Source organism: Engystomops pustulosus, chromosome 5 (genome assembly GCF_040894005.1).
Source record: "Engystomops pustulosus chromosome 5, aEngPut4.maternal, whole genome shotgun sequence".
NCBI lineage: Eukaryota > Metazoa > Chordata > Amphibia > Anura > Leptodactylidae > Engystomops > Engystomops pustulosus.
Window position 1 is genome coordinate 208,115,558 of NC_092415.1, and position 71,128 is coordinate 208,186,685.

At 47.0% G+C, this 71,128-nt stretch overlaps 2 protein-coding genes across 4 annotated transcripts; one reads left to right on the forward strand and one right to left on the reverse strand.

Annotated features, from left to right (window-relative positions):
* Window positions 1-13,660: 13,660 nt before the first annotated feature.
* On the forward strand, window positions 13,661-38,937 carry LOC140133839 (KAT8 regulatory NSL complex subunit 1-like). Of its 3 annotated transcripts, none has more exons than XM_072154473.1 (14): window positions 13,661-13,780; window positions 25,764-25,908; window positions 26,913-27,116; window positions 30,775-30,890; window positions 31,403-31,607; window positions 31,953-32,112; window positions 33,566-33,724; window positions 34,005-34,151; window positions 35,110-35,252; window positions 35,497-35,615; window positions 36,145-36,196; window positions 36,465-36,577; window positions 37,476-37,734; window positions 37,950-38,937. In XM_072154473.1, exons 1-14 carry the CDS (start codon window positions 13,680-13,682, stop codon window positions 38,247-38,249), a joined length of 2,223 nt encoding a protein of 740 aa, XP_072010574.1. In that variant the 5' UTR covers window positions 13,661-13,679; the 3' UTR covers window positions 38,250-38,937. The 3 variants fall into 3 exon arrangements, with proteins under 3 accessions (XP_072010574.1, XP_072010572.1, XP_072010573.1); XM_072154471.1 differs by lacking the exon at window positions 13,661-13,780 and adding an exon at window positions 13,787-14,688; XM_072154472.1 differs by lacking the exons at window positions 13,661-13,780; window positions 34,005-34,151 and adding an exon at window positions 13,787-14,688.
* A 4,090-nt stretch (window positions 38,938-43,027) lies between these two features.
* On the reverse strand, window positions 43,028-52,341 carry CDC25A (cell division cycle 25A). Its single transcript, XM_072154489.1, has 17 exons — window positions 52,040-52,341; window positions 51,679-51,876; window positions 49,608-49,687; window positions 48,679-48,730; window positions 47,708-47,746; window positions 47,456-47,492; window positions 47,236-47,334; window positions 47,035-47,151; window positions 46,792-46,926; window positions 46,413-46,484; window positions 46,192-46,335; window positions 46,021-46,116; window positions 45,632-45,694; window positions 45,455-45,553; window positions 45,216-45,346; window positions 44,961-45,072; window positions 43,028-44,733 (listed from the first exon to the last, which is right to left on the reverse strand). The coding sequence occupies exons 2-17, from the start codon at window positions 51,840-51,842 to the stop codon at window positions 44,593-44,595; spliced, it is 1,581 nt and encodes a 526-aa protein (XP_072010590.1). The 5' UTR covers window positions 51,843-51,876; window positions 52,040-52,341; the 3' UTR covers window positions 43,028-44,592.
* Between the last annotated feature and the right edge of the window lie 18,787 nt (window positions 52,342-71,128).

The window sequence follows — 71,128 nt, forward strand, 5'->3', positions numbered from 1 at the left end:
TGTATAATCTGTATGTAGTGAGCTCCTACTAGTGGTGGTGTATAATCTGTATGTAGTGATCTCCCCCTAGTGGTGGTGTATAATCTGTATGTAGTGAGCTCCTCCTAGTGGTGGTGTATAATCTGTATGTAGTGAGCTCCTCCTAGTGGTGGTGTATAATCTGTATGTAGTGATCTCCTCCTAGTGGTGGTGTATAATCTGTATGTAGTGAGCTCCTCCTAGTGGTGGTGTATAATCTGTATGTAGTGAGCTCCTCCTAGTGGTGGTGTATAATCTGTATGTAGTGATCTCCTCATAGTGGTGGTGTATAATCTGTATATAGTGAGCTCCCTCTAGTGGTGGTGTATAATCTGTATGTAGTGATCTCCCCCTAGTGGTGGTGTATAATCTGTATATAGTGAGCTCCCTCTAGTGGTGGTGTATAATCTGTATGTAGTGATCTCCCCCTAGTGGTGGTGTATAATCTGTATGTAGTGGTCTCCCCCTAGTGGTGATGATATAATCTATGTAGTGATCTCCCCCTAGTGGTGGTGTATAATCTGTATGTAGTGATCTCCTCCTAGTGGTGGTGTATAATCTGTATGTAGTGATCTCCTCCTAGTGGTGGCGTATAATCTGTATGTAGTGATCTCCCCCTAGTGGTGGTTTATAATCTGTATGTAGTGATCTCCCCCTAGTGGTGGTGTATAATCTTTTTGTGTTGTTCCCCGGGGGGTTCAGGACCTCCTTCGTTTAGGGTACACCATGGGAAGAGGAGTGTCAGTCATTGGATAACGTGAGTCCTGTCACCCCCTTCTCCAGGACCTTTCCCAGGACTTCGGTCTAGATTTCGGCCCGGATTGCAGAAGCGCTAGAACAATGTGGGTCCCTGTTAGTTTTGGGAGAACCTCATGGAGTTTCCAGCACCTGTGATGGTTGTGTTTCTCCCTTGTGATGGTTGTGTTTCTCCCTTGTGATGGTTGTGCTTCTCCCTTGTGATGGTTGTGTTTCTCCCTTGTGTTTGGTTGTGTTTCTCCCTTGTGATGGTTGTGTTTCTCCCTTGTGTTTGGTTGTGCTTCTCCCTTGTGTTTGGTTGTGTTTCTCCCTTGTGTTTGGTTGTGTTTCTCCCTTGTGTTTGGTTGTGTTTCTCCCTTGTGATGGTTGTGTTTCTCCCTTGTGATGGTTGTGCTTCTCCCTTGTGATGGTTGTGCTTCTCCCTTGTGTTTGGTTGTGTTTCTCCCTTGTGATGGTTGTGCTTCTCCCTTGTGATGGTTGTGCTTCTCCCTTGTGATGGTTGTGCTTCTCCCTTGTGTTGGTTGTGTTTCTCCCTTGTGATGGTTGTGCTTCTCCCTTGTGATGGTTGTGTTTCTCCCTTGTGATGGTTGTGCTTCTCCCTTGTGTTTGGTTGTGTTTCTCCATTGTGATGGTTGTGTTTCTCCCTTGTGATGGTTGTGCTTCTCCCTTGTGTTTGGTTGTGTTTCTCCCTTGTGATGGTTGTGTTTCTCCCTTGTGATGGTTGTGTTTCTCCCTTGTGATGGTTGTGTTTCTCCCTTGTGATGGTTGTGTTTCTCCCCTGTGATGGTTGTGTTTCTCCCTTGTGATGGTTGTGTTTCTCCCTTGTGATGGTTGTGCTTCTCCCTTGTGATGGTTGTGTTTCTCCCTTGTGATGGTTGTGCTTCTCCCTTGCGATGGTTGTGTTTCTCCCTTGTGATGGTTGTGCTTCTCCCTTGTGATGGTTGTGTTTCTCCCTTGTGTTTGGTTGTGTTTCTCCCTTGTGTTTGGTCGTGTTTCTCCCTTGTGTTTGGTTGTGTTTCTCCCTTGTGTTTGGTTGTGCTTCTCCCTTGTGTTTGGTTGTGCTTCTCCCTTGTGATGGTTGTGTTTCTCCCTTGTGTTTGGTTGTGCTTCTCCCTTGTGATGGTTGTGCTTCTCCCTTGTGATGGTTGTGCTTCTCCCTTGTGATGGTTGTGCTTCTCCCTTGTGTTGGTTGTGTTTCTCCCTTGTGATGGTTGTGTTTCTCCCTTGTGATGGTTGTGCTTCTCCCTTGTGTTTGGTTGTGTTTCTCCATTGTGATGGTTGTGTTTCTCCCTTGTGATGGTTGTGTTTCTCCCTTGTGATGGTTGTGCTTCTCCCTTGTGTTTGGTTGTGTTTCTCCCTTGTGATGGTTGTGTTTCTCCCTTGTGATGGTTGTGTTTCTCCCTTGTGATGGTTGTGTTTCTCCCTTGTGATGGTTGTGTTTCTCCCCTGTGATGGTTGTGTTTCTCCCTTGTGATGGTTGTGTTTCTCCCTTGTGATGGTTGTGCTTCTCCCTTGTGATGGTTGTGTTTCTCCCTTGTGATGGTTGTGTTTCTCCCTTGTGATGGTTGTGCTTCTCCCTTGCGATGGTTGTGTTTCTCCCTTGTGATGGTTGTGCTTCTCCCTTGTGATGGTTGTGTTTCTCCCTTGTGTTTGGTTGTGTTTCTCCCTTGTGTTTGGTCGTGTTTCTCCCTTGTGTTTGGTTGTGCTTCTCCCTTGTGTTTGGTTGTGCTTCTCCCTTGTGATGGTTGTGTTTCTCCCTTGTGTTTGGTTGTGCTTCTCCCTTGTGATGGTTGTGCTTCTCCCTTGTGATGGTTGTGTTTCTCCCTTGTGATGGTTGTGCTTCTCCCTTGTGATGGTTGTGTTTCTCCCTTGTGATGGTTGTGTTTCTCCCTTGTGTTTGGTTGTGTTTCTCCCTTGTGATGGTTGTGCTTCTCCCTTGTGTTTGGTTGTGCTTCTCCCTTGTGATGGTTGTGTTTCTCCCTTGTGATGGTTGTGCTTCTCCCTTGTGATGGTTGTGCTTCTCCCTTGTGATGGTTGTGTTTCTCCCTTGTGTTTGGTTGTGCTTCTCCCTTGTGATGGTTGTGTTTCTCCCTTGTGATGGTTGTGCTTCTCCCTTGTGATGGTTGTGTTTCTCCCTTGTGATGGTTGTGTTTCTCCCTTGTGTTTGGTTGTGTTTCTCCCTTGTGATGGTTGTGCTTCTCCCTTGTGTTTGGTTGTGCTTCTCCCTTGTGATGGTTGTGCTTCTCCCTTGTGATGGTTGTGTTTCTCCCTTGTGATGGTTGTGCTTCTCCCTTGTGATGGTTGTGTTTCTCCCTTGTGATGGTTGTGTTTCTCCCTTGTGTTTGGTTGTGTTTCTCCCTTGTGATGGTTGTGCTTCTCCCTTGTGTTTGGTTGTGTTTCTCCCTTGTGATGGTTGTGCTTCTCCCTTGCGATGGTTGTGTTTCTCCCTTGTGATGGTTGTGCTTCTCCCTTGTGATGGTTGTGTTTCTCCCTTGTGTTTGGTTGTGTTTCTCCCTTGTGTTTGGTCGTGTTTCTCCCTTGTGTTTGGTTGTGCTTCTCCCTTGTGTTTGGTTGTGCTTCTCCCTTGTGATGGTTGTGTTTCTCCCTTGTGTTTGGTTGTGCTTCTCCCTTGTGATGGTTGTGCTTCTCCCTTGTGATGGTTGTGTTTCTCCCTTGTGATGGTTGTGCTTCTCCCTTGTGATGGTTGTGTTTCTCCCTTGTGATGGTTGTGTTTCTCCCTTGTGTTTGGTTGTGTTTCTCCCTTGTGATGGTTGTGCTTCTCCCTTGTGTTTGGTTGTGCTTCTCCCTTGTGATGGTTGTGTTTCTCCCTTGTGATGGTTGTGCTTCTCCCTTGTGATGGTTGTGCTTCTCCCTTGTGATGGTTGTGTTTCTCCCTTGTGATGGTTGTGCTTCTCCCTTGTGATGGTTGTGTTTCTCCCTTGTGATGGTTGTGCTTCTCCCTTGTGATGGTTGTGTTTCTCCCTTGTGTTTGGTTGTGTTTCTCCCTTGTGTTTGGTTGTGTTTCTCCCTTGTGTTTGGTTGTGTTTCTCCCTTGTGTTTGGTTGTGCTTCTCCCTTGTGTTTGGTTGTGCTTCTCCCTTGTGTTTGGTTGTGCTTCTCCCTTGTGATGGTTGTGCTTCTCCCTTGTGATGGTTGTGCTTCTCCCTTGTGATGGTTGTGTTTCTCCCTTGTGATGGTTGTGCTTCTCCCTTGTGATGGTTGTGTTTCTCCCTTGTGATGGTTGTGTTTCTCCCTTGTGTTTGGTTGTGTTTCTCCCTTGTGATGGTTATGCTTCTCCCTTGTGTTTGGTTGTGCTTCTCCCTTGTGATGGTTGTGCTTCTCCCTTGTGTTTGGTTGTGTTTCTCCCTTGTGATGGTTGTGCTTCTCCCTTGTGATGGTTGTGCTTCTCCCTTGTGTTTGGTTGTGTTTCTCCCTTGTGATGGTTGTGTTTCTCCCTTGTGATGGTTGTGTTTCTCCCTTGTGATGGTTGTGTTTCTCCCTTGTGATGGTTGTGTTTCTCCCTGGTGTTTGGTTGTGTTTCTCCCTTGTGTTTGGTTGTGTTTCTCCCTTGTGTTGGTTGTGTTTCTCCCTTGTGATGGTTGTGCTTCTCCCTTGTGATGGTTGTGCTTCTCCCTTGTGATGGTTGTGTTTCTCCCTTGTGATGGTTGTGCTTCTCCCTTGTGATGGTTGTGTTTCTCCCTTGTGATGGTTGTGCTTCTCCCTTGTGATGGTTGTGTTTCTCCCTTGTGTTTGGTTGTGTTTCTCCCTTGTGTTTGGTTGTGTTTCTCCCTTGTGTTTGGTTGTGTTTCTCCCTTTGTTTGGTTGTGTTTCTCCCTTGTGTTTGGTTGTGCTTCTCCCTTGTGTTTGGTTGTGCTTCTCCCTTGTGTTTGGTTGTGCTTCTCCCTTGTGATGGTTGTGCTTCTCCCTTGTGATGGTTGTGCTTCTCCCTTGTGATGGTTGTGTTTCTCCCTTGTGATGGTTGTGCTTCTCCCTTGTGATGGTTGTGTTTCTCCCTTGTGATGGTTGTGTTTCTCCCTTGTGTTTGGTTGTGTTTCTCCCTTGTGATGGTTGTGCTTCTCCCTTGTGTTTGGTTGTGCTTCTCCCTTGTGATGGTTGTGCTTCTCCCTTGTGTTTGGTTGTGTTTCTCCCTTGTGATGGTTGTGCTTCTCCCTTGTGATGGTTGTGCTTCTCCCTTGTGTTTGGTTGTGTTTCTCCCTTGTGATGGTTGTGTTTCTCCCTTGTGATGGTTGTGTTTCTCCCTTGTGATGGTTGTGTTTCTCCCTTGTGATGGTTGTGTTTCTCCCTGGTGTTTGGTTGTGTTTCTCCCTTGTGTTTGGTTGTGTTTCTCCCTTGTGTTTGGTTGTGCTTCTCCCTTGTGTTTGGTTGTGCTTCTCCCTTGTGTTTGGTTGTGCTTCTCCCTTGTGATGGTTGTGTTTCTCCCTTGTGTTTGGTTGTGCTTCTCCCTTGTGATGGTTGTGCTTCTCCCTTGTGATGGTTGTGCTTCTCGCTTGTGATGGTTGTGTTTCTCCCTTGTGATGGTTGTGCTTCTCCCTTGTGATGGTTGTGTTTCTCCCTTGTGATGGTTGTGTTTCTCCCTTGTGTTTGGTTGTGTTTCTCCCTTGTGATGGTTGTGCTTCTCCCTTGTGTTTGGTTGTGCTTCTCCCTTGTGATGGTTGTGCTTCTCCCTTGTGTTTGGTTGTGTTTCTCCCTTGTGATGGTTGTGCTTCTCCCTTGTGATGGTTGTGCTTCTCCCTTGTGTTTGGTTGTGTTTCTCCCTTGTGATGGTTGTGTTTCTCCCTTGTGATGGTTGTGTTTCTCCCTTGTGATGGTTGTGTTTCTCCCTTGTGATGGTTGTGTTTCTCCCTTGTGATGGTTGTGTTTCTCCCTTGTGTTTGGTTGTGCTTCTCCCTTGTGATGGTTGTGTTTCTCCCTTGTGATGGTTGTGTTTCTCCCTTGTGATGGTTGTGTTTCTCCCTTGTGTTTGGTTGTGTTTCTCCCTTGTGATGGTTGTGCTTCTCCCTTGTGTTTGGTTGTGTTTCTCCCTTGTGATGGTTGTGTTTCTCCCTTGTGATGGTTGTCCTTCTCCCTTGTGATGGTTGTGTTTCTCCCTTGTGATGGTTGTGTTTTTCCCTTGTGATGGTTGTGTTTCTCCCTTGTGTTTGGTTGTGTTTCTCCCTTGTGATGGTTGTGCTTCTCCCTTGTGTTTGGTTGTGCTTCTCCCTTGTGATGGTTGTGTTTCTCCCTTGTGTTTGGTTGTGTTTCTCCCTTGTGTTTGGTTGTGTTTCTCCCTTGTGATGGTTGTGTTTCTCCCTTGTGTTTGGATGTGTTTCTCCCTTGTGTTTGGTTGTGTTTCTCCCTTGTGTTTGGTTGTGTTTCTCCCTTGTGTTTGGTTGTGTTTCTCCCTTGTGATGGTTGTGTTTCTCCCTTGTGTTTGGTTGTGTTTCTCCCTTGTGTTTGGTTGTGTTTCTCCCTTGTGTTTGGTTGTGTTTCTCCCTTGTGATGGTTGTGTTTCTCCCTTGTGTTTGGTTGTGTTTCTCCCTTGTGATGGTTGTGCTTCTCCCTTGTGTTTGGTTGTGTTTCTCCCTTGTGATGGTTGTGCTTCTCCCTTGTGATGGTTGTGTTTCTCCCTTGTGATGGTTGTGTTTCTCCCTTGTGATGGTTGTGCTTCTCCCTTGTGTTTGGTTGTGTTTCTCCCTTGTGATGGTTGTGCTTCTCCCTTGTGATGGTTGTGTTTCTCCCCTGTGATGGTTGTGTTTCTCCCTTGTGATGGTTGTGTTTCTCCCTTGTGATGGTTGTGTTTCTCCCCTGTGATGGTTGTGTTTCTCCCTTGTGATGGTTGTGTTTCTCCCTTGTGATGGTTGTGCTTCTCCCTTGTGATGGTTGTGTTTCTCCCTTGTGATGGTTGTGTTTCTCCCTTGTGATGGTTGTGTTTCTCCCTTGTGATGGTTGTGTTTCTCCCTTGTGATGGTTGTGTTTCTCCCTTGTGTTTGGTTGTGTTTCTCCCTTGTGATGGTTGTGCTTCTCCCTTGTGTTTGGTTGTGCTTCTCCCTTGTGATGGTTGTGTTTCTCCCTTGTGTTTGGTTGTGTTTCTCCCTTGTGTTTGGTTGTGTTTCTCCCTTGTGATGGTTGTGTTTCTCCCTTGTGTTTGGATGTGTTTCTCCCTTGTGATGGTTGTGTTTTTCCCTTGTGATGGTTGTGTTTCTCCCTTGTGTTTGGTTGTGTTTCTCCCTTGTGATGGTTGTGCTTCTCCCTTGTGTTTGGTTGTGCTTCTCCCTTGTGATGGTTGTGTTTCTCCCTTGTGTTTGGTTGTGTTTCTCCCTTGTGTTTGGTTGTGTTTCTCCCTTGTGATGGTTGTGTTTCTCCCTTGTGTTTGGATGTGTTTCTCCCTTGTGTTTGGTTGTGTTTCTCCCTTGTGTTTGGTTGTGTTTCTCCCTTGTGTTTGGTTGTGTTTCTCCCTTGTGATGGTTGTGTTTCTCCCTTGTGTTTGGTTGTGTTTCTCCCTTGTGTTTGGTTGTGTTTCTCCCTTGTGTTTGGTTGTGCTTCTCCCTTGTGATGGTTGTGTTTCTCCCTTGTGTTTGGTTGTGTTTCTCCCTTGTGATGGTTGTGCTTCTCCCTTGTGTTTGGTTGTGTTTCTCCCTTGTGATGGTTGTGCTTCTCCCTTGTGATGGTTGTGTTTCTCCCTTGTGATGGTTGTGTTTCTCCCTTGTGATGGTTGTGCTTCTCCCTTGTGTTTGGTTGTGTTTCTCCCTTGTGATGGTTGTGCTTCTCCCTTGTGATGGTTGTGTTTCTCCCCTGTGATGGTTGTGTTTCTCCCTTGTGATGGTTGTGTTTCTCCCTTGTGATGGTTGTGTTTCTCCCCTGTGATGGTTGTGTTTCTCCCTTGTGATGGTTGTGTTTCTCCCTTGTGATGGTTGTGCTTCTCCCTTGTGATGGTTGTGTTTCTCCCTTGTGATGGTTGTGTTTCTCCCTTGTGATGGTTGTGTTTCTCCCTTGTGATGGTTGTGTTTCTCCCTTGTGATGGTTGTGTTTCTCCCTTGTGTTTGGTTGTGTTTCTCCCTTGTGATGGTTGTGCTTCTCCCTTGTGTTTGGTTGTGCTTCTCCCTTGTGATGGTTGTGCTTCTCCCTTGTGTTTGGTTGTGTTTCTCCCTTGTGATGGTTGTGCTTCTCCCTTGTGATGGTTGTGCTTCTCCCTTGTGTTTGGTTGTGTTTCTCCCTTGTGATGGTTGTGTTTCTCCCTTGTGATGGTTGTGTTTCTCCCTTGTGATGGTTGTGTTTCTCCCTTGTGATGGTTGTGTTTCTCCCTTGTGATGGTTGTGTTTCTCCCTTGTGATGGTTGTGTTTCTCCCTTGTGATGGTTGTGTTTCTCCCTTGTGTTTGGTTGTGTTTCTCCCTTGTGATGGTTGTGCTTCTCCCTTGTGTTTGGTTGTGTTTCTCCCTTGTGATGGTTGTGTTTCTCCCTTTTGATGGTTGTGCTTCTCCCTTGTGATGGTTGTGTTTCTCCCTTGTGATGGTTGTGTTTCTCCCTTGTGTTTGGTTGTGTTTCTCCCTTGTGTTTGGTTGTGTTTCTCCCTTGTGATGGTTGTGTTTCTCCCTTGTGTTTGGTTGTGTTTCTCCCTTGTGTTTGGTTGTGTTTCTCCCTTGTGTTTGGTTGTGTTTCTCCCTTGTGTTGGTTGTGTTTCTCCCTTGTGTTTGGTTGTGTTTCTCCCTTGTGATGGTTGTGCTTCTCCCTTGTGTTTGGTTGTGTTTCTCCCTTGTGATGGTTGTGCTTCTCCCTTGTGATGGTTGTGTTTCTCCCTTGTGATGGTTGTGTTTCTCCCTTGTGATGGTTGTGCTTCTCCCTTGTGTTTGGTTGTGTTTCTCCCTTGTGATGGTTGTGCTTCTCCCTTGTGATGGTTGTGTTTCTCCCCTGTGATGGTTGTGTTTCTCCCTTGTGATGGTTGTGTTTCTCCCTTGTGATGGTTGTGTTTCTCCCCTGTGATGGTTGTGTTTCTCCCTTGTGATGGTTGTGTTTCTCCCTTGTGATGGTTGTGCTTCTCCCTTGTGTTTGGTTGTGTTTCTCCCTTGTGATGGTTGTGCTTCTCCCTTGTGTTTGTTTGTGCTTCTCCCTTGTGATGGTTGTGCTTCTCCCTTGTGTTTGGTTGTGTTTCTCCCTTGTGATGGTTGTGCTTCTCCCTTGTGATGGTTGTGCTTCTCCCTTGTGTTTGGTTGTGTTTCTCCCTTGTGATGGTTGTGTTTCTCCCTTGTGATGGTTGTGTTTCTCCCTTGTGATGGTTGTGTTTCTCCCTTGTGATGGTTGTGTTTCTCCCTTGTGATGGTTGTGTTTCTCCCTTGTGTTTGGTTGTGTTTCTCCCTTGTGTTTGGTTGTGTTTCTCCCTTGTGATGGTTGTGCTTCTCCCTTGTGTTTGGTTGTGTTTCTCCCTTGTGATGGTTGTGTTTCTCCCTTTTGATGGTTGTGCTTCTCCCTTGTGATGGTTGTGTTTCTCCCTTGTGATGGTTGTGTTTCTCCCTTGTGATGGTTGTGTTTCTCCCTTGTGTTTGGTTGTGTTTCTCCCTTGTGATGGTTGTGCTTCTCCCTTGTGATGGTTGTGCTTCTCCCTTGTGATGGTTGTGCTTCTCCCTTGTGATGGTTGTGTTTCTCCCTTGTGATGGTTGTGCTTCTCCCTTGTGATGGTTGTGCTTCTCCCTTGTGATGGTTGTGCTTCTCCCTTGTGATGGTTGTGTTTCTCCCTTGTGTTTGGTTGTGCTTCTCCCTTGTGATGGTTGTGTTTCTCCCTTGTGATGGTTGTGTTTCTCCCTTGTGATGGTTGTGTTTCTCCCTTGTGATGGTTGTGTTTCTCCCTTGTGATGGTTGTGCTTCTCCCTTGTGATGGTTGTGTTTCTCCCTTGTGATGGTTGTGCTTCTCCCTTGTGATGGTTGTGTTTCTCCCTTGTGATGGTTGTGTTTCTCCCTTGTGATGGTTGTGTTTCTCCCTTGTGATGGTTGTGTTTCTCCCTTGTGATGGTTGTGCTTCTCCCTTGTGATGGTTGTGCTTCTCCCTTGTGATGGTTGTGTTTCTCCCTTGTGATGGTTGTGCTTCTCCCTTGTGATGGTTGTGTTTCTCCCTTGTGATGGTTGTGTTTCTCCCTTGTGATGGTTGTGCTTCTCCCTTGTGATGGTTGTGCTTCTCCCTTGTGATGGTTGTGTTTCTCCCTTGTGATGGTTGTGTTTCTCCCTTGTGATGGTTGTGCTTCTCCCTTGTGATGGTTGTGCTTCTCCCTTGTGATGGTTGTGCTTCTCCCTTGTGATGGTTGTGTTTCTCCCTTGTGATGGTTGTGCTTCTCCCTTGTGATGGTTGTGCTTCTCCCTTGTGATGGTTGTGTTTCTCCCTTGTGTTTGGTTGTGCTTCTCCCTTGTGATGGTTGTGTTTCTCCCTTGTGATGGTTGTGTTTCTCCCTTGTGATGGTTGTGTTTCTCCCTTGTGATGGTTGTGTTTCTCCCTTGTGTTTGGTTGTGTTTCTCCCTTGTGATGGTTGTGCTTCTCCCTTGTGTTTGGTTGTGCTTCTCCCTTGTGATGGTTGTGTTTCTCCCTTGTGTTTGGTTGTGTTTCTCCCTTGTGATGGTTGTGCTTCTCCCTTGTGTTTGGTTGTGCTTCTCCCTTGTGATGGTTGTGTTTCTCCCTTGTGTTTGGTTGTGTTTCTCCCTTGTGTTTGGTTGTGCTTCTCCCTTGTGATGGTTGTGTTTCTCCCTTGTGATGGTTGTGTTTCTCCCTTGTGTTTGGTTGTGTTTCTCCCTTGTGTTTGGTTGTGCTTCTCCCTTGTGATGGTTGTGCTTCTCCCTTGTGATGGTTGTGTTTCTCCCTTGTGATGGTTGTGCTTCTCCCTTGTGATGGTTGTGTTTCTCCCTTGTGTTTGGTTGTGCTTCTCCCTTGTGTTTGGTTGTGCTTCTCCCTTGTGATGGTTGTGCTTCTCCCTTGTGTTTGGTTGTGCTTCTCCCTTGTGATGGTTGTGCTTCTCCCTTGTGTTTGGTTGTGCTTCTCCCTTGTGATGGTTGTGCTTCTCCCTTGTGATGGTTGTGCTTCTCCCTTGTGATGGTTGTGCTTCTCCCTTGTGTTTGGTTGTGCTTCTCCCTTGTGTTTGGTTGTGTTTCTCCCTTGTGATGGTTGTGCTTCTCCCTTGTGTTTGGTTGTGTTTCTCCCTTGTGATGGTTGTGCTTCTCCCTTGTGATGGTTGTGCTTCTCCCTTGTGATGGTTGTGCTTCTCCCTTGTGATGGTTGTGTTTCTCCCTTGTGTTTGGTTGTGCTTCTCCCTTGTGTTTGGTTGTGCTTCTCCCTTGTGATGGTTGTGCTTCTCCCTTGTGTTTGGTTGTGCTTCTCCCTTGTGATGGTTGTGCTTCTCCCTTGTGTTTGGTTGTGCTTCTCCCTTGTGATGGTTGTGCTTCTCCCTTGTGATGGTTGTGCTTCTCCCTTGTGATGGTTGTGCTTCTCCCTTGTGTTTGGTTGTGCTTCTCCCTTGTGTTTGGTTGTGTTTCTCCCTTGTGATGGTTGTGCTTCTCCCTTGTGATGGTTGTGCTTCTCCCTTGTGATGGTTGTGCTTCTCCCTTGTGTTTGGTTGTGTTTCTCCCTTGTGATGGTTGTGTTTCTCCCTTGTGATGGTTGTGCTTCTCCCTTGTGATGGTTGTGCTTCTCCCTTGTGATGGTTGTGTTTCTCCATTGTGATGGTTGTGTTTCTCCCTTGTGATGGTTGTGCTTCTCCCTTGTGTTTGGTTGGCTGTGGGGTCAGACACCCCGGGGCTGTGACATCACCGCTGGCAGCGTCTCCTCCGCCTCGTCCTCTGTCATCTTCCTGGATCTTGATGAAGTTTCTTTTGAAGTTTGTTCCTCCTGATATTCCTTCGGATAAATCTTCTGCCCAGAATAATATTCGGCTGGGATCTGGGGGTGTTGTGGAGGCTGGAGAAGCATCAAAGCGGATCTGTCCTCTCCGGCCCCTCCGGGGGGACGTGTATCGTATTTCACAGAAAGGGGTCAGTGCGGCCGCTCCAAAGTGTGAGGAGAAATCCAGATAATCCCCTAAAATGCTGGATCCAGGGTGTATGGCTGCATCACATGACCCTCCAGCGCACGGACATGTGCATTACTACCCGGGGCATCACCTATAGGAACTGCCACAGCTCCCAGGGGCAAATACCACAGATGTGTACCACAGATGTGTACCACAGATGTGTACCACAGAACCGTCACAGAAACATAGTAACAACTGTGGAAGAGGAAATCACTATGGGGGACATTAATCATAGGGGGTCTCAGGTTCTCCTATTTTTGCGCCTGGTTTGCTCTTCTTTTTGGCTCCTGATCTATGATGGATCTGGTTCTGCCTTAGTAAATGCACTTTGGAACTGTCGCATGTCCGATTCATTTGCGCCTAAATTAGCGCCAAATTTGGCGCAAATTGTTAGATCTCATTTGTGAGCAATAATGAAAGGCGACTGAGATAATGTGACAGAACGTTCAGGGCGACATCTCTGCACAAAACCTATCATTGTGATGTAACTGCAGGGACTGAAAGTTACAGAGAGGGAAAAAAATAATAAAAAAATTCTTGCTCCGATGAGTCTTTTCCTTTGTTATTATAATGTACAGTAAATGGAGACTGATAATATTCTCAGATCTGTACAATAAGACAATAATCACTCCCAGAGATGATCCCATAGACAATGATGAAGTCCTTACTGGGGAAATGTTACATTATAAAACTGCTCCGAAGGATTTTCCACGTTGCATAGAGGGAATTCTTCATTTGGGAACTTTTAATTTTTTTATTTTTAAGTAATGAAAAGTGATTTTTTTTGGAAGTGCAGCTGCTCAGAGGAGGTGCATTTCTGCGCCTTTTTAGGCACAAATTAGTGATAGATGTCGAGCAAACATCTGTATAGGACGCACTCACTATGTCAGGCGCAGGGAATATTATCCCTGTACTGTGACATCACTGTGTGTATTATCCCTGTACTGTGACATCACTGTGTGTATTATCCCTGTACTGTGACATCACTGTGTGTATTATCCCTGTACTGTGACATCACTGTATATATTATCTCTGTACTGTGACATCACTGTGTGTATTATCCCTGTACTGTGACATCGCTGTGTGTATTACCCCTGTACTGTGACATCGCTGTGTGTATTATCCCTGTACTGTGACATCGCTGTGTGTATTATCCCTGTACTGTGACATCACTGTGTGTATTATCCCTGTACTGTGACATCACTGTGTGTATTATCCCTGTACTGTGACATCACTGTGTGTATTATCTCTGTATTGTGACATCACTGTGTGTATTATCCCTGTATTGTGACATCACTTTACCTAAAAGGGGGTACTAATCCTTTGTAAAATAATGCTCATTATAATCAGTATTCTTTAAGGAACATGTGGCTATAAATATCTGGAAGTTTCCGCGGATTCTGTGACACTTATCTATGAGCCCTGGAAGACCCTCTGGAGCGGTGACAACAACCGTACCCATGTGAGAAATAAAGGCGGGAACTGTGTTCCTATCGTTGATTAGCTGATTCAACTGTCAATCATTTTGATGGAAGGTGGGAATTGCGCCACGCCCTCTGACGTATGGCGGCCAACCTGAAAGAAACATGTAAGGGGAAAAAAACAAGCCGCGAGACAAAGGAGTGCGGGGCTCAGCCAATCAGAGCGACGGGAGGGGCATTCTGTCAGGAGAGGAGGGCGGGAAAGTGAGCTTAGCCTGGTGCGCAATAGGGGTAACACAACGTCGCCTCACTCAGGGTGGACTGTACCAACTGGAGGCGGATAGAGGGGTGGACTTATTTTGTCCAACTTTAATTGGCTTTTGTTTTATAATTCGGTGTTGGCTGTAAATCCGTAGAGACTACATTATAAGTATAACCGGACTGGATGGAGTCTCATAGGCTGTTTGTCAGGCAGCTTTGCTCGTGTGTGGTGGTACATCCCGGGGCGCGGAGTGACAGGCACGGCACAAGATGGCGGCGGGCGGGGTGAGCGCGCAATGGAGGAGGAGGCGGGGGGAGGAGTAAAGGAGCTTTGTTCCCCTGGCTGCCCGGGTGGGGAGGAGGCCTTCGCCGCCACCGCCGCGCTTCGGGCGTTGTGAAGAGACGCGCCTGCGACTTACCGCTTCGTGTGCCGGGGGTGTGAGGAGCGAGACCCCCCGGCGCCCGGGCCATGAAGAGCCCGGGACCCCCGGAACCGTGACGCGAGTGCCGCCCCCCTCCTCCGCAGCCGCCGCCGGAGCCCCCTGTATGGCGGACATGGCCCCGGCGCTGACTGGAGCCGCACAGGAAGCCCCCCACCGGCTGAAGCTGAGCGCCTCCACCCCCGCCACCGACCGCGGCCTTCCCGCCTGGAAACCGGAGCTCAACGGGACCGGCGGCCTGCTGCTGCTCAACGGGGGAAGCGACGACTGTGTCCCGGAGCGGCCGGCCAAGAGCAGGGGGGTCCCGGAGGTGGAGGCCGCGGACAAGCCGGGGACTGGCGTGGAGGAGAGGCCGGAGAATGCCGCCCAGGAGCGGGCGGAGGAGGAGAGAGCCGAGCCCGGGGCCCAGTGTTCGCTGAGGGCTGCCCGCATGTCCGGCCGCCAGCAGGAGCTCGGGGCCCGGGCCCGCAGGCTGTGCCGCCGCCTCCAGGTCATCCAGGCCAAGCAGGTGGAGCGGCACGTCCGGCAGCAGCTGGCCGGTCTGGTGGAGCTACTGGCGGAGCGCGGCGCCGCGGGGCTCCCGGCCTCCCCGCACACAGAGCTGGAGCGCCTGGCCTGCAGCTCCACGGCCCGGATCCGCGCCGCCCAGGGAGGCTTCGACTCGGACGCCACCGAGAGCAGCTCCGGGGAAGAGAGCGAGGAAGAGGCGGAGGAGAGCGGCCCAGACCGGGAGGAGAAGCCGCCCCCAGCCGGGTGAGTGACCCACGTGTGCGGGAGGAAGTGTGCACCGGGCCACAGGCTGCTCCCCCCAGTATATGCACTGACTGCCGGTATACAGGGCAGGCTGCACCCCCCTAGTATATACACTGACTGTGCCGGTATACAGGGCAGGCTGCATCCCCCCTAGTATATACACTGACTATGCCTGGATACAGGGCAGGCTGCACCCCTAATATATACACTGACTGTGCCGGTATACAGGGCAGGCTGCACCCCCCTAATATATACACTGACTATGCCGGTATACAGGGCAGGCGGCACCCCCCTAATATATACACTGACTGCCGTATACAGGGCAGGCTGCACCCCCCTAATATATACACTGACTATGCCGGTATACAGGACAGGCTGCATCCCCCCTAATATATACACTGACTATGCCGGGATACAGGGCAGGCTGCACCCCTAGTATATACACTGACTGTGCCGGTATACAGTGCAGGCTGCACCCCCCCAGTATATACCCTGACTATGCCGGTATACAGTGCAGGCTGCACCCCTAGTATATACACTGACTGTGCCGGTATACAGGGCAGGCTGCATCCCCCCTAATATATACACTGACTGTGCCGGTATACAGGGCAGGCTGCATCCCCCCTAATATATACACTGACTGTGCCGGTATACAGGGCAGGCTGCACCCCTAGTATATACACTGACTATGCCGGTATACAGGGCAGGCTGCACCCCCAGTATATACACTATGCCGGTACACAGTGCAGGCTGCATCCCTCTAATATATACACTGACTATGCCGGTATACAGGGCAGGCTGCATCCCTCTAATATATACACTGACTATGCCGGTATACAGGGCAGGCTGCACCCCCAGTATATACACTGACTATGCCGGTATACAGGGCAGGCTGCACCCCTAGTATATACACTGACTATGCTGGTATACAGGGCAGGCTGCACCCCCAGTATATGCACTGACTGTGCCGGTATACAGGGCAGGCTGCACCCCCTAATATATACACTGACTATGCCGGTATACAGTGCAGGCTGCACCCCTAGTATATACACTGACTGCCGTATACAGGGCAGGCTGCATCCCCCTAATATATACACTGACTGTGCCGGTATACAGTGCAGGCTGCACCCCCCAATATATACACTGACTGTGCCGGTATACAGTGCAGGCTGCACCCCCCCAGTATATACCCTGACTATGCCGGTATACAGGGCAGGCTGCATCCCCCTAATATATACACTGACTATGCCGGTATACAGGGCAGGCTGCATCCCCCTAATATATACACTGACTATGCCGGTATACAGGGCAGGCTGCATCCCCCTAATATATACACTGACTATGCCGGTATATAGGGCAGACTGCACCCCCCCAATATATACACTGACTATGCCGGTATACGGGGCAGGCTGCATCCCCCTAATATATACACTGACTGTGCCGGTATACAGTGCAGGCTGCATCCCCCTAATATATACACTGACTGCCGTATACAGGGCAGGCTGCACCCCTAATATATACACTGACTGCCGTATACAGGGCAGGCTGCACCCCTAGTATATACACTGACTATGCCGGTATACAGGGCAGGCTGCACCCCTAGTATATACACTGACTGTGCCGGTATACAGTGCAGGCTGCACCCCCCTAATATATACACTGACTGCCGTATACAGGGCAGGCTGAACCCACCCAGTATATACACTGACTATGCCGGTATACAGGGCAGGCTGCACCCCCAATATATACACTGACTATGCCGGTATACAGGGCAGGCTGCACCCCAAATATATACACTGACTCTGCCGGTATACGGGGCAGGCTGCACCCCCTGTATATACACACTGACTGACTCTGCCGGTATACGGGGCAGGCTGCACCCCCTGTATATACACACTGACTGACTCTGCCGGTATACGGGGCAGGCTGCACCCCCTGTATATACACACTGACTGACTCTGCCGGTATACGGGGCAGGCTGCACCCCCTGTATATACACACTGACTGACTCTGCCGGTATACAGGGCAGGCTGCACCCCCTGTATATACACACACTGACGCTGCCGGTATACGGGGCAGGCTGCACCCCCTGTATATACACACTGACTCTGCCGGTATACGGGGCAGGCTGCACACATTGTTTATACTGACACTAGGGTTGTGCTACAGCTATATACTATGATGGTATACAGGGCAGAAAGCATAAACAGTATGTATACAATATAAGTGTATGTGTGTCTATTCATTGTTCACATGTGAAATTTACAAGCTTCACCTACAGCAGTGATGGCGAACCTTTTAGAGACTGTGTGCCCAAACTACAACCGAAAGCTACATATTTTTCACAAAGTGCCAAATGCCAATTTAAAGTAAATTATTGCTGCCTGCTGTGTTACAGATTTGAATGTATTGGTGTCCTGAAGACACCAATACAGTAGAAAGATGGAGAAATTTAGATTATTATTGTAGTTTCCCTCTAAGGTCCCCTTAACAGGATGAATCGCAGGCCCTGTGAAGGGGCTTCAATGATAATCCAGCTCTGCCCACTCCTCCTTGCTCCTCCCTTACTCTTCAAGTCACTTTAAAATAGTGCTGAACATGGCACGTTCTGGGCTACCTGTGGCTGCAGGAGGAGGCCTTTGTGCAGGGTGATGGCCTGAGTGCCCACAGAGAGGACTCCGAGTGCCACCTCTGGCACCCGTGCCATAGGTTCGCCACCACTGACCTACAGTATATAGAGACTCCTTATGGGGGAGTTTTCAGATGTGTCTGAGTTAAAACTGTGCTAGTTGCCCATGGCAGCCAATCGGAGCCCCGCTATCATTTTATAAGCTGGTGCTCGAAAATGAAAGCTGATTTGATTGGTTGCTATGAGCAACAAGAAGTTTTGGTCACACTTTTTGAATAAATCTTCCACCATGTGACTACAGGAGAGGCTGCAGCGTGTCTGCTAGTACCGTGTGTATTGTGACACTGCAGGGACGGTGTGCAGTCTCTATACTTGTATACTGACTGTATGGAGGGCATCCTGCATCTAGACTCCATGTGTTCACACTTCTCGGCATGTGTATGGAATTTTTTTTTTTTTTTTAAATAACTCATTTTCATTTTTTTTTTTTTTTTAGTTTTCACTCACACTAGCCCCGGCTTGGGCATAGAGGCAGCATAAACCAAAGCATCCAAGTTAGTCACTTCAAGTGTCCCCACATGTAACACATATTAGACAGGATATTCTGTTCTCTGTACTAATCAGAAGAGAACAGCGGGAGAAAGAAATAACGGAAGAGGACAATACACAGAGGACTGGTCAGTCAGAAGCTCCTAGCACTTGCCTTTTTTTTTTTTTTAGCAGTGATAAATTGCTAACTTTATCGGAACCCTCTGATAACACTAGCAGACACTGCAGCGCCGTACAATAGGAACGCTGGAATGAGCTCTCATCGGTCCAGCGTATTCATGAGGGGTGGTCCGAGGTTCTGCTTCTTCCCCCAGAACCCCCCTCCCACGCCATAGCCTGGCGAGCGTGCTCCGGAGAGTCTATTGTACGGCGCTGCAGTGTCTGTTAGCTTCATTAGTGGGTTCCGATAAAGCGAGCAGTTTCGCTGCTAAAAATGTGGTAACGCTAGGACCTGATTACAGGTAGTCCCTGGGTTACGTACAAGATAGGGTCTGGAGGTTTGTTCTTAAGTTGAATTTGTATGTAAGTCGAAACTATATATTTTATATTTGTAGATCCAGACAAAAAAAATTTTGGCCCCAGTGACAATTGGAGTTTAAACATTTTTTTGCTGTAATGGGACTAAGGATTATCAATAAAGCTTCATTACAGACTCCTTACAGCTGATCATTGCAGTCTGGGACTATAGTAACATCCAGAGAGGTCACCAGAGGTCAGAGGGGTCTGTCTAACTATGGGTTGTCTGTAAGTCGGGTGTCCTTAAGTAGGGGACCGCCTGTACTTATAAGCAGCTCCTAGTGCATTTTTTTTTTTTTTTTGAGCGACTTGTCCTCTTAAACTTAAGTCCATGTATTGTACTGTAAAGATCCCATGAAGACCAAATGGCCTCAATTTTATCCATCTTATTGAGTTGAGCACTTAAATTCTCCATTGGCCTCATATCCTTGATACTCGATTACAGATTCGTAGATGAGGATAGAACAGGCTTCTTCCAGAAGAGGGAGGTTAAATATTTGTCCCCAGTGAGGGCATGAAGGAGCAGCCTGGCACCTGAACTCTGCACCTTCCCAGGTAGTAAGTTGAATAAATAAACTTCGGGATGTAAGGGAATCCTCCGCAGTATATTTAACTTGCTACAGGTCCAAAATATATGCATATCACCTGCATCCTCCTGTAAGCATCGTGTACAGCAGCATCCCATCTGTAGCGTTCTCTGCAGGTGTTTGTTACCCCTGCTGCATCATGTGAAATGGTTCACGTTTTTAAGTTGTAGGCTATTTTACATGTACAAATCAAGAGACCATTCCTGTGAGGAGTATAGATTCATTTTTCATGTGTGGGGGGGCACAACACCCACCTTGCTGCACCCATCACCCGTTGGAGAGCACTGAGATGCTTCTCCTGTTCATCTCTCCGGGAGCTGTAGGATTTTACAGCAATGTTCACTGTTTTATGATTGGGGTAACATCTGATTTGATGACGCCAGATCCCCAAATCAGAATTTGATTGATAAATCTGCACATAGACGATCAATGACAGTGCCTACCCTGTGGGGAATTCCCATTTACAGGACATGCCTTAAGTCTGTTTTAAGAACAGATGTTTCCCCTACCCCTGTCCTGCTCCATACACACTTGTGCTGCGTCTGACTCCTATAAAATACAGCGTTGTCCTTGATGACAAAGATGAGTGGTTGCTGGTTAAATGCTGAGCTGGTCGTGTGCTGATGATCTGGAGGTCCCCACTTGGTCTAATAGTTCTGCCATGATGTGTACATTCATATGAATGTTCCCATGTGTCTATATGTCAGCAGGACACGAGACCAGTGATTGCATGGAGTCAGCCGACGCCAACAGATTTATCAACACTGAAGTTGTAGGTGTATAATTACACAGTATAACCTTTGGTGCTGCCAGGTTTACATCTTGATTGGCTCCTTCAAAGTGGTTTTCCCATTAATTAAAATGAAGCCCTATCCACAGAATGGAGCAGGCGCCGCGCATGACCATTCTGCTCCGTTAATCTCTATGGAGCTGATGGAAATTACTGAGCACGGCGCTTGGGCCGGTAGAGCTGAGACCCTCACAGATCAGCAAGTCAGACTCTATCCCGTGGATAGGGCTTAGCTTTAGTACATGGGAAAACCCCTTTAACTTTTCAGTCCAGCGCCTGCACTGGTCCTATCTTTCTAGTTTGAGCTTTATTTGCTCTTGGTAACTTGCCAGATTTCACTTTGACTTTTAGGAATTGACACTTCCCTGAACTTTATACAGCTCGGCCTGTACAGGATGGCCAACTTCAGCAGTTTCCCTAAGGTCTATTGGCCACAAGTGAGTCTGATGTGCTTTACTCACCGTAAGCCTTCCTGAACGTGCGGCACGGATGCTTAGAGGCTGGAACTGAACTCCGGACTCTGAGCGTTTGGGCCGGACATTCAGGCAGGCTTATATAGTAATGGGTTTGATTCAAGTAAACTACATCACTTGTTTGTGGTCAGTAGTCACCATGTCAAAACTAAACTTCTTTAGCTCTGGCCCTCCTCTAGGTCGTGTTGCGGGCTCTCACTGCTCCCAATCTTTGTATTGCACAGGGTTAAAGCCGCTGGTGACACTTGTCGATATAATTGACATCTTGTAGGTCTATAACCTGCAGAAGAGGTCTCCATGTCTTGTGGATGAGATGTGAAGCACAATCCTGGTGTATCCCAATATAAATAGTAAGATTTTCTGTATCCCTGGCATCAGAAGAGCTAAATGGTGTTTGCTGAGGCTGATGTAGATGAGTGCTATATTATATTGTGCATCACCATCTGCCTGACAGTGCGGCCATGAACCTGTCTCCCATTTATACAGGAGCACTCTGAGAGGACCAGCTCTGGTTTGAGTTATCTTTAGCATGTCCCTGGGTAATGCCTGCTATATATGTGCTAAATGTGTTTATAGAGCTGCATTAGCCCAAATGAGGCCCTGAGAGATCCCTTTTGGCCTTTCATCTAGTCTGGTAAATGTCAGGGAGATGGGTGGGTAGACAAGGCCATTCCTAATATCCATGCTGTTACTGGATGTTAATCTTGTGCTTGTAGTGGACACCACTGTACGGCAGAGGAGCCTGGGGAATGTATAGGCAGCGCACGGCCATATGCATCGTGTACAGAGGAGCCTGGTGAATGTATAGGCAGTGCACGGCTATATGCATCGTGTACACAGGAGCCTGGGGAATGTATAGGCAGCGCACGGCTATATGCATCGTGTACAGAGGAGCCTGGTGAATGTATAGGCAGCGCACGGCCATATGCATCGTGTACACAGGAGCCTGGTGAATGTATAGGCAGCGCACGGCCATATGCATCGTGTACACAGGAGCCTGGTGAATGTATAGGCAGCGCACGGCCATATGCATCGTGTACAGAGGAGCCTGGTGAATGTATAGGCAGCGCACGGCCATATGCATCGTGTACAGAGGAGCCTGGTGAATGTATAGGCAGCGCACGGCCATATGCATCGTGTACACAGGAGCCTGGTGAATGTATAGGCAGCGCACGGCCATATGCATAGTGTACACAGGAGCCTGGGGAATGTATAGGCAGCGCACGGCCATATGCATCGTGTACACAGGAGCCTGGTGAATGTATAGGCAGCGCACGGCTATATGCATCGTGTACAGAGGAGCCTGGTGAATGTATAGGCAGCGCACGGCCATATGCATCGTGTACACAGGAGCCTGGTGAATGTATAGGCAGCGCACGGCCATATGCATAGTGTACACAGGAGCCTGGGGAATGTATAGGCAGCGCACGGCCATATGCATCGTGTACAGAGGAGCCTGGGGAATGTATAGGCAGCGCACGGCCATATGCATCGTGTACACAGGAGCCTGGTGAATGTATAGGCAGTGCACGGCCATATGCATCGTGTACAGAGGAGCCTGGGGAATGTATAGGCAGTGCACGGCCATATGCATCGTGTACAGAGGAGCCTGGGGAATGTATAGGCAGCGCACGGCCATATGCATCGTGTACACAGGAGCCTGGTGAATGTATAGGCAGCGCACGGCCATATGCATCGTGTACACAGGAGCCTGGTGAATGTATAAGCAGCGCACGGCCATATGCATCGTGTACAGAGGAGCCTGGGGAATGTATAGGCAGTGCACGGCCATATGCATCGTGTACAGAGGAGCCTGGTGAATGTATAGGCAGCGCACGGCCATATGCATCGTGTACACAGGAGCCTGGTGAATGTATAGGCAGCGCACGGCCATATGTATCGTGTACACAGGAGCCTGGGGAATGTATAGGCAGTGCACGGCCATATGCATCGTGTACACAGGAGCCTGGGGAATGTATAGGCAGCGCACGGCCATATGCATAGTGTACAGAGGAGCCTGGGGAATGTATAGGCAGTGCACGGCCATATGCATCGTGTACACAGGAGCCTGGGGAATGTATAGGCAGCGCACGGCCATATGCATAGTGTACAGAGGAGCCTGGGGAATGTATAGGCAGTGCACGGCCATATGCATCGTGTACACAGGAGCCTGGGGAATGTATAGGCAGTGCACGGCCATATGCATCGTGTACACAGGAGCCTGGGGAATGTATAGGCAGCGCACGGCCATATGCATCGTGTACACAGGAGCCTGGGGAATGTATAGGCAGCGCGCGGCCATATGCATCGTGTACACAGGAGCCGCACATCTAAGCCTCTGACTATGTAGTGCTGAGCGCAGCCTCTGAGTACACAAGGGACGGACAGGTTGTACCTTCTGCTGCTCCATTCATTCACTTCATTAATCGCCTGGCAACGCGACGTAATGGTAGAGGACGTAAACATACATTGTTCCATGTGAATGCACGGCTTGTGTAATGTCGCCTCTCCTTGTTTTATCAGCGATGGACACTTGTCTCTACTCAGAAATCAACAAGATTATATTAGAAATCTTCTAAACTCCTTCTGTAATCCTGGTCCGGTGACCCTGCATAGGGCATTAGATGTTAAAGCCATATATAATGTCATTTCTGGAGACCAAAATATCTAAATGTCTGCACTTGCATTGTTTGTAGTATTTGTAGTATTTCATCCGCATGACTGGTAGTGGGATTGTGGACCCGTGTTGTCACCAGACTGGCTTGGTCTGGGTTTATGGATGTGACCTGCTGTAACCCCTGTATAGCTGCTGTGATGGGACCCGTGGCCTCTACCTGGTGTTTGTAGTCACAGGCCTGGCAGAGGAGGCTAGTATAGTATGGAGCATTAGTAATCCTGCTCTGTCAGGGACAATCCAAGGAGCAGATTGCAGGTCATTGCCTGAGACTGGATACAGAATCCCAGAGCAAGTATGGAGTCGGTACGATTAGTGATCTACATGCTCTATCACATATGGTAGAAATGCTCAGTTATGCGCAGGACTAGAGTCCTGTATTGTGACTCGCATAAAGCCCAAGAGTTGGCAGCATTGACCAACATCACTACAAGTATTATGTTGTACTCTATATGGAGCCATCGTGGGGTAACCCTTTGTAACCTGTATATACTGGATGGTGATCGCTGTACACATTACTGTATATAGGGGAGCTGCAGTAATGTGGGTCAGGTGCAGACGGGGCGGTCAGGAAGCTTATTACATGCTGTTATCTCTTATAAAAATGATTGACTCCTCGCTATCTACAGGGTGCACACCCTCCGCAGCACTGTATAATACATGCCCGCATCCACAGCTGCCTTGTATAGTAATGGATAACCAGGTAAAGCCGGGGGAAGGTTCTCTGCTGTCACCTGCCACCCGTGCTGTGCTCAAAACAAGATGAGGCAGATCATAGATTTTGTATTTTGTTTTTCCCTTGAGACTTGTTCATTCTCTTGTATTGTGCGTTTTTTGGAGTTTTTTTGTTTTTAATTCCAGTGTACATTGTAAGGACTGTGGGTCCGCTTAAAGGGATATTCCCATTTCAGGGAATGTTGTTTAATGAAAAGTTGTCCAATTTTTCATTGTTTTTGTATCAATTAAGGTTTTTTTTTAGATGCCTACCTGCAGTTATTAGATAGAAAGTATCTATGTTCTCTTCCAGTGGACACATCTGCCCATGGTCACACAGGTGCGCGGCTCGTTAGTATCATAGAGAGTAATCAGAGCTGTGTGATAACGAGCCGCGCACCCGTGTGACCATGGTCAGACTTTTGTCCACATAGAAGCTTCCTATCGAATGACAGCAGGTAGGGGTCTAGGAATCGGTGAAAAATCAATACAGAAAGTATATTGCAAAATTGTATAAGTTTTCATTCTACAAACGATAATCAATCCCTAAATGTGATTAAAGCAAAGCACTTTGTGATTTCTCATGTGGGGAGTCTCTGCTTCCCAAGGCCACTACTCTCCCTTATTGTAATTGTGAAATCCATGCAGTATAACCTGATGCTGGGGTCCTGCTCCATTCTCAGCATTGAGTGCACATACGTGTTTCTCTTATGGAGATCACTTTTGCATGTGGTAAGCGAGCGTTTACCATGGCACGTCCAGGCATGGCAATGGCTGGTGGGTCGGCTGTACCTGCATTAGTTTCCTGTGGCTTTTGTATTTTATCGGAGCGGGGGCTCATCCACATAGCACGCTGTAAGTGTCGCACTGTCCGTTCTTTATAGTTTATTTATTTATCCTCTGTTCTAGTTGCGCTTTCCAGGAAATAGAGCGGCGTCTCCGTGATGTAATTTCAGCCGTGTTACCTTCCTGCAGATCTGTACTAGGATGGTGCAGTCAGAATGACGTTTCACTATGTTTTATGAAAGGAGTCGGCCCAGGGCTGTATCAGTGCATGGAGAATATTAGATTTGAGAAGTTTTTCTTGTTGTATATCTTGTAAAGCAGGAGAGCTGAACAGTAACCAGGCGTGAACACTGCTGATTGATCGGTTTTTGATCAGTTTCAATGTCTTCTTCCAAATTAATCTAGTGCATAAATTAAAAAAACCTTGTGTGGTCAGTATTTGCAGCCTCATTGCTGCGGGAAGTTCAATGCAGGTTACAGTAGATGAACATCTGTGCAGGGAGGAGAAATTGTGGTGATATTTGCACTGATATTTACTGACGTTTTGGGCTGGATATGACATTAGCATAGTGTGCAGCCATGAGTGACCCCTGGCTCTGCAAAGCAGTACATATGTATACACGATGAATACAGTGCGACCCAATTACATGAGACGCAGGTTTTCCCGGGTGCCCCCCTTCCCCTCTTACCATAGTCCCACCGGCATTTCAGGACACTTTTCGTTGTTACTTCTGTACTTTCTGCAAAGCTGCTTGTTGTATTGTGACTATTGGTCTGACTATTCCTGTGCTTGGATGAAATCTCTAAGACTGAAGACGCACACAGTTTTTGTTGCTTATTTTGTGTTTTTGACATTAAAGGTAATGGGGAACATCAAAGGAAGACTTGGGCTCCTTTTTACACACACTTTATGGTGGCCGTAAGCGAGCGTGCCCTATTTTTTTCTGCACATACAATGCAACTGCAAGGCCCCCTATGGAGAAAGGAGGGGTGAGGAGAGCTCTCCGGCCCGGGCGTTCATACATTCGTGTGAAAGTGGCCTTACAATGCACCTTCCTGCTAAGGAAACTTCTACAAGAGAAGAGACAGTTTTTATAGCTTTGGGGTATTTTCCACCTTGGGGTTTTGCTGATTCATAGTTATATAACATTATAGCTTCCTCCTGCCATTACTAGGGTCAAGTCACTGCAAATCAGAATTGGCATTAGAGACAATAACCAAAATGAATGGATGTTTCTTTCAATATCCAAATGTATGCTTACTATGTGTTGGTCCTCTTACCTGGGGGCTTGTTTTTGTATAATGGTAACTTGTAAAGAACTTATCACCTGATCAGAAACATGTTGTGTCTCCGCAGGTCTGACCAGTGCGCAGAGTGGCGGTGGGCAATGGAGCGGGCGGCCATCATATGCCGCTGGACATGGTTACAGGCTCAGGTTTCCGACCTTGAGTTTCGGATAAGGCAACAGACCGAGATCTACAAGCAAATCCGATGTACTAAGGTGACTACATACTTTACTGACATAACTAACTTTGCTGCAAAATGATGGCAACCGCTGTAAGATGAGACCAATCGGTAATTTTAGTTTTTTTTATTCCAGAAAAGCGTCAATATTCTTGTAATCCCCATTATCTACCTTATCCCCTTAATGGGAACACCCTGTTAGATCCTGCACAATGGAATCAGTGAGCAGAAAAGTAACCCTGTGTCTCTGTACAATTTCCTGCAAGTCAGGGCAGGTTTATCTCTGGGACCTTTCATATCTAGGTTTAGTGTTTCATCCAGCAGGGCCTTGGAGCAGATCAATGCCCCTTATTATGCACTGTGCCTGCTCCAACTCCAATAATTCTTCTGTAAGTTCCAGACTTGGGGTTGCCTTGAGAAGTCCTAATGAAATGCGGCCTCCAAGTGGTGTTGACCAAGTGGTGGCTTGTTGGTCGGATTTGACACTTCTTTCCTAATAGAAGCTTTATTTCCTCCAAGCTCTTCCCCTGTCGGGCATAGTATTGATCATGGTGTGTTACATACTGCCATAATGCTGGGCTCTAGGAGCTATAAAGGTGATTCAGCCGCAATCAGTTATATTACACAGAGCTGTCAGCATCTAAATATAGGGCCTGGAGCATGATACAGTGTCTGGCTTGTGTCCACACTGACTCTACTCTTATTTGGCCTCTGTTTTTCAGTGCGGATGGTAGTGGTGATATTTCATTGATTACATGTGTCGCTGTTATTTGGGTGGTTTAAAGTACAAGTGAACAAGTACTATTAACCTGTGCTTGTCTGTTTGCATAGGGTGCCTCCTATCCACGGCCACATCTTAATATAATTCAGATCAGCTGATGGTGCTAACTGGGTGCAGCCTCGCTTTCATTCTCTGGTAGCGGGTCCTCAGTGACATGATATGGGAATTCCCTTTTACCAGAGACAATCTCTACTATGGGATGTAGCAAGTGACCCAGCACAGTCATTATAGGTAGTGATGTTCTGACTTTGTGTTTTCAGGGAAGTGTTGTGCTCGGGGACTCTCTACATAGTGAGGACGCAACACCGCACCAGTCTGCAGGACCCTCAGCAGTGCTGAATGCAAGAGGCAGCCGGTTGCCTCCTCCATGTTCCTCATCTGTCATTAAGCCCCTGTCTCGGGACAGTCTATGTGAAGCCTCATCTAGCACTCCCAACCCCGCTCTGCAAAGTGCAGACAAACAGGTTAGTGCGTGGGACCATTGCTGGTAAAAAATTAACTGACTCCAACCGTTCATCTAGGTAACCCTTTTTATGTGTTTTCAATGCATTTAGGTTTTTTATGCCAAAACCAATTGTGCATTATAAACTGAGATTAAACTTCATGCATATGACTATGGCATGCCTGGACCAGAGCCCTGATGTAGCACACGGCTGGGTGGAAGGGGAGGTCTGCAGGACTCAGGTCATTAGTCCTGTTTACCTTGTCTAGCAGCGCTGAGAAAAATGCGGAAATTCCTTCCCAGTGCCTAATTCCTCTGTAGCAGAGGAGTTTCACCACTGAGCAGTACAGAAAGTGCAGCCTGTCAAGCCATGCGTTGCTGCTTGTGTACAGCTAAATCAAATGAGCACTTCCATAACTGATGACAGCTCATTGGTGCAGGAGGCTGTGTAGTGGTGAATGCTGCTCCCGGGACATCTCCTGCCGCTCGGATCTGTGCCCTCGCACCCAGAAGTGGTGAGTACTTGCTGTACTGCTCTCAGGTTCTCTCCTGCCTCTGGCACAACTGATCCTTATGCTGCTCTGAGGGTCTCGAGTTTTTGGTTGATGTTGTGGCATTTATAATATCTGGGTAGCAATTTGTGCTGTACTGTGGTTCTGGTGCATCTAGTTAGTTGCTGCTGGTTACAGATGCGGCCCTATAAAGTTGAGCAGTATGGCCCTTGGACCAATTGTTGTTCATCCCTGGCCAAAATCCTTGGATCAGGAATAGAAGACATTTTGGTGAAAATCTCAGAACTTTTTTATAATTTGCCGTTTCATCACGACTCCAGCTTCACCAAAATTGTCACCAACTCTGACTCCACAGCCCTGGATCATGGTTGCTCTCCAAGGCCGATCATGAGGGGTCTATTCCGTCCCCACAGCCCTATACTTATAACACAACTGTGTCTAACTGTCCTTACAAAACCTCATGGCCTTTAACAATCTGAAGAGACACGGCACAATATTTTTAGCTCTAGGGCTTCTGTGTGAAGAGGTTTCTGTCACCGCAGATCCTATCCCGCCATTCTTGTGCAGCTCTCCTATACTTTCCTTCCTTTCAGAGATCATTGCATAATAACTTGGGGTAGTGCAGGACTGTAAGGACAGCTCTGAGCTCCATAGTATCTACCATAAACCGCTACGAGCGGCTGCTGCTCCTGCGTTGTGCTGAGTCAGATGTGAGGGTATCTCGTGTCCGCTGACACCAGCGTCTGGCCACAAGTTTACGGGAACTCCCATGTTGGTTTCTGAACACAATTCAGTAATGGGGAGTGTGAAGTGCGGCAGAAAATGAAGAATGGGTTGTGTTTTTTGTTTGTTTTTTGTTACCATGATTGGAGCACGTTGTAGATGATGAGAAATTATAAGGCGGTGGTAGATCATCCAGCTTTATCCTACAGCTCTTGCTGTGGAGGTAGGACAGGGGTCTGTTTTGTTCTGTATATTGATGCTACTGGATTTATAAGGCTGGGAAACCTTGTCTGTGTATTGGAGTGATTTACAGAATGTGCTTGGGTAAGCGGATCCAGGCAGTGGATCCGGCTGCTTCATGGGTAAAGTTTCCTGTCCCTCAGTTATATGTAACGTAAGCACGGTGCTGGATTTACATGTATAGACCAGTTTATTTCACTGGTGCCATTTGTAAATCTAAGGTCTACTGTAAAATGTCTTCTGGCATGTATACGGCTTTTGGACTATAATCCTGTGTGTGGTTTGGTACCAATTGTTTGAGATGTACGAGTAATCCTGTGGCCAGGTTGTCACATGGCTGCGTTCATCACCTTGTGGTTTCAGCTTGAAGGGGTTTCCCTAGAAGAGATGATCCATCTCTGTTCAGCGGAACTACCACAGTGAATGGGATCCAAGGTGCAGTTCCTTGGAGCAGCCACTATACAGAGAACGGAGCTGGATTTCCAGCATTGTTCCATGTGGTTGGATTGAAGCTGTGACGTTGCATAGTGCCGGCAGATGCTGCTGTTCCTCTATGGGTTTATAAGCTTCTCTCCAGTTAGATCTGTCAGACATGGCAGATGGTCAGTGCAGCCGGTCTGTAAGCGGCCTCCAGTAACCACTGACTCACTCTGTGGATTAGAAAGACACATCAGGTCATCGAATAGTCCAGACTCGCTAACATTGCCATCCACAATAGTCCTAGGTACTACCAAGACCAAGATGGAGTATGATACAGGATGTAACTCGGGGTCAGTACAGGATAAGTAATGTCATGTATGTACACATTGACTGCACCAGCAGCAGAATAGTGAGTGCAGCTCTGGTGTATAATACAGGATGTAACTCAGGATCAGTACAGGATAAGTAATGTCATGTATGTACACAGTGACTGCACCAGCAGCAGAATAGTGAGTGCAGCTCTGGAGTATAATACAGGATATAACTCAGGATCAGTACAGGATAAGTAATGTCATGTATGTACACATTGACTGCACCAGAAGCAGAATAGTGAGTGCAGCTCTGGGGTATAATACAGGATGTAACTCAGGATCAGTACAGGATAAGTAATGTCATGTATGTACACAGTGACTGCACCAGCAGCAGAATAGTGAGTGCAGCTCTGGAGTATAATACAGGATGTAACTCAGGATCAGTACAGGATAAGTAATGTCATGTATGTACACAGTGACTGCACCAGCAGCAGAATAGTGAGTGCAGCTCTGGGGTATAATACAGGATGTAACTCAGGATCAGTACAGGATAAGTAATGTCATGTATGTACACAGTGACTGCACCAGCAGCAGAATAGTGAGTGCAGCTCTAGTGGCACTTGCAGGTTCTGTGGAAGGTCCTTACAACTCAAGGATTTTGATCCCTTAAAGAATTTATAATTATGTTGCGTTTTGGACAGTCTTTTTTTTTTTGACTAGTTTACACAAGGATTGCCTCCATACACCTTATAGAGATGGTAATCATTTGACTGTAACTCCTCTCCCCAGCTTTGTTCTGAAATTTAATTTTGTATATAAGTTGGAACATGTATAATTTTTTTTTTTTTTTGGTCCATTAAACAGTTGGATTTTTGCAAATTTTGTATTGTCATGAGAACAATGATTATCAATAACTCGATTAGACACCTTACAGCTGATCATTGCAGCCTGGGAGTAAAGCATCCAGAGCTTCACCAGAGATCAGTGGGCAGAGGTCTAAGTCAGGGACCCACTTTACTTCCTTGTGTTGCTATTTTTCTTCCAAAACATCTTTGGAAGCAGCTGTAATAATTTTTTTTTACTGCAGTCATGTTACCCCATCTAGACCCAGCATCGAATGCAATCTGCCTTGGGCCTCGTGCAAACAACATCTGGGGGATGCGTGTACGGCCGGGCCGGCATACGTTTGTGTGCATGAGGCCTTAGACCAAGCACCAACACCTTGAGAACCTATATAATGGAGCAGCACTTACTCAAATGTCTATTAGAATTAGAGATAGCAGGGTGTAAACACAGGCGTCTTTAAACTTGTGTATCATTCACCTTTTGTGTGATCTGTAGGTGTTTGCATGACCCTTTAATGTTTTTATTTTGTGTTGGATTATGTTATGTGTGGGTTTTGCCCTTTATTCCATTTTGAAGATAGTTCACCTTTTTTGATGCCACCATATGACACCTGTCTCCTTTCTTGTAGTGTTCCCGCCTTACACAGTCTGAAAATGTCGCGTGTCAAAATCCTTCCACCACACCAGTGTGTGACCCCACCGCATCCCAAAAAACATCTCGTCAAGTCAACGGGCTCGTAAACTGGTAAGTTTTTCAGGTAGCTCCTGACATGAAACCCCATGGATGTTGGTAACTGGGAGAAGTGGCGCAAAGCGAGTGAAATAGGCCTCTGCGGTTTAACCCTTGAACCAGAAGTTTATAGCGGGGGCTAAGATCCTGTGACACAGTGCGTTTCTACTCCGTTTTGTTGGACCTATAAGATGCACCTATAGTGGGCGTCTTTCATGGGGCTTGGGCCTCCTGCCACCATTTTTAACTATAATGCATGGAGTCTGGGGTGATGCACTCGCCTTAGAGACTACAGTACAGCATTGTAATCCATTAGTCCTGTAGTCTATTGTATGAAAGAAGCCTTAATCATTTTCAGGGTTGCGTTGTCTCGGCTCATATCTATTGAATAAAATGTATTCAGAAGCCCATTGCTTCTCCCCATAGTAGATTCATTTTGGCCTCATAGACTGTCAGACTGTGAAGTCATTAGAAAGGTTTTGATTCTATTGCACATTAGTAAATCTGTATCTTCCTTTCTGTTGCAGTGTACGTTCTAGTCTGTCATGTAATGGTTCCACAGAGGGTCTGGATCCTGAAGAGGTGCTGGGGAAAAAACGCCGTGTAGAAGGCCTGTTGGCATCACCAGCGCTCCCAGATGCCACCTGCGTGGCAGCCCGGACACGACCACTGCGTGGGCACAAGAAACGCAGATTGGTCAGGTCTTGTGACGTGTCGTCTCTCAGTAGGAAGGTAAGGATTCGCCTGACTCCACAGCACTCCAGGCAGTTGTCCTGAATAAAGAAGCTTGTGTTCCTATTTGGTTTCTACCGATATAGTGGCTCCCATATTCAAAAATCTGAGGGCATCCTGGGTGGTATGCTGCTCCTGCCCCTGGTCTGTAATGTCCTGGTACCTTCACAAATGGAAGATGTTATCTCCAGCCATTGTAGTGAAGGTTACTTTGAATAATCGGCTTTTTAGAATAATCCAGTATTAATCCTGCAGATATTTTGAGTTATTTGGGAATATGGTGATTACTATTATGCATTTTCCTATCTGACACTGTACCTGATGGCCACTGTTTCTTGTATTCAGCCACAGAAGCCGCCGTCTACGAAGTGTGGCTGTGAGCCTCCAACTACTTGTATTCTTTGTGGATGTAAGACCTATGCGAAGACTACACACCCCAGCACCATGAGCGAGCGCATAGCCCTCGTAGATCCGTGCTACCACCCCATCCTATCCTTCCCCTACGGTAAGATGCAAGTGGACGCACTGTATCCTCTGCACTAATTGTAAAGCATGATGGCCAATGTGCCCTACCAAGTTCCTGAGGAACTTTAATTCTAACTCTGTGATTGTGGCAATTAAGTTATAAAAATGATGCTGATAAGTCTGGAGCGTGCCTTGTCTTTTAATTTATGCTCTTCCCCCAGTTCAGATAAATCCCACCTGTCACCTGCTCTGTGGACGGGTGGGACTTGGAACGGGGCGAGTGAATAAATTAAAGGACAAGGCACTGCGTAGACAAACTAAATTGCGTCTATCACTGCGTATAGCGTTGTAATTGGTACGTCTACCAATGGTAAATGTCCTTTAATCCAACTATGGTATATGTGTGAGCTGTATTCATCGCTCTACCAGTGGTAAATGTCCTTTAATCCAACTATGGTATATGTGTGGAAACAGATAGTGATAGCGGCACCTCCAGCAACCCTTTTTGAGGTAGACGGCTTCGCGGAGGGTTGGATCGGAGATAGTCTTGCTCGTGGTCAGAGCCCAGAATAATGTGGTGCCAAAGTCCCGAAAGGATGCAAGTCCAAACAATGAATACAAATAGAAAGAGGAAGGACGGCACTCACCCAAATTCTGTGTGAAATCGAGGTTCTTCTTTATTGGGAATAAAATCCAGGCCGGAAGAAGCGCAGACAGCGCGAAACGGCCGTAGCCTTCCCTTGAGCATCATGCATCACTCCCTCCCCGCTGTACCCTGGTGTTGTTTGGATTTTATTCTTGATAAAGAAGACCCTCGATTTCACACAGAATTTGGGTGAGTGCCGTCCTTCCTCTTTCTATTTGTATTCATTGTATGGTATATGTGTGAGCTGTATTAATCGCTCTCTCCTTGGTGTTTTTCTAGTGTTTATGCTGTACATTTATCTGCTGTATACTCCATGATGTTTGTCTGTGCTCTCCATACATTGAAAATAAGCAGTGGCAAATCTCTATTTGGAGCAATAAGTTGGCCAGTATGGAGGCCCCTCCAGCTTGACTTATCCAGTAAAGTTTATTTATTGGGGGTGGAGTTTGTAAACTATCGAAAACCGTGTGAAGTACCTTGCATCACATTTATCACGTGTTTTATAATTTTAGGCTGGTGCCACACATGCCGTTTTTGTCTGCATTTGCAAACGCAGACAAAGCCGCACCCACTGGGGCAGGCCGCGGCCCCATCGCATCGGCGTTTAATGGAAACTCCTGCGATCGGGAACGAGCCGCCGGTGGTTTGCGTTAAATTAACGCAAACCACCGTTGGCTCGTTCCCGATCGCAGGCGGCCCGCCCTGGTGGGTGCGGCTTTGTCTGCGTTTGCTGCCGTCTATAGGGGCAATGTTTTTAGTTATACGCAGTCATTACATTTTTTTGCATGTAGAGCCTGACAATGTCTTGATTCCTAACCATGCTCTCATTGGCTGCTTGGGTTTTTAGATACACCCCTTAACTTGCACTTTGAAGCGTTGCTGAAAGAAGACAGGCAGTTCCGGTTCTCTCAAAAACTCAAAGCTCTTAAGTTTTCTCAACTGAGCAAGAAACCCTCAGAAAAGCTGCGGAGAGACTGCCATAGCCCCACGCCGGATTACACAGGCAGTAAGTGCCACAGGACCCTGGAATTACCTCTCTACCCGCTGGCAACTTTCTATGGATATTTCACACCCTTTAAGTGTCACTTGTTCTTCCTCTGAGACTTTTTCTTTAGATTGTGGTTACTTAACCTATAAAATCCTCTAGCTTTTGTTCATTACAAGGATGCTACATAGAATGGTGCGTGGCTCTTTTCTCATCTTTGCCCGTCTTATGAAAATAGCTTGTAGTTTCCCCTCTCTACCACTAGGGTCGATTACAAATGTTTCCTTTCCATGTGCAACAGGTAACATCTATGGTAGAAGTGACCAAGAGAGGCTAAACTTACATCGAACCGAAACCTGGCAGAGGCATTTACGATTAACCCCTGACTCAGCCGCAGAGAGGATGAGATCACAGCTCCGTAGAACGCCTCCAAATCCATCACCTTCAGGTGAGAGCAGATTGTGACTGTCACGTGCAAAGATGAGAAAATTGCTGCATCCTTAGAGCTGTGTTCCAAGTTCAGACTATTGATGTCGTATCCTTGGTATAGGCCAGTAGTCAGGTCTGGCTCTGCACCCCGTCCTACCCATAGTCTATGGCTCTTTGCTTACTCTGTAGCTCTCTTCGGTGACAGTGCATTGGCCTCGCTGTGACCCTTCAAGCTGACTATTAGCAGTAGGGGAGTGTACTGATCTGACGGATGGGTCCTTGAGTAGTCTGAACTTGGAAAGCTCCAGTGTAGGCCACATCCCCACTAGTCTGAAGGACTCTATCAAGATTTTCCTTTAGATACCTTCTACATTGCTCTGCTGCAGCCACCGCCCTTAAATTTTCCATGATATTTGTTGGGAAAATGGCCATTGTCCAGAGACCATACCCAGTAAACCAACAGGCAGCCCATATATTGGGTATTCAGGCTTCTAAAGCCGTAATTCAGGAAGCTGAGATCTGGAAACTGTGAAGGTTCCTGTATAGAAAAGCTTAATTGGAGGATATTCCCTATTACTTCAGGTCTCATCATTTAATCCCTTAGTTGCTAAAATGACAGCATGCAGGATAGTGGCAGCATGTACACAAACCCTTATAGCTGTAGGAAGTTTCTGAGTCTAGGTGTCAGTAGTTGTGTGATGGGAAGCCGATCCTTATGTCCCTGTACTTTTCCATGCAGGTTTTTGTCTGCTCTTTGTAGGGGCTGTCTACACTACACTACCTGGCTCTCTGTCAGCAGTCTTATTGCTAAACAAGCCTTGCTATGTCTCGCAGTGGGGGCTTTGTATAGCTACAGCCGTGCATGCAGCAGACTCGGACCCACTTTCCTATAAGACACTTGCTCATTGTGCTGCTTATATATTGATGCATAATATATGATCCAATATCCTTAATGTCAAAATCTTTCTGGCTGACAGGGTCTCTGTTTAGAGAAGATCGGCAATACAAAGGAACGTTGAACTCCAGCATTCACATATCCAGCCCCGTTACTCCAAGACCAAGCAATGCAGCCCAGCAGCTTTCATCCCTCACAGAAACCCCCCCTTCATCCAATTCCGTGGTAAGTGTGTGGCACATGGCAGAATATCCAGGATCTTTAGGATGTAGGACTTCTTTATTTGGTTGTCACAGGGGTCACTATACTAACATTCCCAGATAGAGTTCATTGAAATCTGACTGACCAAAAATGTAAGTGTCATCTTAAAACACAGATTTGTAGACTATTTTTCTTGCGGGCATTGGATGTAAGATTTATCCCGGTTTGTACGTTAGAATTTCCTGTCATGCATTGGTTTTGTTTTTAGGCTCTCAAGCGGAAAAGGTTTGAAAATTCATATGACATAGATAACATTGTCATTCCAATGTCTATGGCGGCCGCAGCGCGCGTGGAGAAGATCCAGTACAAGGAAATCCTGACACCTAGGTATGTGTCCCATCTCCACCATGACAGGAGGGGGTTTCCTTTTGGTGGAAAGTGTTGTACTTGGCGCTGTACTGCAATATCACCGCTAAACCAAAACTGTGAAATGCACAGCAGAGCGGCTGCAGGCAAAACTACAGCAAAGAAACCAGTAGCACTTCCATGTTATGTGCATTTATCAAATGTGTGCTTTACGTTACGTCCGTCTTGGGTGAATGCAGTTCAGAGCTGCACACTACAAGTAATGAGAAAGTAACAAAATCTAATCTGTATAGAAAATACATGAGATGCCTTTGCTTGTGTTGGCTCCCTGTGTAGCGCACACTTTCCATAGCTCCATTAGAGGAGACTCTCTGTTCTTTTGTACTTGGATGCAGCCTGCTCAACCCATCACCGACCTCAGCAGTGACAGTAATGGCAATTCTCTGCTGAGGTCACAGATTACACCTGCCCAGAGAAACGACCCCCCACTTGTAGGCAGCAAATCTGCATAGGAAAATATACTTACAACCTTTCGCTGTTATCTCCTCAGGTGGCGAGTGTTGGACCCTTCAGAGCAAAGCATGCTGGAGGAGAATCCCCAGGTAAGTGTCCAAACCAAAGACCTTTCATGTGGTATAGATTGTGTTCAATTACAGTCATAGTAGATCAAGTTATGCCCCTGTTTCCTCTGGCTGCACTGGATCGTGTACAGCCTTGTCCTGCGCCTCCATAAGTCAGTGAAAATGGGTCCCTGGTTTCCTGGAGAGCTAGGGGTCACTTTCTCATGGACTGTGGTGTGCCTGTATCTGTCAGGGGACAGGTTTCCTCTCTGGCTTTGCGGATTAGTTGTTGACTTGTTTGTCTCTGCAGCTTGAAGACTTGTCTGACGAGGCCTATCAGATCCGCCACAATGTGTATGAGGACCTGGAGCGCTCCCGCTGGGATTCTTGGACCTCCACTGTTCCGCAGAGGCGAGGGAGCAGGTACTACTTGCAGAACATGAATCTAGGCTCTACTTTTATGTAACGTGTTGGATTATTAGCAGCACATTGCTCCATACAAGCTTTATTCAGGTGGTATTCCCATTTCGGTAAATTAATGTTTTCTGTTATCTGTAATTTTCTTTTTATTTATTTTAATAAAACAAAGTTACATACAGTAATTTGTGTTGCAACCTAACAACATGAATGATTGCATAGCGATCAATGGACATATGTTTTGAACGTTACAACAGAGTTGATCACTTAGTCGTACATTAGGTAGATCTTTATTAATGTTCTGCTAAATTTGGGTTATCTGGAATGGGTCCATCCAGTTATCATAGTTGTCAGTCTCTAACGCGTAGTTAGAAATGGATCCATTTTTTTTTCCTTTTAGTCTAAGTTCCATTAACTTTAATCAAACAGAACATAGATACAGTAATAATAATAAGAGAACTTTGGGGATGGAGCCTGCACAAAGGGGGGGGTGGTCTACTTTCTGTATTGATACTTTATGGTTTTTAGATCACTGCTTGCTGTCCTACTATAGAAAGCTTTTGTTTACTTAGTGGACAGAAATCTGACCATGGTCACACAGGTGCGTGGTATCGTTATATATCACATCGCTCTGATTACTGTGAGATATAACGAGCCGCACACCTGTGTGACCTCAGTCAGATTTCTGTCCACTGGAAATAAACACAGAAGCTTCCTATAAGAGGACAGCAAGCAGAGATCTAGAAAACCGTAAGGAATTGATTCAATAAGTATATTAGAAAACTAACTTTTCCTTACGAAACCATGTCGGTTATTTGCGGAAATGGGAACATCGCTTTAACGTATTAAGTTATTGCACCATAATAAGGAATGAAAGATCAAATTATTTTAATGTTTTTTAAAGGTCTTCTAACAGATCTGATGGTCGTTGGACACCACAACCTTCATCCAACAGCCAGGGGTCCTTCCAGCAGCCCGCCTCGCCAGACATGGGATTCAGCAGCCTTAATGATGTCCCGCTAACCCTGTCATCTGCTGCAACAGACAACCAGGAGCCTTACAGCAATGTCCAATGCTTCTCTGTCCACAGCCGCACCAGGGGGCTTTCCTGGAGTGAAGACACAAGATCCTCCACCCCTGAGATCCCTGATGAAGAAGAGCAGGTATGTCTCCTCAGCCTTTAAGCTCTGTATGGCCAACACGCTGGAGCTTGCGTAGAAGCTCAGGTGGATCAATCTTCTGTCCTTATTATAATAGCAGAGATTGCAGCAATCACCTGATTGGTGGTGTCTGACACTCTGCACCGCCCCCCATCTGATATTGATGACTTTATTTGTGTGCTTGGTAATAAGACTTATTTTCTCTTTTTGTTCTGCAGACTATCGCACCCTGGGAGCATCGCTCGTTTCCTCTCCCGGACAGAGATTATCGTGCTCTCCAGAACTTGCCGGGGTCTGCAGCGAACAAGGGCAAGATCAAGCCAGATGTGGTGTGCAATGCAGGGAGTGGCCCCCAGACTGAGAGCATAGACTGTGGCATGTCAACAGAAAACCTCGCCCCCTCCTCCAAAGATTCCCCTCCACCCAATAGCATTTCAGTAGTTCGATTTTGCGCGGACAGTGGTGAAAAAATTGCAAGCCTGGAATATTTCCCCTCCAGGCCGGGGAACAAGAGATGAAGGCTCCTCCTCTTCACAAGATGTGTGCGACCAGAGAATGCAAACCCCATATACTTTATTTCAGTATCAAGTGCTTGGCTGATGTGCCGGCCCGAGCGGAGACGTAGGAGCCACCAGTAATGGTCGGGGGGGTCCTAGGCTCAGCAGCACGCTGAAGTAAAGGCCTGTGGCTAGGTGACAGCACAGAGCAGCCACCACGGGCAGATCCTCACGCGCTGGACCACAGGAACGTCTCCAGATGTGGAAGACGCAAAGGTCAGCGTAGGTACATGGCGCAGGCTGGCAGAGGAAAGGGGGAGGATCTATAGACATGGGGGTCACTCAGGTGGGGAATAAGAATCAGGTTTAGACCCTTGGCCACCGTATGAGGCGCTCTCCGGCTGAGAGACGCTCTTCAGGTGTCGGTTTCCATCACTAGTTCTTAGGTTAAGTTCTACTTTTCATCACTGTGTAAATTTACATCAGGAGGGGTAGGTTCTCCCACGTCCAGCGCCACATCCGTGGAACGCAGCGTCGTGGGCTGCCGCAGAACGTACTGACAAGCGGCCGGACTGGGATTCCTCTCCATCCTCCCTCTCCCTGGGAAGAATTGTGTAATTATCGAAGCAGCGGAGAGAAGTGACTCCTGTCTGAGGATAGCTGGGTGTATATGGAGGTAGATTAAAATAATAAATTCTAAATCCTGTTATTCCACGTGTCATGTGGTTTACTTTCTGTATGCGATGGGAGACGCCGGAAGCAGCGCATAGACCTGAGTGTGAACATGGCCTTGCACATCAGCATGGAAAACCTTGAGCCACCTCCCTTATAACTTGAAGGTAAACCTTCCCATAACAGCTCAATGGGGTACAAAAGGATGGCACGGAGAGGAGACTTTAAAGGGGCCCGTCTTAGAGCATAGTACATACACTGCCAAAGGGGGAAGGAGTGCTAAAATGGGTAACCGGAGGTGTATGAAGTAGTTGGTGTTGCCAAACTCCATGCTGTGACTTGACAGGCCCCTTCTGCACTTACCTGTATGTCTATGTGAGAAGAGGGAGGGAGAAGTGCTCCTATAACTGTGTTATATACTTACCTTGCACCCTGACAGAATCCTCTGTGTTGTCCCAGGGGTTGGGCTTTGGTTTGGATGCATGTCTGTGCTGCAGTTTCCTCAGCACTTTGCCCCCACATTTGTGATCATTCAGGGCCTTGTAAACTGGCATCATGGAGGGGGAGGAGCTGTAGAGGAAGCACAAAGGTTGGGGATGAAAGCTGAGGAGTCTGCAGCATAGACAAGTGGTGTTTTTTACATTTTAGTCACAGGGGTTGGGCTTTAGCTGTAATGGGCTTCTGCAACCCATCTTTAGTGAAAAAGAGGTCACTGCTAACATGTTCCCTTTAACCTCCTAAATAGGTAAATCTGTCGTCCAGTCTTGATTACAATGTGTAATTGTAATGAATGAGGAAAATCCCCATACACTGCCATACTGTAGAATGGTAGGATCACACAACCTAGGGTTAAAGTACTCTAGGGGGGTCTGAAAAATGGTAACGTTAAAACCCAAAAGGTGAAATCACACCTTTCCCTGGAACTGATACAGTAAAAATCATAGATCATACTTAATGATAACAACCTTGAATGGAAAATGGCACTTAAATGAATTTTTAAAATTTGAGACCTAAAAATGGTGTCATTGTGACCTATGGCGTTTTCAATATTACCACCACAGCTCTGGACACCAAAGTGTGAAAAAGTTATTAGCGCCAGAAGATGGAGCAGAAAGAAAGACATTTTATACAGAATGTTTTAATTATAGTTATGGGAGGAAAAAATTAAATTATAAAACCTATACAAATTTGTAATCACACCGACCCAAAGACTAGAGTTAGACCTGACATTTGGGGTGCACAGTGAAAGCTGTAACCCCCCCCGCCCCCGGTACACGGCATGGAATATTATATACAGTCAATATGAAGAGCAACTTGTTATGCAGAAAACAAGCCCCCGCACAGCTCTGTACATGGAAAAATAAAGTTACAGATTTTTAAAGGTTGGGAGTGAAAAATGAAAACTCCAAGAGGCCTTGGCAGGAAGGGGTTAAGGAGCATAATGCATATAGGTTTTGTATGGAATTTTCAAATGTTGACAATGTATTTAGCCCTACAAATAATGTGTTTGCAGGATGAAATTACTAAACAGCAGGAATTGCTGTGTGGATCATAGCGATCACTTCATTACAGCATGAAAATGTAAGTCCAGGGGGGGGAGAGTACCTGCTGACATGTATGTGTCCTCTGGGTCTACAAAGGGTTAAAGGAAATTACCACCTGGAAGCCGTGTTGTACACCAGACTTTGGTGGAGGGTTATGTCCTCCTTGAGGGTGATGTCACACGTTCAGTTTTTCAGATGCAGTTTGATGCCCAAACCTGGAATGGAGTACAAGTATGAGGGGCAGTCCCTTTTAATTATGAGCCACACCTGCTTTTGGCTTCAAAAACTGCATCTGAAAAACTGAACGTGTGACCGCACCCTTAGGGTGCGGTAACATTTACTGCATGCGTTTAAAAACACATTGCTACAACTGAAGGGAGATTTCCCTAATTAAACAGCTGTTAATGCTTGAGTTTACAAAACGCAAGTTTTTACACATTGTTAATGCATGCGCTTTGTACATGCAGGTGTTAACAGCTGTTTAATTAGGCAAATCTCCCTTCAGTTGTAGCAATGTGTTTTTAAACGCGACATGTGACCGCAACCTTAGAGAAAATCTTAGTGTTAAAATTATGCAAAGTATCACAGAAGCTCCATCCTCATCTAATTACACAGGACTCTGTACAGATTTACTCTCACCTCCAGGCAACTGAGCCAGAACGGGATTCTGTCATGTAAACTGGAGCCCCTTCCATTTAATGAGGCCATTAGAAGGTAAAGTAACAAGGGATCCTGGTTTTAAGACACCTGTACCAATGTGTAAAGTAACATTTTACACCATAGGAAATGTACTGCAACTATAAGAAAATAAGCCACACCCCCATCCTGACTTGATCCTGGCGCTGGTCTTTGACCTTCATGCTCTGGGATCATGTGAAAAGATGACATTAAAAGCAGTGCAGGAACACAATGACCAGCAGAACTACTTGTGCTGCTGTGTGACCCCTCAATGCTTTAATTGTTTATTTTTAGGTGGTCTGGCATCTCAAACTTAAAGGTCAGCGCCAAGAATCAAGATTTCCTTTATTTAAGTTTGCTTTGTTGTAGTAAATGCAGCATAATGAAGACCTGAACTTTTATACTGGCACAAGGTGGGCCCAATGTCAGGAAACCAAAATGTCAGATTGTGTTGTGAATGTGCTGAATGTCTTGTTATAAAACAAATCTCTTTCAGTCCCACTTAATTCTAACACCTGCAGAAAACAGGTTGTTCACATAAGTTGCCCTTGTGCTTTACTACTCTGGAAAATTCCTAAATGTTCCAGCAATTCAGCAGTAATGCTACTTACTATTGTGCAGACCCTCCATGTTGCTTTTATATGTTTGAGCTCTGCTGAATAGGAGGAGCTGTAGCAGCAGAGTTATGACTCATCACAAGATACAATTGATGCCGAGGACAGAATGGGACATTGAGAGGCTGTGTCTATATGCAGGGGGTGGGGAGTAGGGAAAGACCAAGGCTCTCAGACTTAGAGACATGTTGGTTTTTATTATAAAGGTCTCTTGGGATTAAAATAGATAACTGTTTCTATGGGGAAAGGCGAGTATCCAAATACTTTGCCCCCAGCCTCTGCTACCCACTAGTGCTGCATAGGGGCAGGGTATAGACAGATTGTCACAGAACTTCCATTTATTCTTAATTCCTCCCACCCCCATGTCTCTATGGGAAGCTGGAAATAAATGCTGTGGCTTTTACTTAAAATGTTAGTGTTGCTGGCCCAGTCTAAGTTCAGATCACTGTCCCAGACAGATTCAGCAACTGTAGGTGGTTATTGTGTGCTCTGTTTTTGGAGAAGAGAATTGTAGTTTTTGTAGAATTCCAGTAGGGGGCAGTAGTGAGGGGGGGGGCAGCACACAGGTAGTGTGGTACAGGAATCCCAGCAGCTGCACCATACAGGCAGCCCCCAGTGTATCCCCATAGATCAGAAAGGATGGCAAACTCATTGGCCACATCACCTTTCTTCTAGTTAGCCAACACCTTAACCCCATGACACACCAGCCCCCTAACTCTGTGTGCAGAGCCCCTCCCCTTCCCCCTAAAAATAAGCTTCTATGGTCACTTATTATACTCCCCTATTTAAAGGGGAGTACACACGTCCCATGTACACCTCCTGATACAGCACGTGTACATGGGACAGGTGGGTGTCCAAGGCTGCCCCAAAAGGCCTTTAGATGGACCACCGGAGAAGGTGAAAAACCCCTGTCTTGAATGGAGGCCCCACTCATACACACGACTACTTTAATATCATGTTAAAATAACCCAGGCTCTTAAAACCCTAAAATTTAAATATTTGCTTTCATCACAAGGTGAGGGGGGTAACCCCTGACCCTGCAGTAGAGGCGACTGCTATTAAACTGGTAAAGCCAAAAACCTCACAATCAGGTTTAGTTTGTAATGTTTATAGAGAACAAGCTGCTAGAATTGGGAAGGTGCCCCATATGTTCCCTGCTTCTGTCCTGACCCCCGAGGTGGCATTACTAGTAGGGTGACCCCTGAGTTGGTATTACAGAGGGCACTGGTACTAGTGGGGTAGAACATGTTCTCTCCATTACATAATACAGGAATAATATCACAACACGGCAGAGATTTATGTCATTTATTTTCCGGTAAGAAACATGCAAAAGATACAGAACCGCATATTCCATACAGGAAACAGCAAACCCGGGACCAGTCACCGGACCTCTCCTGCACACACCACCAAGTCCAGGCTGCAAATACAGAACAGGAGGAGGTGCAAAAACCCCCAAGTCACACCCCATCAGATGGGCCACAATATTACATCTCTAATAGGAAATCTCATAAATTTTGGGGAGGGGCACGCACTGGCATCAATACTTGCAGCAAGTTTTTGGGTCTACTTGGACTGACATGTGCAAACTCCACTCTGCAGTTAAGAGGGTAGAACAATATGACTGCTTAATACAACAGCGCCACCACTCAGCACAGGTTACATGCAATATTGCAGCTTAGCACCACTTTAATCAGAGACGCCACACATGGTGGAGTGTACAAAAGCAGCCATGTTATTCCAACCAATGGAGCCAATCGTCCCTGCCGACAGACATTGCCCCTTCACAGGATCTCATTACAGCTGAAATATTCAATGACTTTTCATAGAGGTCACTTATGTACTGATCCTTCATTACTGCCTCCAGAGCTGAAATCTGGAGGATTGCATTGGCTTCATTGCCTGCAGTGACCATCAGCACGGAGCCAAACATCTCCTGCAGATCCACATCACCTCTAGTAGAACAACGAGTTCAGCTCTGGAGTATAATACATGGATGGTACAAGTAATTATGTGTAAAGTGACTCCATATTGTAAGCAAATGTCAAACAGAATCTGTTACACCATTGCCAAAGGGGAAGTAACCGGAACATTAAGTGCACACCCAAAAAAAAAAAATTAAAACTCCATGATATAAAAAAAATAAAAACATTAAAATCAGCCCTGACCGATGCATTGTCAATGAAGGGACAGAAGTGATGTAGTAGTCGCAGCAGTGACGCCCAGGGCTCTCATGTTATTCCGGCTGCACCCCTATAGCAATGGATGTCAAATCAGAGAGTGGGGGAACGGTGCCGAAGACATCGCACCAGGCCAGGACCCTGCAGACAAGTTCTGTCCAGCCACGGCCCAGTCAGGATAAAACACAGAAAGTTTGGGAGAAGTTGTCTCTTCTGTCCAGGGTCTCACACACCAAATCATACATAAGTGAGGGATCAGCTTCACCCCCTAACCTTAAATTTTAGGGACAATGTAAGTCACAAGGCAAATCCCTGATTCAATGAGAACTCCCAATAACTGAGAAACCAGTTAAAATCAGTATAAAACCAAAAGGTAGTGGAAGAAGCGAGTGAGACCCAGACATCAATCTGGGGGTCTCTGTACCAGAAGCCATCACTGAGTGATACAGGAAATCCATGGACATCATGTGATCCAAACCAGCATCAGCTCAGCACAAGGTGCAGACATCGCAGTGGATTTACATAGCTGCACCAGGCAGTCCCAAGTAAATCCTAAATCCCAGTTCTGTGCAGTTCAGGGACATTGCACTCTGACTGCTCCACATCCCAGGGTCCTCACAAGTCTGGAACATTCCCATAGTAGCGTCCTGGTTAGCGGAGACAGTCAGCAGCATCGTCTTCACAGCTTCTTGAGGCGGCTGTACAGCTCCCGCTTACTCCTCTCTCCGGCCCATGTCCGGCTCTTCATGCGACACTTGCGGAGATCTTCTTTAAAGTCTTGGTGGTTCATGGGACGGTAATCTTGTGGTTCACAGAGAGACTGAGGGGGGAAGGAGGAAGGGATTAGGATATCTAGCATGAATAAGTCCTTGCCCTTAATACATGTGCTATTGGGGGGGGTTCCAGCTGATGAATGGCCACTGATGCACAATACTCAGGATAGGTATCTCACCCCATCAGATTATTAAGAGTTTGCTGCTGGTTAGTGTGGGGTCTGGATATAGTAAAGGCCAATACATCATGGGATGAAGTGTATGGAGAGGTTACCTTGCACTTCTGGAAGAAATCTTTGTAGCCTCCCAACAAGATGTACAGCTCAGGGTAGTGTAGGTTCGGATACTCGTTCAAGTCTCGGTCCTTCTCTCGTAAGAACTTGCACCTGGGAATAGGCAGATCAGACCTGACATTAATGCAAGTCAATATTGTAAGCTCCAAGTCTTGACTAAATGTTATCAGGAGTGTTCTCCATTCACTGACACAAAGTACAGAAGTGAAAGTCCACCACATTGAAAGGCTACTCACATCCGGGGGCCGCGCTCAGAGGAGAACTCGCAGTGGAAGATTATTATCACTCGCTTGGATCCATGGGGCTGGATGGGATTCTTGAGGAGATGCTCCACCACCTCCTGCTCCATGTACAGATTGATGGCTCCCTGAGAAGGAATACACAGGCTGTTTAATTGGGGATAGGGGTGTGTGTACACCATGCAGTGCAGCAGACAACTCAATAGGTTTCCATCTCCAGAGCATTGGCCACTCACCTTTATGTGCCCCCCTTCATACTCGTAGGGGTATCTGCAGTCAATGATGACACAGCGCTCAATAAGCGAATGATACTGGCCGCTCATGATCAGCGTCATCTGAAAGACAAGAGGCAGAACATAAGGACATGATCCACAGAGGACAGAACTACAACTCTCAGATCAGGGGTCACTCACCATCTCAGGGGTGATGTACTTCAGCTCCTGGTGTTTACCACTCACAGTGGGAAATAAGAAAGCCTAAAGAGAAAGAAGAGGTCAGGCCGTAAGTAAGTGAACCCCACAAACCAAATCACAACAACAGTGAGCAATGTGAAAGCTGGAGCACAAGAGGGTAATATCCTGTCCATGATCAACAAGGTTACAAGGGGACAGGGCTGAAGTAACGGCCATTGCACTCATATCCTTGGAGCGGTGGAACCAGAATTTCACCAAGTGGAAATCAGGTACTTGATCCAAGTGTTGCTCTAGCAAGTGTGTAATGCACCACAGACACAAGCAGCCTGTGGTGCTTGGACAACTTGCTCAGACAGTTACCCCAAGTTTGGACATTTCCCCCTTTTTACCTTCGAGAAGTCGCCTATAAGATCTCTTTGGTCATTGTCGAAAGCACTTTCTATAGTTTCTTTAGAGAAGGACTTGGAGCGCATCAGACAAGTTCCCTGTAACACAAATAGTCAGTTAATACCAGTCATTTAGAGGTCACCTACTCGCACCCCATCATCCCTTAAACTTACCTTCTCAGGCTCATGATCTTCTATCAACTCGACCATGCTGCGCCGCCTCTTAATCTTGTCCGGCATGTCTCCGTGTGGAATCTCCGGCCTCTTTATTGCATGTCTGGCTGAGGGATTATTTGTGGGAGACTCAACCTCATAACACTGGAAAAAAGTAGCCAGAACTTAGGAAGGTTCATCAAGACCTGGACAAAGAGGAAGAAGATAGAGAATCTACTTACAAGCACTGGGCGGTTCAATACCAAGGGAGCGGTCCAGAGACTGGCAACACCACAGGGGATCTCTGCATCGTTCTAGGAAAGAAAGAATTCATCATGAGATAACTTGCTCAATTCCAAACGAGTACCATTACTATAGCAACCAGTTCTCTACAACCCAGACTAAGAACTAGGCTGAGCTGCAATACCATACACATGTGCAACATGGCTCATGAGGTAACCCGGCACCTCTATTACCTTATGAATAGATCAGCAGCTTCTCTATTACACTTACAGGTACAGCCTAGCACTTAATCTCCCACAGGAGGGAGCCCGCTACATTCATGCCATCACCCACAATACCCATTTGTGATACATATAGCTATTTAGTACTGGTCCCTACCTCCTCATCCTCTCCATCCAACATATCCAGGAAGCCATCATCACTGCTCTCAGTTGTAGTTGAAGTGCAAGACGACTTTCTCACCAAAACCAAATCATGTCCATTGGATTCAGAATCCTTTCCAGGAGAAGAGAACTAGATAGAAGATACAAGCCATCAGCACAAGTCTTTAGCCAAACAGGTGATTGGGGGAACTTGGTGGCAAAGATGAAACAAATAAATGAAGTAGAGCCGGTAACGTACCATGCAGGCCGGGGCAGATTTCTGTCTCTGCACCAGTGGTTCCTTGCCTTCTACACATCGGGGTCTTGAGAAGCTTTCGAAGCTCGGTCTGGCTGGGATCTTGAATTGGAAGGGCTCCTGAAAGTACATAAGTAGTGAGTGATCACATAAAAACCATGACAAAGCACAACACCTTGAAATACAGAAAAAAAAAAACCTTACATTCTCTTTGTTCTCATCGTCTCCAAGATTAAATAAGTCACATCCCAAAGAATCTGAAAGATTTCTCTTGAAGGCCGGGCTGGAGCCGAGGAGCTTTTGCTAAAACACACAAATGGCAGAAAGCGTCAGCATAGAAAACCATAAGAATATGCAGTCCATAGCAATATCATAGCCCACACCAGGATACAACCAAAGATCAGTACAAGGACCAACTACTCACCGGCAGAGACCGTCTCCTGCACAGAGGTAACTTGGAACTAAGGAGGGGAGAAAAACCAACAAGAGTTAATGTCATACTAAAATAATAAACCAACATGCCAAAGTGCAAGAGAAATTTTGCATCCTGTTTGACCACGATCTTGCTATATTATGCTAATGACCATTCTCAGCAGAGGTTGTTACATTAATCCTGAGGCTGATGAATATCACAACAATGGTGTCTGGATGCTTAGTGTTCGATCAATGCACTTACTTTGCAACTCGTCCAGAATCAAACAGCACTTTCTCAAACCTGAAAGCAGAGAGAACCAGCATTAGGCACAACAGGAGTTAGTTTACCAGTAATATGATAATGTCGGATCAGCAGGACATAATGTGTGGCACATAGGAGGCGACAAGTTAGAGGGTCACAGCCCGGAGCGCACAGCACTAGCAGCTCTCATTGTCAGGGATCTGAATATTCGGAGCAGCAGCTACAATTACATAAACTTGCCGAACAAGCTGCAGGGTGAATGGTGGGAGGTGGCAGCCGGCTAGGTATGCCAGGTATGTGCAGGACCAAAGATGTGATCTCCCATGCTGTCCACTGAATGGCAGACAGACACTAGATCTACTGTTACATCAATTATGGGAAAAGGAACCCCTATTCCCTACTGAAAATACATCCCAGCAGTTACACCGTCAATTGCAATAGGGAATAACTTCTACACTACAACCCCTTTAAGAGCCTTCAGTTATTAACCGATTATCTAACCACAGGATAGAGTAATGGACCCAAGGTTCCCAGAACTCCCAGGTATGGAAGTACATCCTCCTATAGAATGTGGAAACCCGATAAGGTGTAAATGGAGCCAGAGGTCAGAAAAGTTATGTACTTTAGCTACATGCACACTTAAAGGACATTACCATCAAGCACTGGTTGTCCACTACTGCAACTTCCCTGCTCCTTTTCAGCACGACTGGAGTCTACAGCAAAGCCCCCCTCCCAAGCAGCGATACACCAGGAAAGTTACCCCACACCATTGGTGTGCCCTTCATTACAAATGAGCCTTTAGGTGCACTCTGGGACTGGCTACAAGGTTGGTCCACCCTATGAATGCCTGGTTCAAAGGAAGTATCCACCATATTTGGGCAATATGGTCTCATATCTCCAGAGGCAGATAATAGATGTCTATGGGGGAACAGAACCAAGTTTATAGGGTTTAACACATGGCAAGGACTTACGTTTCATCAAGGTCCTTTAAGTGCATTGCACTGGGTGATTCCAGACAGAGACCTTAAAAAAAAAAATAAAAAAATAAAAATATTAATCCTATATTCAAGTTGGCCACACATGTCATCAGCGGCCGCCCAGAGAAGAGATTCAACAGAGGCAGAATTCATAGAAGTGCAGGGGCAAGTATGATATACTCCATGCAGTGACCTGTGTGGACCCGACTACTGGGATCCCTCTAAGTTATGCACAGCACATTAAATATTATAGTGGCCACGCTTGGCATTACAACCTAGTACCCTAATAGCAGCCAGACGACCTTGTGATATCACCATCCTGGGAAGAGCAACACCAGATCATCACTGCAACAACCAGCGGGGCCTGATACCCAGGATCAATGTTAATAATTGGGAACTTTCCCTTTAAGGACTGGAGATGCGGCTGCCGCTAGCGTTTCAGTAGGACGACCCCTGGGGACGCCACCTCATTCTATATCTACAATTACTTAAATCCCTTTCATATGAAAATGAACCACAAATCCCTTGTACACACTGATAAGTGCGCAGGTAAATCTACACCATCAACCCCCACCCCATAAACTCTCCCGAATATTCTGCTGACCCAACACCCAGCCCTTATCTAGTCACCAGCTGCAGACCCAGATTTTAAGGGAACAAACCCCACAGTCAGCAGTGAAGATCAGTGACACAGCAGGGATCCAGGGAGGTCTCTACACTGCATGTCACCTCTCCCTGGGCTGATAACAGGGGACAATAGAATATTCATGAAGCAAAGCTCTACCCATACGGATATGAGAGACTTCCCCCTCACGAGCACCGGCCTCAAAGCCACACACAGCGTCTGCCATGTAACATCACATTCTACCCCTCCACGGCCGGTCTAGTACAAGATCAACTACATCACCTGCGCCATTCCTCACCTGCATCCATAGACTCCGAAGAATCGCTCCTATGAAAGGAGAAGCGCTCAGAGAGTTTCCTCTTGGGGGTCTCACACTGACTGCAGAGACAAGAAGTCACATCAGGGATGACATTATAAAGAACAAATACAATACAGGGGGTCTGACCATTATACCGCAGAGCTGTACTCACTATTCTGCTGCTGGTGCAGTCACTGTGTACATACATGACATTACTTATCCTGTACTGATCCTGAGTTACATCCTGTATTATACCCCAGAGCTGCACTCACTATTCTGCTGCTGGTGCAGTCACTGTGTACATACATGACATTACTTATCCTGTACTGATCCTGAGTTACATCCTGTATTATACTCCAGAGCTGCACTCACTATTCTGCTGCTGGTGCAGTCACTGTGTACATACATGACATTACTTTTCCTGTACTGATCCTGAGTTACATCCTGTATTATACTCCAGAGCTGCACTCACTGTTCTGCTGCTGGTGCAGTCACTGTGTACATACATGACATTACTTATCCTGTACTGATCCTGAGTTACATCCTGTATTATACTCCAGAGCTGCACTCACTATTCTGCTGCTCGTGCAGTCACTGTGTACATACATGACATTACTTATCCTGTACTGATCCTGAGTTACATCCTGTATTATACTCCAGAGCTGCACTCACTGTTCTGCTGCTGGTGCAGTCACTGTGTACATACATGACATTACTTATCCTGTACTGATCCTGAGTTACATCCTGTATTATACCCCAGAGCTGCACTCACTATTCTGCTGCTGGTGCAGTCACTGTGTACATACATGACATTACTTATCCTGTACTGATCCTGAGTTACATCCTGTATTATACCCCAGAGCTGCACTCACTATTCTGCTGCTGGTGCAGTCACTGTGTACATACATGACATTACTTATCCTGTACTGATCCTGAGTTACATCCTGTATTATACCCCAGAGCTGCACTCACTATTCTGCTGCTGGTGCAGTCACTGTGTACATACATGACATTACTTATCCTGTACTGATCCTGAGTTACATCCTGTATTATACCCCAGAGCTGCACTCACTATTCTGCTGCTGGTGCAGTCACTGTGTACATACATGACATTACTTATCCTGTACTGATCCTGAGTTACATCCTGTATTATACCCCAGAGCTGCACTCACTATTCTCCTGCTGGTGCAGTCACTGTGTACATACATGACATTACTTATCCTGTACTGATCCTGATTTACATCCTGTATTATACCCCAGAGCTGCACTCACTATTCTCCTGCTGGTGCAGTCACTGTGTACATACATGACATTACTTATCCTGTACTGATCCTGATTTACATCCTGTATTATACCCCAGAGCTGCACTCACTATTCTCCTGCTGGTGCAGTCACTGTGTACATACATGACATTACTTATCCTGTACTGATCCTGAGTTACATCCTGTATTATACCCCAGAGCTGCACTCACTATTCTGCTGCTGGTGCAGTCACTGTGTACATACATGACATTACTTATCCTGTACTGATCCTGATTTACATCCTGTATTATACCCCAGAGCTGCACTCACTATTCTGCTGGTGCAGTCACTGTGTACATACATGACATTACTTATCCTGTACTGATCCTGAGTTACATCCTGTATTATACTCCAGAGCTGCACTCACTATTCTGCTGCTGGTGCAGTCACTGTGTACATACATGACATTACTTATCCTGTACTGATCCTGAGTTACATCCTGTATTATACCCCAGAGCTGCACTCACTATTCTGCTGCTGGTGCAGTCACTGTGTACATACATGACATTACTTATCCTGTACTGATCCTGAGTTACATCCTGTATTATACTCCAGAGCTGCACTCACTATTCTGCTGCAGTAAAGTGACACCAATGTTATGTGCAGTGACTTCACCTGCAGAATAGTGAGTGCAGCTCTGGAGCACATGTTTAGATTATATACTTAACCATATCAGCTAATGATAAGGAAACCCTCACTATAATCAGCCCCCTGTACATGGAGATGATGGAGTTGCCCTCTAAGAGCACAGGACATGGCTGCCACTTACCTCCCGAGCACCGCCAGTTGGTCCATGTTGAGCGCCAGGCTGGTGACCGGAGACAAGGCCGCGGCGGTATCCGCTTCGCAGGAGAACAAGGCCTTGACTACTGGTAATCCTGAGATGCGGCTTTTCTCCCGAATGTGAGCTGGGGCCGAGCGGTGCATGTCCATTCTGATACAGAAACTCTGCGGCCGGGCACAAGAACTGCCAAACAAAGGATCAGGAGCATTAGCGCGGGAAGACAACACCCGGACAAGGGCTCGGGCACAATCGTGAGGTAAATATTCAGTTTCGTGAGGTAAATCCGCTCACAGTGACGGCGGAGGATGCAGGGCGGCTGCGCACAGGCCTCTAGGCCATACTCTACCTTAGTGGTGTTCACCGTCAACTGCGTGTTCTCCCTTATACGCAGAACGCGGCGGACACCTTCACGGCCGGACATAAGATGACTCTACCGGACTCGGCCCGCAGCTCCCCTCTTAACCCTAGCTGACCACCATCTCCACCGCCCAGCCCGCCTTGGATTTGGCGCCATGAGCACGTAGCCAATCAGAGCGCAGAACGACAACGAGGCCATAGCCAATCAGCTGCTTGACCAAAGGACTTCCCTCAATTCGCGGTCTACTCCATGGCGCCAATCATTCAAGTGATCGATTGGTCCGCGGCCGTCGTGCTAGTGATTGACAGTAGTGATAATCCAATAGATGCGCGAGTTTTGTATCACGTGCTCTGTGAGTGACGGCAATCTTATCCAATGGCGAATACCGTCACAACGTGACACAGCAAGACGTGACAGCGCCAGTTGACCAATAGATGCTCGTATTGCCCGTTGACAGGAATTGTGGACCGCGAAGCGTTCGCTGTGGTCATCGGCCAATAACATCGCAGATGGCGCCGTGATTGACAGGAAGAGGGGGAAGGCTGAGAAGAAGAATGTAAAAAGCGGCCGGGATCCAGGCAACAAAAAGTCAAGGCCGGAACGGAGCATCAGTCACCACAGCTGAGGTAAATATGCACGAGCCGGTGATGACTGTGCTGAGGGCCACGCAAACCAATCAGAATCCAGCTCTCATTTTTCCCGCCTTGTTCGGAGAATGAAATCCGCTGCCTGATTGGTTTATAGGTTGAATACGGTTTTCCTTTGTCTCCGTGTTCACCAGGACACTGCTCCTTAGCGCCCCCATTAGGTCTCAGCAGCGACTCATGTATTGTACCTGCTCCTTGCAGTTAAAGGAATTCTCCACTTTTGTCAGTTCTTAGAGCATCAGTCATGCATGAGCTGCGCCTTATACTAGGATGTACCCAGTGTGATGCTGCAGCAGACATGAGGATATTCACACAGCAGGGACAAGGACAAGTCTCATTAGGATTTTTTCCAACCATTTATTGTGATAATGTGAGATATCTGAGGGCGCGTTCACACATGGCGTTTCCATTGCGTGTTGAAACACAGTTGTTAGGCTCCACCCCCCATCACACATTGGGTTAACATTACGTTTCCTGCATATTTACTAAACGCAATCATAACTCATTGTGTGATAGCACCGGAGCGTTTTAGTTACCGTTCCAAACGCCATGTGTGAACGCGGCCTGAATCTAACAGCTGTTATGTAGTACAGGAGACAAAGACAGGACAGGTTAATGCCACCATGGAGCTGTACATAGAGCATTGCCCTCCGGAACCAGAACATTCCTGACAGCACTGGACCTGCAGAAAGGACCATGGCTGTACATTTTTATTTAGCCGCAAAATGTAGGTCCAGACACTGGAGGAGGACAGAGGAGAAGGAGGGAAGACAGAGGGGTCTGGTGGAGGAGGACAAAGGGGTCTGAGGATGGGGGGTAGAGGAAAAGAAGGGAGGACGGAGGGGGGATAGAGGAGTCTGTTGGAGGAGGACAGACGGGGTCTGGAGGAGGAGGACAGAGGAGTCTGGAGGAGGAGGACAGAGGAGTCTGGAGGAGGAGGACAGAGGAGTCTGGAGGAGGAGGACAGAGGAGTCTGGAGGAGGAGGACAGAGGAGTCTGGAGGAGGAGGACAGAGGAGTCTGGAGGAGGAGGACAGACGGGGTCTGGAGGAGGAGGACAGACGGGGTCTGGAGGAGGAGGACAGAGGAGTCTGGAGGAGGAGGACAGAGGAGTCTGGAGGAGGAGGACAGAGGAGTCTGGAGGAGGAGGACAGAGGAGTCTGGAGGAGGAGGACAGACGGGGTCTGGTGGAGGAGGACAGACGGGGTCTGGAGGAGGAGGACAAAGGAGTCTGGAGGAGGAGGACAGACGGGGTCTGGAGGAGGAGGACAGAGGAGTCTGGAGGAGGAGGACAGACGGGGTCTGGAGGAGGAGGACAGACGGGGTCTGGAGGAGGAGGACAGACGGGGTCTGGAGGAGGAGGACAGACGGGGTCTGGAGGAGGAGGACAGACGGGGTCTGGAGGAGGGGGACAGACGGGGTCTGGAGGAGGAGGACAGAGGGGTCTGGAGGAGGACGACAGACGGGGTCTGGAGGAGGAGGAGGACAGAGGAGTCTGGAGGAGGAGGACAGAGGAGTCTGGAGGAGGGGGACAGAGGAGTCTGGAGGAGGGGGACAGAGGAGTCTGGAGGAGGGGGACAGAGGAGTCTGGAGGCAGGGGGACAGAGGAGTCTGGAGGCAGGGGGACAGAGGAGTCTGGAGGCAGGGGGACAGAGGAGGCAGGGGGACAGAGGAGTCTGGAGGCAGGGGGACAGAGGAGGCAGGAGGACAGAGGAGTCTGGAGGCAGGGGGACAGAGGAGTCTGGAGGCAGGGGGACAGAGGAGGCAGGAAGACAGAGGAGTCTGGAGGCAGGAGGACAGAGGAGGCAGGAGGACAGAGGAGTCTGGAGGCAGGGGGACAGAGGAGTCTGGAGGCAGGGGGACAGAGGAGTCTGGAGGCAGGGGGACAGAGGAGTCTGGAGGCAGGGGGACAGAGGAGTCTGGAGGCAGGGGGACAGAGGAGTCTGGAGGCAGGGGGACACAGGAGTCTGGAGGCAGGGGGACACAGGAGTCTGGAGGCAGGGGGACAGAGGAGTCTGGAGGCAGGGGGACAGAGGAGTCTGGAGGCAGGGGGACAGAGGAGTCTGGAGGCAGGGGGACAGAGGAGTCTGGAGGCAGGGGGACAGAGGGGTCTGGAGGCAGGGAGACCGAGGGGTCTGGAGGCAGGGGGACAGAGGAGTCTGGAGGCAGGGGGACAGAGGAGTCTGGGGACAGAGGGGTCTGGAGGCAGGGGGACAGAGGGATCTGGAGGCAGGGGGACAGAGGATTCTGGAGGAAGACAGTCTGGCAGAGGAGGACAGAGGAGCCTGGAGGGAGGGGGGGTTAAAAGATCTGGTGGGAGAAAGGGGTTTAAAGAGGAATTGCTGGGAACAGAGAGGGTTGTCTGATGAACACCAATCAGCTTGATTATCTCTGCTGCCCATTTGTGAGGACCCCCACCGCCCTCCCCCTATCCAGTACATACTCGGTGGAGCTCAGCACTTCCATGTGTGAAGGTGTCGGGAGTAATTAATGGTGTATGGATGTGACCCCGAGGATCTGATCAGAATGTCAATGTGATTGTTTTACATAAGAGGCTTCCAGCATTCACTTGGAAATGGCTGGGACACATATAGAGGAGGGTGTGACTGTGGGGGCTGTGGGGCCGTGCAGTATTTATGTGTTAATTCTTTTATATATGTTTAGCACGTCCCTGCTGTTTCATATACACACCTCTACCCCCTCATAAATCGGCCCTTTTGGCCATACAGACATTATGGCCACCATCACACCTTTCTAAAGGAGTCGTCTAACTATGGAGCCTCGGGGCTTAAAACGCTGGGTGTTCATAGCATCAGCCGCTGTCTTCCCAGAGTGCATCTCTTCTCCGATGACATTAGAAAACCTACATGGACCTAAAATATTTCACAGCTGCCTTTTTGTTACAGTTGTAACCTATACAGACAATCTCATGTCCTTGACAAATCTCTACTGTTCTGATGGTTCGTTACAATGTATCATTGCAGGCAAAATTCACCACACTGACGATTGTCTAGACCGTAAGCAATTGTAACAGACCCTCAGGCCGATGGCACACGTGGCGTTTTTGGTGGGTTTTCGAATGCATTGAAAACGCATGAAGTGATCTTGTTGATCTCCCCGCTGTTTGTGCATGTAATCACACGTTTCAAAACGCAACCACTTTGAAAAGCACAATGAAAACGCACCTCAAAAACACGGACACAAAAAATACAAGGGAGAAAACGCAAAGTTAAGACACTTTATTCAAAAACCTATTTAATAACACAATGAAAACAAATCGCCGCATGTGTCACCGTCCTCAGCAGTGACAAGAATTAAAGGGGTTATCCGAGTTAACTAATAATTAAAGGCCAGGCTGGGACGGGATATTTAAAAATAATAAACGTGTACTTACCTCCTCCGGTGCTGCAGATGTCCCACGCCGCGGTCCATCTGATCTGTGCGCCGGTTTGATTACAAGGGTGCACAGGGAGCTTCCGGCCGTCTGGAAGCTCCCATCCGACACCATCTCCCAGCGCTTACAAGCTCCGTGTGCGCGGATTCTGTGCCCCTGTAAACAAACGGGCACGGATCAGACGGACCCCGCCACGGGACATCGGCGGCGCCGGTCCTAAATTATTAGTTAACTTGGATAACCCCTTTAATCTATAAAGCATTGGCTAAAATTACCCATCTGATTTTTTACTTTGTCCTCTGTAGGTGATCTGGGAGCGCTGCACCCCCAGTCGCCTTCTTTCTTGGAGGACTTCTCTGTCGGTCCGTCAGATACCAATTACCATTTCTGTATTAGAGGTTTTTTTTGTTATCCTTTATGTGTAGCAATTTGTAATATTAAATGGCAACACTACCCTGTGCAGGTATACGGGAGGCAGACAAGGGTCCCATGGACCTTTGTATCCCGTGTGTCATCCTTGGATGAGCTCCGCTCCCTGCTCAGGACACAAAACCTGGCGGGAATAGGACCTGCGCCATTGTTTGCATCTCAGGCCTTCGGCTCATGCAAGTGGCAGGGATATCACAGCCATGGGCGAAACAAACAAGCAAATGAGGACGAGAATCCTGCTATTACACATCATCATTTCCTCATTGTGCTCTAATACTGCAAACTGTAATAGGTAGATAGTCCTAGGACCACTTATTGGTTGGACCTATAATCTCAATAATTTATTCACAAAAAGTTTTTTTTATAGGACCTCATAATTGCAACTTTTTATGAATAAATTATGTAGTCTTATGTGGACGCAGTATTCTTGCAGCAGAAATTAGGCCCTTGGGACTTGTAATCGATGGGGGTCACCACAGTCATACCCCTGTATCCTCCATCCTGTAGACCATGATAAACGATGTCCCCCTTTCACAAAAGAACCAGCCGGGAGGAGAAGACACAATAATTTACCAATACAATAGAGGAAGGGCACCTCGCCCGCCGACCTTAGAATATGCAATTGACAAAACACAACTTAAAGACAATCGGGTTATTTAAGAAGTCTCAAAAAAAAGTTGCATTGAGGTTTTTGGGGACTTTTTACTGCTAAAATGTTGCACAGGACTATTACTGCCACTTCATTAATCTGGTGTAAGCGCAGAACTACAACCCGTGCAGCGCCGTGCAAAGCTTATTCATGATGCAAACAGTCGCATAGTCACTCCAGTCCGGATGTGCTGGGACTTTTTATGCATTTTGCAACTTTGAGTGTACAGCAATTATAGCATAAAACATTTATTAAAGGGCCAGAGCCACTGTAATGAATCTTGGGGTCTGCGGAGCTCCTGACACCGACATAGAACTGACCCAAGGAGCCTAAAGATAAATAACCCCCAATAAATCAGGAAACAAATCAAGGATACTGCGTCTACAATACGACCCAAAAAAAACATGGAAAAACGCCACCTGAACGGCCTATTGGTCAGCAAACAACCCCCAGTTCCAATGGTTTCCCACAGCCGATTTCGGGTCGGGAATCTTGGCCCATGTAATTAACTCATTACATTGCTGGTAACGTTTGCGTTTTGTCATTTCAATGTTCATGCCGTGTAGACGCCTCGTGTGAACGCAGTCTGAATGTAGGTAATTCCAACACATGGACTGCGTTTCCCAGCTTAAACTCAACAAAGTAAAACCTGACTATAGAAGCCAAGTCCTCGGTGCTCACCATCGACCCCACACAGACCGGCCGTGGCCACGAGACCTCAGACGTGGGTCATTTTAGAGGCTTAAAAATTGCTTATGAAATTTTTTTTTTTTTAAGATGCAACTGAAATAAACATTCCTCATCTCCAGGGTAACGGGATTATCTTTAACCTATTGTTTCCTTTTGGAGGAGAAGGCTCCGAAATGACTGGACTCAGGATCTCCCCTTCTCTAGCGATATGTAAAAAAATAAGGCAAAATAAGTAGAAAACTTCCTGTGTCCTCCCTGCTGGGGGCTAATGACCAGGGGAGCAGCTGCAATTTTAACTTCATTGTCTGAATACAGACTTTTAACAAAAAAAAATAAACCCCAAACACATAGGTGCCGAGGAGGTGCTCCGTTGTGTGCACCCATGTGTCTTGCGCACTTGAAGTCCGGCTTATGTATGGACTGATGATGATGTGGCTGCAGCCTCCTGCTCGGCTAAGCTGCTGCACCTGAGAGCTAGGAGCACGGCTGCCTCTGATCAAGGCTGATGAACATAGGGAGACGCTTCACTTGATGTAACCCGATGTAGTCATCAGATCCTCTGCAGAGCAGGATGTCGCGAACGCTCCCGATCCAGGTAATGGGAAAGCTCCAGCTTGAGGCCGTGTTCACATGATGCGTTGCGTCACGTTTTTTGATGCGTTTTTGACACATTCCAAATGCTTCAGCCTTGTTCATATGCAAAGATAACATTGTGTTTCAACTGCATCTGCTAAAACGGAATGTAACCTCAGCGTGTGATCCAGGCTAAAGCCTTTGGAACGCGACAGAAACGCATCAAAAAACACAACACAACGCATCGTGTGAAAGCGCCCTGAGGGACGTTTATGGCTGCGTTTGCAAACGCAGACCAAGCCGCACCCATCGTTCCCGATCACAGGCATTTCCATAGAACCTCCAATGCGATCGGGCCATGGCCTCCCCGGTCGGTGCGGTTTGGTTTGCAAACGCAGGCAAAACACAACATGGGACAGCGCCCTTTTAAAGCGAGCACATGTCCTTGTTTCCTTGTCATGTGCAGGTAGTCACTCACGATCCAGAGCCTAAGGCCGCGTTCACACGTTGCGTTTACGTTGGGTTTTGAATTTGAACAGCTGAGGAGAGGAGATTTTCCTTATAACATTGTTAACATTTGTGTTTACAAACCGCATGTGTTAAAACATTGCATCTATATTGCGTTTTGTACATGCAGATTTTAACAATAATGTAATTGGGCAAATCTCTCCTCGGCCGTCGGGATTTGGTGACACGTGGTGTTTTTGGATAAAGTGTCTTAACTCTGCATTTTTTGTGTCTGCGTTTTTTGAGACACGTTTTTCGAAGTGGCTGCGTTTTTTGAAAACACGTGCAATTCCATGTGCAAACAGCAGCGAGAACAAGAACTGTACGAGAAGACATCCAGCAACCGGACGTCTCGTATCTGATGTTACGTCCGAACAGCGAGTAGGAAATGCACACGGTGGACGTGAGTTCATCAGCAGCTATGAGGACACAGTAAACATGTTTGAGATGTTCTGAAAATCCTGTTGTGTGCAGGAAGCCTCAAGGAGTCTTGTATTCTAGGGGGAGGGGGATTATTGTTTGATGATAGATTCGTACAGGGTTGAAGAGTCGCTCTCACTCCAGGCGATCCGGCTCATCCATTCCTGAACAGTCATATGATGTGTCCCAGCAGCCAAAAAGTGCCAACATGACAACTTAAGCAGGAACTTATTGACCCCTGCTGTATGACAGGTTTCATTCGTATTCACGTCCTGAGTTCACCAGTATAATAGAAATATGATGGAGATATTTGGATTGTAATTTCCTTGCAGGGTCCCCTGAAAAGGATCCGGGTTCCCAGATCAGGAGCTCCAAAAATAATCTCTATCCACACCTTCTCGTTCCTCCTGTAGCCCTGGCAGCCAAGTATGACGCTTTAAACTGGCGCTGAGCATGGCACATCCTGGGCTGTATTGGACCGCAGGAGGAAGCCTCGAGTCCTGTCTGGCAAACTCCGTGTTGGGGTGAAGGCCGGGGTGCCCACAGAATGGGCTCCGAGTGCCACCTCTGGCAGCTGTGCCATAGGTCCGCCATCACTGGTATAGGAAGTATAGTGCGTACAGAAATCTATTGATCAGGCCCTTGTTAGCTCTTATATTGGCGCCTCCTCTGCAGGACACATCCCGGCTTGTTGTCATTTTGCTCTTTCCCCTATGGGTTCGTTCACACACTGTTATTAAAGCTGCATCTTAAAGACCTGCATTCAGTTCTGAAGTGGGTTTTGGGGAGGTTTTGGATGTTGCAGGTGAAATCTGTAAAATAAATGTGTCTCTCAGTAAATATGATTCATCTGCTAAGAAACAAAAGTAAATGCAGCCCAGAGCTGTTGTGTGAAAACACAATGAGATTTTCCTCTGCCCCAAATAAACATCTTTATATGAGTGCGGGGAAAACAATGGCCTCAGGCCGTGTTCACATGATGGGGTTGGATCTGCATTCGGAACTAGCAACATGTTTTGCTTTGTCAACCTCCAAAACACCGTCCCCAAATACAAGTGTTAGTCTAAATTCATCTGCGTTCAGGAATTATTAATATTATTTTGAAAATAGTTTTTTCGAAATTCTATTTAAACACAATGGGGCTTATTTACTAAGGGTCGTGGATCGCACTTTCGTCGGACTTTCCACTGTTTTTAGGATTTGCAAGGCTGTGACAGGTATTTAACAGGGGATTGTGTCGCAAGCGATCGGGTTTTTGACGCATTCATGCGACAGGAAAGGGGGGTGGGCCAATGGAAGATCCGACAGATTCGGACTGAGCGCGGGATTAAACTTTCAAATTGTGTTGCAAAATCAAGCACTTACATGCACCAGGAAGAAGGAGGTGAACTCCAGGGACCTGAGCGGGGAAGCGACACATGCAGGATATCGGGCGCAGGATCTTAGTGACTCCCCGCACAGCGCATTATACACGGACAATGCACTTACATGCACCAGGAAGAAGGAGGTGAACTCCAGGGACCTGAGCGGGGAAGCGACACATGCAGGATATCGGGCGCAGGATCTTAGTGACTCCCCGCACAGCGCATTATACACGGACAATGCACTTACATGCACCAGGAAGAAGGAGGTGAACTCCAGGGACCTGAGCGGGGAAGCGACACATGCAGGATATCGGGCGCAGGATCTTAGTGACTCCCCGCACAGCGCATTATACACGGACAATGCACTTACATGCACCAGGAAGAAGAAGGTGAACTCCTGGGACCTGAGCGGGGAAGCGACACATGCAGGATATCAGGAACACAATCTTAGTGACCCCCCGCACAGCGCATTATACACGGACAATGCACTTACATGCACCAGGAAGAAGAAGGTGAACTCCGGGGACCTGAGCGGGGAAGCGACACATGCGGGATATCGGCTGCACCATCTTAGTGACTCCCCGCACAGCACATTATACACGGACAATGCACTTGCATGCACCAGGAAGAAGAAGGTGAACTCCAGGGACCTGAGCGGGGAAGCGACACATGCAGGATATCGGCTGCACCATCTTAGTGACTCCCTGCACAGCGCATTATACACGGACAATGCACTTACATGCACCAGGAAGAAGAAGGTGAACTCCTGGGACCTGAGCGGGGAAGCGAAACATGCAGGATATCGGGCAAAGGATCTTAGTGACTCCCTGCACAGCGCAGAATACACGGACAATGCACTTACATGCACCAGGAAGAAGAAGGTGAACTCCAGGCACCTGAGCGGGGAAGCGACACATGCAGGATATCGGGCGCAGGATCTTAGTGACTCCCCGCACAGCGCATTATACACGGACAATGCACTTACATGCACCAGGAAGGAGAAGGTGAACTCCTGGGACCTGAGCGGGGAAGCGACACATGCAGGATATCGGGCGCAGGATCTTAGTGACTCCCTGCACAGCGCATTATACACGGACAATGCACTTACATGCACCAGGAAGAAGAAGGTGAACTCCGGGGACCTGAGCGGGGAAGCGACACATGCAGGATATCGGGCGCAGGATCTTAGTGACTCCCTGCACAGCGTATTATACACGGACAATGCACTTACATGCACCAGGATGAAGAAGGTGAACTCCGGGGACCTGAGCGGGGAAGCGACACATGCAGGATATCAGGTGCATGATCTTAGTGACTCCCTGCACAGCGCAGAATACACGGACAATGCACTTACATGCACCAGGAAGAAGAAGGTGAACTCCTGGGACCTGAGCGGGGAAGCGACACATGCAGGATATCAGGTGCACGATCTTAGTGACTCTCCGCACAGCGCATTATACACGGACAATGCACTTACATGCACCAGGAAGAAGAAGGTGCACCCTGGGGACCTGAGCGGGGAAGCGACACATGCAGGATATCGGTAGCAGGATCTTAGTGACTCCCCGCACATCGCATTATACACGGACAATGCACTTACATGCAACAGGAAGGAGAAGGTGAACTCCTGGGACCTGAGCGGGGAAGCGACACATGCAGGATATCGGGCGCAGGATCTTAGTGACTCCCTGCACAGCGCATTATACACGGACAATGCACTTACATGCACCAGGAAGAAGAAGGTGAACTCCGGGGACCTGAGCGGGGAAGCGACACATGCAGGATATCGGGCGCAGGATCTTAGTGACTCCACGCACAGCGCATTATACGCGGACAATGCACTTACATGCACCAGGAAGAAGAAGGTGAACTCCGGGGACCTGAGCGGGGAAGCGACACATGCAGGATATCAGGTGCACGATCTTAGTGACTCCCTGCACAGCGCATTATACACGGACCATGCAGGAGGGGGGGGGGGTTTCCCGATCGCATAACAGTTTCACCTGAAAGGCGTTTAATCTGTTAACCAGCACCATGTGTTTTGCATTGTGTACATGTGGTACAAGCGCAAGCATTTCAGTGTTAACGCATCCGCATCGGGGAGAAAATCCTCTGCTGCACTCGGATCATGTTTCCAAAAAAATGAATGAATAGAGATAAAGTGTGAACATTTCAGCATTTATCATATTTCAGATTAATATCAAATACTGACTTTTATCTGCTTTGTTAATGAGAACCAACGGGCAGTATTATAGTAGTTATATCCTTGTACATAGGGGGCAGTATTATAGTAGTTATATTCCTGTACATAGGGGGCAGTATTATAGTAGTTATATTCCTGTACATAGGGAGCAGTATTATAGTAGTTATATTCCTGTACATAGGGGGCAGTATTATAGTAGTTATATTCTTGTACATAGGGAGCAGTATTATAGTAGTTATATTCCTGTACATAGGGGGCAGTATTATAGTAGTTATATTCCTGTACATAGGGAGCAGTATTATAGTAGTTATATTCCTGTACATAGGGGGCAGTATTATAGTAGTTATATTCCTGTACATAGGGAGCAGTATTATAGTAGTTATATTCCTGTACATAGGGAGCAGTATTATAGTAGTTATATTCCTGTACATAGGGGGCAGTATTATAGTAGTTATATTCTTGTACATAGGGGGCAGTATTATAGTAGTTATATTCCTGTACATAGGGGGCAGTATTATAGTAGTTATATTCTTGTACATAGGGGGCAGTATTATAGTAGTTATAGTCTTGTACATAGGGGGCAGTATTATAGCAGTTATATTTCTGTACATAGTACAGGGGGCAGTATTATAGTATACATTTTGAACTATGTCTTTAACAGTTCTGATTGTACAATGATGGCCTATGTGACGTTGGCTCTTAACGGAGATGAAGAAATCTTTTTTAGATTGTTATTACGGCATTCTAATGCAAGTATAAGCCTGGGCCTCCCATGATGGGCGCAGCAGATGCTTGACTATCCTGTGACACCCCCCCCCCCCCCTTCCCAAGCATCTACTTTTAGATTAGATTGACTGCTTCCACCAATAGATCCCACAGTCCATCCTAACCAAATGCTTTTTAAGGTAGGTTCCCCGCTACTCATCCTATCGATCTCCAGGATACAATTGTGGGGTACCAATAATTTCTATGGCAACCAGAGGCTGTACAATTTACTGTAGATTTGCCATACAATCTGCCTGACTGTATATAAATCTGAAATATAGAGTTATTATAAATTGTAAAATAAATCTTAAAGGACACCTGTCATCAGGTCTGTGTCACTTGTCCTGTCACTACTACCTGTTGGAGCAGCTCACAAGGATCCCATCCCAGCCTTTATCTAGTTATTTCATACATTATTCATTGTAAAATCATCTATTCTTTATCATGTAAATGAGGCTGGTCACATGGTCAGAGGCAGTGATGTCACCCCTGTTCCCCCTCCCCTCTCCTCCCCCTGCTCATGTCTGTGTGTAATGTATAGTAAAGCATTGCTGGTGTGTGTGCTGCATCTGCTGACATGCTGCATCCTCCTAATATACAGGTGAGAGACACAGACATCAGCTACACATGAATCTGACATGTTCTGCTGTAACATGGCTGCCTGGAGCTGCTGTATCTCTCCTATACACACACACATGCACTCACAGGCTGCAGGGGGTGCCAGCAGCACCAGGAAGCACAGCATTATACAGCCTCACATCATTATACAGGCTGTCAGTCATGCACTGGGGGTGTGGCTGTGCCTCCCACTGAATAGAGCGGACAGCTTGAATATGCTAATGCTTCATTGGACATTTCACAGGTCATTTGCATACAGCTTTAGGACCTCATTGCTTAGGTTTACAGGCATGTAGAGGGACAATGAAGGGATAGAGGCAATGCTCTCTAATGGCAGTGTATGAAAATATATTTAGTTTAGGGGGGTTATTTTGCATGACGGGTTCTCTTTAAACTGTATTCCCTATATCAGTGATGGCGAACCTTTTAGGGGCCGAGTGCCCAAACTGCAACTCAAAATCCCCCTTATTTATCGCGAGGTCCCAACCAAAAATGAAAGCAGTAACTTATTGCTCCCTGTTCAACAACTTTCAATCATATTGGCCTCCTGAGGACACCAACACAGTAGAAAATTTTCATCATTTTCCTTTTTTCCAGTTTCCCTCTGTACACAGAGAATCGTGGGGCCAGCAGGAGGTCCTCCAAAAATAATTAGACCGTGTCAAATTCTCCCTCTTCCTACAGTCCCAAGTAGCGAAGTTAGTATCAAAATACGACTGAAAGCAGCATCTTTTAAGTTTATTGGAACTGCAAGAAGATTTTTTGAGTCTTGTCTGGTGTGCTGGGGCGATGGCCCGGGTGCCCACAGAAAGGGCTCTGAGTGCCGCCTCTGGCACCAGTGCCATAGGTTCGCCACCACTGCCCTATATCAAATATAGGGCGCTCTGCTGCCCCCGTCTGTCTGCGCACGCGGCTCTGCCGCCCCCATCTGTCTGCGCACGCGGCTCTGCCGCGCCCATCTTTCTGCGCACGCGGCTCTGCCGCACCCATCTTTCTGCGCACGCGGCTCTGCCGGGCCCATCTTTCTGCGCACGCGGCTCTGCCGGGCCCATCTGTCTGCGCACGCGGCTCTGCCGCCCCCGTCTGTCTGCGCACGCGGCTCTGCCGCCCCCGTCTGTCTGCGCACGCGGCTCTGCCGCCCCCGTCTGTCTGCGCACGCGGCTCTGCCGCAAAAAATTTGCTGTGAAGAATGGGAAGGTCGCACTCTTCCATGTGACTGCATTAAGAAAGGTTGTTTTATCTGCACATCTAACCCCACAGCTAGCCCTCCTTATCACATGACTAGGAATCGGTTTACTAGGATTGGATCTTGGTCAACACAGGGTTAAGAGTTAGAGAAGAGAGAAATATCACATCTTGTCTCAACACAGGTCTTATGGCGCAGGTTCCTTGCTTATCATATGTTGGAGTCCATCCAGCCCCTGGGTAGGGCAACCATCGGAGCAGAGTGTCCCAGTAGATAGACTGATACGATGCGCATGAGAAGGTGATACAAGGAGTTAACTGTGGTATAAATAGTGCAGACTATAAAGCCAAGCTGAGAAGCTGGTGAGCCGCACACTGGGACAGTGATCTGGGGGTCTGAGGGACCCAGTGCCTACGGCTACGTATGGATTGTTGTGTTCAGCCATAGGCACGTAGGACAGGTGAGAATAAGTCCAGCTCTCCGGTATTTCGGGGCAGTTTCTGTCGCTGTGTGTGCAATAGATCCCTCCTCCGAATGCAGTAAGCAGTACAACAAAATAGTAGACCCGCACCAAAATGCTCCAGGTATGTAAAACGTGATGGCCACGATTAAGGGCGCGGTCGCACCTGAATCGTGGAGGAGAGATGTCGCCCGTACCCGTGCTCGATATGTTTTATGGATTCATTGGAGTTTCTCAAAGTCTGAAGACAAAACTTTTTTAAGGACTGGATCATTCTACTACTTGTAATTCTCCTGTATTCCACATGTTTTTTCTTGAGGTTGATTTGTACCATTGTAGTCTTCTATTCTGACAGTAAAGCTGCGAGACTAGCGACATCCATCCCAGAATGTCTTATTCTCTTTCACCTTCATCTATCCGGAACGTCTCCAGTTGGCTTCATAGATGTCACTTCTCTGGACTTATCCGCCAGCAAAGGAAAAACTCCAGAGCAGACTCAGGCGGCAGAAACTTTTACATCAATTATTAGTCCCAGCTGCACCCTTCCATGACCAGGGCCTCCTGTATTGTTTTTGGTCCGTTTTTAAGCAATCCGTTAAACACATGCTTTTTTTGAAAACGCATCCATTTTTGACAGGTTTTCTGGATTTGCACAATAAAAAACTGATTCTTTTTCAAAAACCGCATGCGGAGTGCTTGAAAGCGGACCAAAAACGGTTTCAAAACGCCATGTGTGACATCACCCTTACTCTTTATCCTCCTCTGATGTCATCGTCTCATTCTCCTTTACTTGCTGGTAACTCTGAAGCTGAACACACTTGTGAGATATAATCACCAACACTTTTGTCAGCTGACCGGAGAGAGTTTTCTGGTGTTTCCCGTACTTGGGTGAAACCTTTTCCTTGGGGCATATTTGCAGATCACTTTGAGCCTCGCTCTCCATAGACTCCGGATCAGAGTTTCCCAGGAATCATGGTGGATAGGTTGTCCCATAATGAACCCCCAGCTACCCATAGCTCTCCAGGGATAAAGCCTAAGGTCACAACCCACCTCATAGGGTCATCCCTGTGTCAAGATGTGTAATTGGCTTCTAAATTGTGGAATGAATAATTGCCGGCATGAATAAGGACCTCGTCCTCTAGGTCCGAAATGCATCACCTTTTTGTCTTTCCTTAAGTGATCATATATTTAATGTATTTCTAATAAATTTTTTATTTTATTTTTTTACTTATTTTTTTGCCTGATGCCGATGGATGTTTTCCTCCATTTCTTCCATTACAGTAGTTATATTCTTGTATCTTCCGGCCTAAACTTTGATTTCTCTGTGTCCTTAGCTATACATAAGGAAAGCGGCTTATTGTAGATGGATCCTATTAGCAGAAGTCCTGCTGCAGTGTATTGGGGGTCTCTCTGGTTGTGTCCCCTTTTCTGGTCTCACATTTTTTTTGTCTTTCAGATGCACCTGACATTCGAAGATGTGGCCGTATATTTCACAGAAGAAGAATGGAGGAACCTGGGCCAAGACCAGCGGGAACTTTACAGAGAAGTCATGAAGGAAAACTATGAAAATCTGCGCTTCTTGGGTAAATGAGTTCTATGGGATTAGCTGGGGCAGTGTATGGGGGATGGGGAGATGTAGTGGTGGGGCCTGCGGTTACTGTCTGTTATATGACATCACGGCCGTTGTAGTCCTGCGAGGGCGCATACCATAGCGTAGCTTGTCTTTTGTCCTGTGTGAGCAGTAATATAAAGCTGTACATCACATATAATATATGGGACACGCTGCCGCATCCAGCCAGATATGAGGTGCAACACCGATACTTATGGCTAGTTTAACACTGCTTCATTTATTTAAGAACACTTAAATTTACATATAAAATAACGGAACTACGCGTTTTATGCTCTAAGTGCCTTTTCTCTGATAATAACGGTGAGATGATACCTTTAAGCTCTGGATTCATGATGGTGGAGGGGTATTTACATCACAAAGAAAGGAATGAAAACGATCAGAAAATCTGTTCTAGGAAACACTAAATTACTTCATTCAGAACTACACACAATTCATACCCTGACTACAGGTGCCTGCATGGACCAAAAAAGGACAGCAAGTTGAGGTAGACAAAGACTTTGCTTCAGCTTAGGAATACATGTCCCATGATCCTCGATGTCTGGCATAGTAGGAATGCCGGCATAGTTCTGAACGACTCTGATTGGAGCAGCAATACGATCGCAGTTTTGGCGTATTACACTAATCTGCCTTGTAAAGTGGTCTTCAGTGTAAAGAGAGTAACTTCTAGAGTAGATTTTCTTTCTCTTTGCAGTTTTTATGTACTTTTATGTATTAGGGGATGATTTATGCTTATCCCTGCACATTTTACTGAAGGTCCCTGCTATTACAGACGTGTGACAACAAATCTGCATTCACTTTATGGGAGAAGGTTTTGATGTGGATTTTCAATGCTGATTTCATCTAAGATATGGATGGAAAATTGGCTCCCTTAACATTGGGCCTCACATTCTGCATGAAAATCCACGAGTGATACAAAATGTGGGCAGGGACCCTGAAATGTCCAACTTGGTGCTGCCAGAAACAGCCCATTACATTATCAGTGTTCACAACCAGATCCTGCAGGGAGATGTGTGCAGCACCATCTAACCCAGCGCATTAAAGGGGCTGTCCAGGAATTATTGGCTGACACCCAGGGGCTGGACAGACAGAGGGCACATAATAGCTGGACGTGGATAGATCCGTGCTCTGTGTTGGGGTCTTTTGCTGCACCCGCAGCCATGGCTTCCATTCCAGTGAATGGACCTGAGCTGCAGTTCTGGCTTCTGGCCACTGTATAGAGCACAGAGCTGTCCACTTCTGTCTCTGAGCCTGGTGCTCACACTGAGTACAGGGGATGGGTGATGGTCCCCCACTTTTTAGATAGACAACCCCTAACCTGCTTCTGGTACAGGGACAGTGCTGGTGGTGGAAATGGTGGGTTATTATGTCCTGTAATATGTATATGTTTAGACAATAAGTGATTTAATTGGATCAGATCCGGGTCTTGTGGTAAAAGTCACTTTGTGTATTTCAGGACTTGTACTGGAGCCCCCGGCCTTGTTCAGGCAGATTGAGGAGTGGGAGAACCCGGGCAAAACTAACCACAGAAAGCATGAAAAACCACAGCTCTGCTCATCTACAGGTACAGTCTTCTCCATAACCTCCCCGGGCCCCTGCTTCTGGGGAGCCTGGCTGGGGGGCTGAAGCAATCGCCTCCATGGGGTGTTACTGGTAGGAGAGCCCCTCAAGGAGGTCTCCAGGAACTGTTCACTATAGATGACCTCACCGCTCATTTACGTTTTTGTCCACATTGTCATCAGATCACACACATGCAAGAAGAATGACATTTTATTTCTTAGCCTCCAGGAAACCATCAGCAGTGTCACCGAAAACAAAAGATTTCATGGCTGCGCAGACCATCACCAGTAATACATCAACAGAACAGGATGGGATTATCTGTCATATAGACTATATATGATATTCACTCCCATCTAGTGATATAAGTGGATACGTTACATCTTACATCAATAGTGAGCGCAAGTCTGGAGTATAATACAGGATGTAACTCAGGATCAGTACAGGATAAGTAATGTCATGTATGTATACAGTGACTGCACCAGCAGCAGAATAGTGAGTGCAGCTCTGGGGTATAATACAGGATGTAACTCAGGATCAGTACAGGATAAGTAATGTCATGTATGTACACAGTGACTGCACCAGCAGCATAATAGTGAGTGCAGCTCTGGAGTATAATACAGGATGTAACTCAGGATCAGTACAGGATAAGTAATGTCATGTATGTACACAGTGACTGCACCAGCAGCAGAATAGTGAGTGCTGCTCTGGGGTATAATACAGGATGTAACTCAGGATCAGTACAGGATAAGTAATGTCATGTATGTACACAGTGACTGCACCAGCAGCAGAATAGTGAGTGCAGCTCTGGGGTATAATACAGGATGTAACTCAGGATCAGTACAGGATAAGTAATGTCATGTATGTACACAGTGACTGCACCAGCAGCAGAATAGTGAGTGCAGCTCTGGAGTATAATACAGGATGTAACTCAGGATCAGTACAGGATAAGTAATGTCATGTATGTACAGTGACTGCACCAGCAGCAGAATAGTGAGCGCAAGTCTGGAGTATAATACAGGATGTAACTCAGGATCAGTACAGGATAAGTAATGTCATGTATGTACAGTGACTGCACGAGCAGCAGAATAGTGAGCGCAAGTCTGGAGTATAATACAGGATGTAACTCAGGATCAGTACAGGATAAGTAATGTCATGTATGTACACAGTGACTGCACCAGCAGCAGAATAGTGAGTGCAGCTCTGGGGTATAATACAGGATGTAACTCAGGATCAGTACAGGATAAGTAATGTCATGTATGTACACAGTGACTGCACCAGCAGCAGAATAGTGAGTGCAGCTCTGGGGTATAATACAGGATGTAAGTCAGGATCAGTACAGGATAAGTAATGTCATGTATGTACACAGTGACTGCACCAGCAGCAGAATAGTGAGTGCAGCTCTGGAGTATAATGCAGGATGTAACTCAGGATCAGTACAGGATAAGTCATGTCATATATGTACACAGTGACTGCACCAGCAGCAGAATAGTGAGTGCAGCTCTGGGGTATAATACAGGATGTAACTCAGGATCAGTACAAGATAAGTAATGTCATGTATGTACACAGTGACTGCACCAGCAGCAGAATAGTGAGTGCAGCTCTGGGGTATAATACAGGATGTAACTCAGGATCAGTACAGGATAAGTAATGTCATGTATGTACACAGTGACTGCACCAGCAGCAGAATAGTGAGTGCAGCTCTGGAGTATAATACAGGATGTAACTCAGGATCTGTAATGTAAGGTTGGTCATTTCTAATTTATGGATAATTATTTTTTTTCTTTTAGGATGTTTGGTGCCTAATGAAAGTGAACCCCAGAGTGAAGTGGTCGATGACATTTCTGCTCTGAAAAAAAAATTGAAAGATCTTGAGCCAAAATGTCTCCTGTGCAGAGGCGTCTTCAGGTGTTATTGCATTTTAGGAAAGGTAAAAAATCATAAACCGTTTTCGTGCGTTGATTGTGGTAAAGGCTACAACCAGGAGTG

Coding starts and splice junctions, on each gene's coding strand:
- LOC140133839 (XM_072154471.1), top strand. CDS start 14,042: ATGGCGGACATGGCCCCGGCGCTGACTGGAGCCGCACAGGAAGCCCCC. Junction 36,197..36,464: donor TGCTGGAGGAGAATCCCCAG/GTAAGTGTCCAA, acceptor TTGTCTCTGCAG/CTTGAAGACTTGTCTGACGA. Junction 36,578..37,475: donor CCGCAGAGGCGAGGGAGCAG/GTACTACTTGCA, acceptor TGTTTTTTAAAG/GTCTTCTAACAGATCTGATG.
- CDC25A (XM_072154489.1), bottom strand. CDS start 51,842: ATGGACATGCACCGCTCGGCCCCAGCTCACATTCGGGAGAAAAGCCGC. Junction 46,117..46,191: donor AAGATCATGAGCCTGAGAAG/GTAAGTTTAAGG, acceptor TTTGTGTTACAG/GGAACTTGTCTGATGCGCTC. Junction 45,554..45,631: donor AGTACATCACCCCTGAGATG/GTGAGTGACCCC, acceptor CTTGTCTTTCAG/ATGACGCTGATCATGAGCGG.